Below are 72,089 nucleotides of genomic sequence, written 5' to 3'. Positions count from 1 at the left end.
CGTGCGCTAGTTCATGAAACCTGGCGTGCAGCAGGTCAAACTCGTGATTGATGTTGATGGCGTTGATGATCCGCCGCGGAACTCTCCGGGGTTTCAGGTGGGACTTGGTGGGGAGATCCGAGTGCTGCACTACTGTAGGAACACCGCAGTGAGGGCCGTGCCAACCTTGCCGGCAGACGCATTTCTCTCGGTTTGTGTGGTTGGTAAACGTAGCGTTGGGTTGATCCGATGACTTTTCCGCCCCCCTACGGAGACACAGCGAGCCATCTTTGGTGTAGAAGAAGTGAGGAGCGGGATCGTCCTGTAGGACAAACGCTCGCTCGTGAAGTTGCTTGTTTGGTCTCGGCTTCCATTTATCAGGCTCCTGGTGAGACGAAGAAACGTTAATAACACGTCTAAATCGTAATATGAATATCAACTCAGGGTCCGTCTGAAAACCTAGCGAGCTGCCTACTCCCTACTCCCTACCTGATGAGCTGCCTCAGTAGAGAGGATTCTAATAACACATGGAGCTCATAGGGCAGATTATTTAGACGCACTACTTAGACGGCGATACTAAGCTAACACAGTTAGCCTCAGGCTATTCAAATTAATGGCTACAGCTGGTGACCCTTTGGCTAGTTTGACTGCACCCAGTCAAGTACACAGACCACTCATCTTCTAATCAAGAGACTTAGACTGTTAAGAAACAGCTCTGCCATAGACGTGTCACTATCCACAGTCAAGTGAGCTTCACAGGCAAGCCAATTTCTTACAGACTGCTGCTTTTTGTTGTGTAATTGGCAACAATTTCCATCAAACTTAAAGGTGTTGATTATTATTATCCCCCCCCCACACACACTTTTTTTCCCCATTTTAGTGATATCCAATTACCCGACTGCATTTTGCTTCCTTTTTACTGTTGCTGACCTCCACTTCTGACCGAAGAGAGCCGTGACTAACCCCTCCGACAAGTGTGCAGTACCGACCACTTTTTTTCACCTGCATGAGGCAAATTCATATGGAGATCCGTATCATGTACATATTTATATATTATTTATTTATTTATATACCCAGTTTCATTTATTTGTACTTATCCATACTTATTCATATACAGTGTATCACAAAAGTGAGTACACCCCTCACATTTCTGCAAATATTTTATTATATCTTTTCATGGGACAACACTATAGAAATAAAACTTGGATATAACTTAGAGTAGTCAGTGTACAACTTGTATAGCAGTGTAGATTTACTGTCTTCTGAAAATAACTCAACACACAGCCATTAATGTCTAAATAGCTGGCAACATAAGTGAGTACACCCCACAGTGAACATGTCCAAATTGTGCCCAAAGTGTCAATATTTTGTGTGACCACCATTATTATCCAGCACTGCCTTAACCCTCCTGGGCATGGAATTCACCAGAGCTGCACAGGTTGCTACTGGAATCCTCTTCCACTCCTCCATGATGACATCACGGAGCTGGTGGATGTTAGACACCTTGAACTCCTCCACCTTCCACTTGAGGATGCGCCACAGGTGCTCAATTGGGTTTAGTCCATCACCTTTACCTTCAGCTTCCTCAGCAAGGCAGTTGTCATCTTGGAGGTTGTGTTTGGGGTCGTTATCCTGTTGGAAAACTGCCATGAGGCCCAGTTTTCGAAGGGAGGGGATCATGCTCTGTTTCAGAATGTCACAGTACATGTTGGAATTCATGTTTCCCTCAATGAACCGCAGCTCCCCAGTGCCAGCAACACTCATGCAGCCCAAGACCATGATGCTACCACCACAATGCTTGACTGTAGGCAAGATACAGTTGTCTTGGTACTTCTCACCAGGGCGCCGCCACACATGCTGGACACCATCTGAGCCAAACAAGTTTATCTTGGTCTCGTCAGACCACAGGGCATTCCAGTAATCCATGTTCTTGGACTGCTTGTTTTCAGCAAACTGTTTGCTGGCTTTCTTGTGCGTCAGCTTCCTTCTGGGATGACGACCATGCAGACCGAGTTGATGCAGTGTGCGGCGTATGGTCTGAGCACTGACAGGCTGACCTCCCACGTCTTCAACCTCTGCAGCAATGCTGGCAGCACTCATGTGTCTATTTTTTAAAGCCAACCTCTGGATATGATGCCGAACACGTGGACTCAACTTCTTTGGTCGACCCTGGCGAAGCCTGTTCCGAGTGGAACCTGTCCTGGAAAACCGCTGTATGACCTTGGCCACCATGCTGTAGCTCAGTTTCAGGGTGTTAGCAATCTTCTTATAGCCCAGGCCTTCTTTGTGGAGAGCAACAATTCTATTTCTCACATCCTCAGAGAGTTCTTTGCCATGAGGTGCCATGTTGAATATCCAGTGGCCAGTATGAGAGAATTGTACCCAAAACACCAAATTTAACATCCCTGCTCCCCATTTACACCTGGGACCTTGACACATGACACCAGGGAGGGACAACGACACATTTGGGCACAATTTGGACATGTTCACTGTGGGGTGTACTCACTTATGTTGCCAGCTATTTAGACATTAATGGCTGTGTGTTGAGTTATTTTCAGAAGACAGTAAATCTACACTGCTATACAAGCTGTACACTGACTACTCTAAGTTATATCCAAGTTTCATGTCTATAGTGTTGTCCCATGAAAAGATATAATGAAATATTTGCAGAGATGTGAGGGGTGTACTCACTTTTGTGATACACTGTATATATATATATATATATATACATACATATATATTATTTATTTATGTATTTATTTATTTATATTCCCATTTTTATTTATTTTCACATGTATCCATATTTATTTATTTATTTATTAATTTGTTATTTATTTATGTATTTATTTATATATTATTTATTCATGTATGTATTTATTTATTTATATTCCCACATTTTTATTTATTTTCACATTTATCTATATTTATTCATATATTATTTATTTATTTATATTCCCACATTTTTATTTATTTTCACATTTATCTATATTTATTTGTTTATTCATTTATATATAATTTATTTATGTATTTATTTATTTATATTCCCACATTTTATTTATTTTCACATTTATCTTTATTTATTTATTTATATACTATTTATTTACATACTCACACTCTATATTTATTTATTTATTTATTATTTATATATATACCCACACTTTTATTTATTTACACAATTATCTATATTTATTTATTGACATATTATTTAACAGTGCACTCAATGAGCCATATTTATATGGACGCAGAGATTTCAGCAGCTATCGTTAATTTAAGTTAGTAACACAGAACGAGGAGGCCGAGCCACAAAGTTTAAACACATTATAGAAGTTTCAACCCCAACACATATAATAAGTGCATTAAGCAGATTTTTCTGAAACCCTCTACAAACCTATAAAACATTAATAATAAAATACTGACGTCCCAGCGTCGATTTAACCTGAACATCCCGAACGATGAACGTACCTTCTTTTCGTACATCCTCTCCCTTATTACGTCTTCCGGGTTTATGTAGTCCTTATCTTTAGGTCGAGGGGAGTCACGGGAGGGGGACACGACCAGTTCGTCCTTCCAAAAGAAGCTGTTGAGGACGGCTAGGTGGGTTCTGTAGGTGGACAGGCGGCGCAGCAGAGCGACGACGGAGTACAGGAGGGAGAAGATGCAAAGCCCAGCCGAACAGATCAGGAACAGCCGATGTCGTCTGACCTTCATCCTGAGACAGAGATGGTCAGAGATGGTCAGAGACAAATGAGAAAACTCGTACGTACCTAAAATATCAATTTTTTTTTTTTTTTACTCTCCAGCCTGGCTATTTAAGTAAGAGAAAAGTTTCCGTCTGGGCGTTTACTGACTGCAGACGTCAGCGCCGGACACTCAGCTCTTACTTGTAGCGGCTAATCTAATGAGGCCCTGCCCTGCACTATGACACTGTCTTACATGGCTGCACTCTCACGCTACTGGAGTCTAGCATTACTGCTATAACATCACTCAGAGTCGGACGTTCATCTTCTTCCTCAGTTACAGCTCCTCGCTTTCCCTCCCTGAGATCCCGGGACCGACAGGGTTCCTCAGTATTTAACGTCATGAACTCGTCGGTCAGAACGATCAGCTTAACAAACCACAATCAGACTGAGAGGAAGCAGAATGAAGAAAGAATCAGACATGAGATAGGTGAACCGCCAGGTGAACCGCCAGGTGAACCGGTGCAGTACAATTCAGGAGTAGAGATCAGGTTTAAAGAATGAAAGTCTTTCTCAGGATTTAGTTCTAGCAGCCTGGACTTTCTTACTGGTTTAAAGCAACAAAAGTGAAAAGAAATTGTTCCAATAATTATCTATATTTAACCTGCATTATTTATTTATTTATTTGTTTGTTATATACCCACACTTAATTATTTTCACGTTTTTTATATTTATAATTTATTTATAGACCTACATTTTATTTTTTACATTTATTTTATTTATTTATTATTTATTTATGCATTTATTTATGTACATTTTATATCTTCACATTTATCAATATTTATTTAAGTATTTATTTATATATTATTTATTTATATACCCACCCCAAATTTTTTATATTTATTATTTATTTATATGCCAACATTTATCTTCACATTTATCCTTATTTATTTATTTATCCATTTATTTTTATACCCACATTATTATTTATTTTCACATTTATCCATATTTATTAATTTATTGATATATTTATATACCCACCCCTAATTATTTTACATTTTTTAAAATAATTATTATTTATTTACTATTCATTTTTATTTACCTTCACATTTATCCTTATTTATTTATGTATTATTGAAATACCCACACTCTATTTTCATATTTGTCTATATTTATTTATTATTTATTCATGAATTTATTAATATACCCACATTTTTATTTATCTTCATATTTATCCTTATTTACTTATACACTATTTATTTATATACCCACACCTAATTATTTTACATTTTCTTATATTTGTTATTTATTTATATACCAACATTTTTGTTTACCTTCACATTTATCCTTATTTATTTATTATTTATATATATATATATACCCACACTATTATTTATTTTCACATTTATCTATATTTATTCATTTGTGTATTTATTTATATATATTTATTTATATACCCACCCCTACCTAATTATGTTAAACATTTTTATATTTATTATTTATTTATATACCTACATTTTATTTTTCATATTTATCCTTGTTTATTTATGTATTATTTAAATACCCACACTTTATTTTCACATTTATTCATATTTATTAATTTGATGTTTATTATTTATTTTTATACCAGCACTTTAAATTATTTTTACATTTATCCCTATTTATTTATTTATTTATTTATATACCCACATTTTTATTTATCTTCAAATTTTCTCTTATTCATTTATTTATTTATTATTTATTCATTTATTTATTTATTTATTTATATACCCACATTTTTTTTATCTTCACATTTTTTATTATTTATTTATTATTTATTCATTTACTTATTTATATTCTCACATTTTTATTTATTTTCACATTTATCAATATTTATTCCTTTATGTATTTATTCATATATTATTTATTTACATACCCACAATTATATATTTTTATATTTATTCATATTTGTTTTATTTATAAAGCCACACTTGTATTTATTTGTACACTTATTTATGTTAATTTATTAACAGATCTTTCCCCCCACATTTATTTTTTAAATAATTTATTTCTTTAAAAATATTTTTTGTTTTTGTTAATATTTGTATTCATTTATTGACACACCTGCTTCACTATTTAATGTTTTTATTGATATATTCATATTTGGGTGCTCAGGTGGCATAGCGATGAAGTGTGTTAGCCCAGTACCACTGTGATCCGGGGGTCAGGGTTTCGAATCATAGCGGTTGGCTGAAACAGCCTAGCTATTGGGAGGTACACTTGTCAGTGCCGACCCTAAGCCTGGAAAGAAATAGGAGGGTAGCATAATGAACCAGATCTACCGTGGCTACGTCAAAGTACGGAAGCAGCCAAAAAAAGAGAAAATGATTTCCAATTCATTCCACAGTGTAAACTGGATTTGCTTATTCTTGCTTTGTGGATTTTTCTGTACCAGGAATGAAAACACGACTATAAACCAAACTTCACTTCCTATAAACCGATGTTTACTCTGCTCTACCTCTGACTTGGATAATGATCAATCACATCACGAGCTGAGTCAGGTGTGTAGGAGCAGCTGAATTATAAAATCAGTATAAACAGGACCTGATTTTGTAAACAGGCACCTCAGTAACTCGATAACCAGTGGTCAGAAGGACAAGGTTCAGGTCCCACCACTGCCAAGTTGCTACTGTGCCAGCATGAGCAGAGATCTAAACCCTGATTTGGATCGAGACTCTGGAGAGCTGCATGTTAGAGGGTTTAGTTAAACACAGAGGGGGAAACAAAAGGTACACAATGTCCTCGAGTCTGATTATTTCCTTCGAAGCCCATGATGAGTCCGTCTGAAACTGTCCCTGACCAGCCCGAATTTACAAATAAACCACACTTGTGCACCTTTATACAAATTAAAGAATTAATGACAATTTATTTACATTGAAAAGAACTCGCACCGCACTGAATGCTGGGATTGCCTTCAGCGCTGAGGAAGCGTTGGACGCTCCCTTGTTATTCAGTCAGATTATCACTCAGAATTAAGGCGCCTCAGTAGGAGCATTTTAAGGATCTAAGAATTTAGACATGCCCTCTTCCCTGGAGTGTAGGATGACATAAAATGCGTCTATTTATAGAGAGAGAGGTTTTTTAGACAGACCTTATGAGACGCCTGGTAAATATGAAATTCATGTCATCTTTTTCCCCAAAGATTTAACGTTTAACTGGAATTTACACTGGTAATATGAGCACATTTTAAGAACGACAACGACTGTAGGCCGCTCAGGTGGCGCAGCAGTAAAAACACACACTGGAACCAGAGCTGGGATCTCGAATACATCGTATCAAATCTCAGCTCTGCCTACCATCTAAGGCTGAGCGGCCACATGAACAACGATTGGCCTGTTGTTCAGATATGGGCGGGACTAAGCTGGATGGGGTCTCTCTCCCATGACTGCTGGCTGATTGATGGCGCCTGCACAGTGATGAGAAAAAGAGTGCTCTCAGGGTGTGTCTCTCCGTACACAACACTGAGCTGCACTGCACTCGTCAAAGTGTAGGTGATAAGATGCATACAGCTGCTGCCCACATGTTGGAGCACGTGTTGCCCACGTGTTGTGGGTTAGCTTCGTTCTCCTCAATCAGAGCGGGGATCGGCATTGGTGGAGAGGAAGCATGGCACAATCGGGCAATTGGACGTGCTAAAAATGGAGAAAAAGGGGAGAAAATGCATAAAAAAATATATATAAAAAAAAGGACAACGGCTGTGCCATTGTTCCCTATTCCCATGTTACTTGACAAAGAGACCAGTGTTCCATGTATTCTTTGTACAGTACATGGAATTCCCATTGCTGTTTAATTTGTGCACAAGTGTCGTTTATTTGTAAATTCAGGCCCGTCAGGGACAGTTGAACCGTTTTCGATACACGGAGGGAGACGTTAGCTGGCATACTAGCGGGTTGTGCCGCCTCAGCCCATCAGTTTGAATGGCCTGAGGCTAACTGTGTTAGCCTAGTAAGCTAAACTGTGGTGACTATGGTAAGTAGTGCCTCTAAATAATCTGCCTTAGAAGTTTGATGTCTTATTAGAGTCCTCTGTACTGAAGCAGCTGATCAGGTAGGTATTAGGCAGCAAGGCAGCTCACTAGGTTTTGTAATCAAGCTCTAATGGACCTGTGTGTGTGTGTGTGTGTGTGTGTGTGTGTGTGTGCAGGTGTGTGTGTGTTGTGTATGCTTCTGTCTATGTGTTCATCTGTCAAAAGAGGAATTAAGAACTGGGTACAATGATGCTTTTCTTCGAAAGGTCCTTCCCACTCCCCAATTCTCAAATGTCTCGGTCCACACCACACAAAAGCTGCCTTCTTCACGCACACACACACACACACACACACACACACTATGATGTGCTGTTGTTTTGTAGTAAAGGTTTGTCCGTCACACAGTTTCCACTGTCCGGGGACAAGAAGGGATGCAGGTCACTGGACAAGTGGTCGAAATCCCGGGGACCACCATATAAACGCCTACATAAATAGGGCTAGTTTGCCTGCACTTAATAATAACAACATGGAACAGTGATATCTGCCAAGGTCAAAAAGAAAACCCAAACTGTCGTCCTTTTATATTCTCACTGTGCATTATTTTACTCTTAGTTGTAACCAATTCCCAGGTTATATCTCTCCTCCACCTCTGCAGACCCAAAGCCTGGCCGAGGAGGGTCGTACCTGAGGTGTGCCCCCTCTGACAAGTGTGCAACCGGCCACTTCTTTTCACCCGGGATGACTATCGCATACTGAGAGTCACGCACTGCTCTCCATTGTTCACTGTTTTTATGCAGCGCCTCGACCAGCCAGCAGAGGCCGCAGTTGCAGCACAAATAAGGAACCTCCTTTGACCCTCTCACCCTCAGACACAGCCAATCATCTTTTTGTGACAGGAAATGTAGTCAAATGTAATCCAACTTGCTGTGTATAAAAGCTTCACTTTTCTGCTTATATTTAAAGCTTGCTTGACTGTGGACAGTTGGACCTGGACCAAAGTTTTTGCAGTTTCTCATTCATGCCAGACATGCTCAGCTTTCTGAGTGGTCCTTGGAATTCATCTGATCATCCAGACAGATTTTCTTCAAGCACTACGTGACAGTTTTGGGTTTTCGTACAGACCTTGGCAAAGAGACCAGTGTTCCACGCAGCAGAAACCCTTAAAATCCCAAAACTGGGACAAAATGCCAGGTCTTTTGACTTGAGCTGTAACCGAGAGCCTTGATAACAGAATCGCCTCTTATTCTCTCACATTCCGCACTATAAAACAGCCACGGTGTGGCATTACCACACACACACACACACACACACACACACACACACGCACACAGAATAATAAAACCACAGTCATTGTGTCAAAGATTGTCACAAAGTGACTTGTACAGCTTTAGTTCTATATAACTTATAACTGTGGCAGCTTGGTACTGGGATATATCAGTGGCAGCTTGGTACTGGGATCTAATAGTGGGAGCTTGGTACTGGGATCCAACAGTGGCAGCTTGGTACTGGGATCTAATAGTGGGAGCTTGGTACTGGGATCCAACAGTGGCAGCTTGGTACTGGGATCCAACAGTGACAGTTGGTACTGGGATCCAACAGTGACAGCTTGGAACTGGGATCCAACAGTGACAGTTGGTACTGGGATCCAACAGTGACAGTTGGTACTGGGATCCAACAGTGACAGTTGGTACTGGGATCCAACAGTGACAGCTTGGTACTGGGGTACTGGGGTCTAACAGAGGCATCTTTACTGGCCATATAGTGCATGTAAAATATGGACCTGGCAACCTTGTCCAACTGCAGGTGCTTTACATTCGCATTTCCGTTGATTGCGTTCATCAGACACCTTTATCCAAAGCGACTTGCAACTGTGACCGGATCTGATCCGAGCACATGCGGGTCCGGGGCTGCACTCTGGCGACCCACTAGGGCAACTTGGCGGCAGTAGGTAGGGCTCGAACCTGCAACCTTTCTATCACCAGTCCAGTATTTTAACCACTGAGCTACCGCTGATTTACATCTGGTTTTGGGAGGCAATGGTATTTAGCAGACGCCTTTACCCAAAGTGACTTACAGCACTGTGACAGTATATTGTCTAGGCAATTGAGGGATAGGGGCCTTGCTCAGGGGCCCAGTAGTGGCAACCTGGCTCTGGTGGGCAACCTGGCTCTCTCAATAAAAGTATTCGGACACCTTAAACTACATCATTTACCTTTTTTGGTATTTAGCAGATGCCTACAGATACAGTCTGAGCAATTGAGGGTTAGGGGCTTGCTCAAGAGCCCAACAACAGCAACCTGGCAGTGGTGGGGCTTAAACCAAAGACCTTCTGATTACTAGGCTACGGCTTGCCCCAACAGTCCATTCCTGAAAAAATCACCCCTACAGTGATGTGTTCCAGGGGTTCTGATACACTACTGTGATCATCGGCGAGCCAGGCTTTCTTTTAATAGGAACTGAATTGGCATCGATTCCCACAGACACTTTACAAAAACCAAATATCACCAAATTTATATTAATGCAGATTGTTTTGGAATGGGATGTCCAGCAGATTTAAGGCAAGGCAAGGCAAGTTTATTTGTATAGCACCTTTCATACACAGTGGCAATTCAAAGTGCTTTACATAAGGAAAAATTAAAAGCATTAAAACATTCCTGAGATCTAAAACCTCAGAAAGACTTCTTGCAAACATTTAGTTACAATTAAGACAACATGAAATTCAAACAACAGAGATCAAAAAAAATTAAGGACATGAAAAATTAAAAGAAATTATTGTAAAGTATAACCTACAATTTAGGGAATATGAAATTAAAACAAGAGAGATAAAAAATTAAGAACATGAAAACTAAAAGAAAATATAGTAAAATATACACTACAATTTAGAAGAGCATGAAAAACTAAAAGAAATATGGTAAAATGAGGGGAATGGCAAAAATTTTGAGCTCAATCATAGGCACAAGAAAAAAGAAATGTTTTTAACCTGGATTTAAAGATTTCTACATTTGAGGAACATCTAATATCTCCTGGCAGTCTGTTCCAGTTATATGCAGCCCAACAGCTAAATGCTGCTTCACCATGTTTAGTTTGGACTCTGGGCTCAACTAGCTGACCTGAGTCCATGGATCTAAGAGATCTACTGGGTTTATATTCTCTAAACATTTCTGAGATGTATTCTGGGCCGAACCCATTCAGTGATTTATAGACCAGTAGCAGCACTTTAAATTCTATTCTGTAACTGACCAGAAGCCAGTGTAGAGATTTTAGAACTGGAGTGATGTGCTCAGTTCTCTTCGTCTTAGTTAAAACTCTAGCAGCAGCGTTCTGAATGAGCTGTAACTGTTTAATGGTCTTTTTGGGAAGTCCAGTTAAGAGACCATTACAATAGTCCACCCTACTGGAGATAAAAGCATGGATCAGCTTCTCTAGGTCTTGTTGGCACACTAGACCCTTGATTTTGGCAATATTTCTAAGATGGTAGAAGGCTGTTTTGGTGATGGTTTTTATATGGCTGGTGAATGTGAGATCTGAGTCTATTAGAACGCCAAGATTTCTGACTTGGTCTTTGGTTTTTAGAGCCCGGGAACTGAGGTGTTCACTGACACTGGTCCTATTTTCTTTGCTACCAAACACAACAATCTCTGTTTTGTCCTTATTTAACTGTAAAAAATTCTGGCTCATCCAGTTATTGATGTCCTCCAGACACTGACACAGTGAATCTATTGGGCTGTAATCATCTGGTGAGAGAGCCAGATATATCTGTGTGTCATCTGCATAACTATGGTAATCAATGTTGTTATCCTGTAGCATTTGGCCTAATGGCAGCATATAAAGATTGAACAGAAGAGGTCCGAGAACTGATCCCTGGGGGATTCCACATGTCATAGCCACCCTGTCGGATTCACAGCTGCCAATAGTGACGAAGTAACTCCGGTCTTCTAAATAAGACCTGAACCAATTAAGGACTGTTCCGGAAAGTCCAACCCAGTTTTCCAACCTATCCAGCAATATTCTATGATCTACAGTGTCAAAGGCAGCACTAAGATCCAGTAAAACCAGAACCGATATTTTACCTGAGTCAGTATTCAGCCGTAGATCATTTAACACTTTTATGAGAGCCGTTTCAGTGCTGTGGTGAGCTCGAAAGCCTGACTGAAATTTGTCAAAATAACCACTGGAATTCAAAAAACTGCTGACTTGATTGTAAACAACTTTCTCAATGATCTTGGCTATGAAAGGAAGATTTGAGATCGGCCTGTAGTTGTTTAAAACAGACGCATCCAGAGTTGGCTTAATGGCAGCTGTTTTCAGTGACTTTGGGAAAACGCCTGATTCTAGTGAGCCATTAACTATTTGTTGCAAATCAGTTTTTACAGAGTTAAAAATAGTTTTAAAAAATTCAGATGGCAGCATGTCGAGACAACATGTCGATGATTTAAGATGCTGAACTGTTCTCTCCAGTGTTTTTTGGTCTATTGTATTAAATTGTGACATAATAGTCATGTTATTTCTAGGTGTCTGTAGGGGCAGCATGGTTTCATCGTTTGACTGAGTGGCGTTGATGGTCAGTCTAATAGTTTGGATTTTTTCACAGAAGAAATGAGCAAATTCATTACATTTCTCTGTGGACAGAAGTTCTGGTGTGATCCGTTTTGGAGGATTTGTAAGCTTGTCGACCACGTTGAATAGAGTGCGGGAGTTGTTGATGTTCCTGTTAATGATCTTAGAGAAGTGCAGCTGTCTAGCCCTGCATAACTCCGAGTTAAAACTACAAAGGCTTTGCTTATAGAGATCATAGTGGATTTGAAGTTTAGTTTTCCTCCACTTACGTTCAGCTCTCCTGCATTCTCTTTTCAGAGCTATTACCATCATTGTGTTACGCCATGGTGCTTTCTGTTTGCTCAACGTTTTCAGGACTTTTACAGGGGCAACCACATCCATGACAGTCAATATTTTCATGTTAAAGTTATCCAGGAGTTCATCAACTGACTCTGCAATTAAAGTTGGTGATATAGCTATGGCCTCCATAAACTGAGAACTAGTGCTTTCATTTATGCACCTTTTCTTAACAGAAACAGAGCTAGTTTGAGCATCTGGAGTGATCAGCATTTCAAAGAAGACACAAAAATGATCAGAGAGGGCCAGGTCCTTGACCATAACAGAAGAAATGTTAAGACCTTTAGAAATAACTAGATCCAGAGTGTGCCCTCGAGTATGTGTAGGCCCTTTCACATGTTGCAATAGACCAAATGTGTCAAAAAGTCCAAAAAGTTCTTTGGTGTTATTGTCCTTGTTATTATCTAAGTGGATGGTAAAATCCCCAGTTATGATGAAAAAGCTGTACTCAGTGGAGATAACTGACAGTAGTTCAGTAAATTCATCTATAAAATGTGCAGAGTATCTTGGAGGTTTATAAATGGTTAAAAATAAAATTTTGGGAGTACCCTTCAAAATAAAACAGAGGTATTCAATGAGACATAAAATTGCCAAGTACAGTCTCTTTGCACTGGAATACATCTTTAAATAAGGCAGCTACTCCTCCACCTTTCCTACCACTTCGACACACATTCATAAAACTGAAGTTTGCTGGTCCTGTCTCATTAAGAACAGTAGCACTGCTGCCTTCTGCTAACCATGTTTCAGTTAGAAACAGAAAATCTAAACTGTAGGATAGAATTATGTCATTCACTAAAAATGATTTGTCGGCTAGAGATCTAATATTAAGCAGAGCTAGCTTTAAAGGAACCACAGGAGCCCCTGGGACAGCCCAAGGTTGTCGTGGTACAGGTACGAGGTTAGACTGGTTGACTTGATATGCTGAATGCATTCTATTCTTTCTATTTCTAATCAACACAGGAATAGAAAACATTTCAGACATACTGGGTCCAAGCTTACTCTCCAAACTGTTGTCAGTATCATATCTGCTATAGCAAGGACCCTGAACACATCACAACGAGTTATCATTGTTTTGTATTCTGAAGCCGCTATCAGTAGCACTTGCTGCACATTCTGAACTCTGTACAGCCAGAGGAGATGAAGTACAAGGCTGCTGCTTTGTGATGTTGTTGAGAGAGAGAAATTGGAGGATGACTGTGATGTCTCTGCTGTTGACTGCTGTGTCACTGCCTGATGATGAAGGTCATAATAGCTTTCGTCAAGAGTCAGAAACTCAGCCTGAGCTGTGTTCTCCAGTGATGGGAATTTTATGTTTGATGGTCCTTCATGGTTGAAAGCAGGTGAGGGAGGTTGAGGATGCACGTATTGTGTCGAGTCAGTCCAAGAAGCAGATGGGTGGCGAAGAGCAAAATGGAGGTTTAAGGGGCGGAAAAGTGAATTAGCCATAAAAACTGATGAATCATGGGTAACCTGTTCTCCCTGTCCTAACATAAAGGTGCCAAGGTGTCCAGTAGTGCATTAATCATAGTGAACATGTTAGTCTCACCCTCTCTCACTTTTCCTCTGCCTCGATGATGTTGTATCATCACGTCATTGCAACATCCTGCTCTGCGTGTTGATTTAGCAACAGGTTGGCACACAGCACGCCAGCTTTTTAACTCCTTCAGGCCCCCTTAAATCCATTCCACCTTTAGCAGATCTGAGTGCTTTCTGTAAGGATTTAGTTTGGTTTCAGCAATTAAGGTGCCTCAGTATTTAGACACGCCTTGTTCTCGGGAGTGTAGGATTATGTAAGATGCGCCTGTGTAGGGAGAGAGCTAGGTTTTCGGTATGATCCGGCTGTTACAACATGTTGGTCATGAGGGTTTGGGATTTGTTTTTAATTGTCCTGGTGTTGTAGTTTTAAGTTCTTGAACTTAAAACTCAAACACGAGTGTTTACTGTTCCAGATAAAGTTTATGTTCTCTATAAAACTTTAACTCTGGTCCTCAGGTTTTAAACACTCTGGTTTAGGACGTTCTTTCACTTTTATTGCATTTAGCAGACTTATAATTATGACTGAATACAGTCGGAGCAATCGAGGGTTAAGGGCCTCGCTCAGGGGTCCAACAGTGGCAACTGAAGGCAGTTGGGCAGTTGTAGCCTAGTGGTTAAGGTATTGGTCTAGTAATCAGAAGGTTGCCGGTTCAAGCCTCACCACTGCTAGGTTGCCACTGTTGGACCCCTGAGCAAGGCCCTTAACCCTCAATTGCTTCGATTGTATACCGTCACAACTGTAAGTCGCTTTGGATAAAAGCGTCTGCTAAATGCTGAAAATGTAAATGTAAATGAAGGCTGAACCATCAACCTTCAGATCAGCTATTACTGACCTGAGTGCTGGAGTCTGGGATTTTAAGGTCTATCTAGTCAAATCATGTGACTGCTCTATCATCACTTTGGGATGGTTGGCTGCACAGATGGGTCAGCTTTCTCCAAGCCCTCTGTCTCAACCCTGATAACGTAATCCAGCTTATTCTTGGTCTTCATTGTCCTTCTACATGTCCTGTCACTTTCTACCTAACATTTTGGGTTTTTCTTGTTGTGTTTTGTATGTTTATTTATGCTTCCCACACCCTGTCCATGCCTCCGTCAAGGACTTGCGCCTGTTCCAATAACTTGTGGAAGGACGAGGAAGACCAGGATAAGCTGGATTGCATAATCAGGGGCGAAAAAGTGATGACTGATCAGCCATAACATTAAAACCACCTCCTTGTTTCTACACTCACTGCCCATTTTATCAGCTCCACTTACCATATAGAAGCACTTTGTAGTTCTACAATTACTGACTGTGCTTTATCTGTTTCTCTACATGCTTTGTTAGCCCCTTTCATGCTGTACTTCAATGGTCAGGACCCCCACAGGACCACTACAGAGCAGATATTATTTAGGTTGTGGATCATTCTCAACACTGCAGTGACACTGACATGGTGGTGGTGTGTTAGTGTGTGTTGTGCTGGTATGTGTGGATCAGACACAGCAGCGCTGATGGAGTTTTTAAACACCTCACTGTCACTGCTGGACTGAGAATAGTCCACCAACCAAAAATACATTCAGCCAACAGCTCCCCGTGGGCAGCGTCCTGTGACCACTGATGAAGGTCTAGAAGATGACCAACTCAAACAGCAGCAATAGGTGAGCGATTGTCTCTGACGTTACATCTACAAGGTGGACCAACTAGGTAGGAGTGTCTAATAGAGTGGACAGTAAGTGGACACGGTATTTAAAAACTCCAGCAGCGCTGCTGTGTCTGATCTACTCATACCAGCACAACACACACTAACACACCACCACCATGTCAGTGTCACTGCAGTGCTGAGAATGATCCACCACCCAAATAATACCTGCTCTGTGGGGGTCCTGTGGGGGTCCTGACCATTGAAGAACAGAGTGAAAGCAGGCAAAAAAGGATGTAGAGAAACAGATGGACTACAGTCAGTAATTGTAGAACTACGAAGTGCTCCTGTATGGTAAGTGGAGCTGATAAAATGGACTGTGAATGTAGAAACAAGAAGGTGGTTTTAATGTTATGGCTGATCGGTGTAACATGGAACACCACTTTCTCCTGGTCAGAGTCGTGGTGGTCCAATTCACCTAGAAAACAATGGGCGCAATGGCTACCATAGACAGGGCTTTGGACCCCAGCCATTTTCTTGAATGTGTCAACTGTTTTTGTCTTTGTACTGGGTTTGTATAATGATGGGTCCAAATAATTTGGAAATTATTACTGTTTTTATTTACATTTTCTTTTCTACTGTCCCAACTTTTTTTGAATTGGAGTTAAGTGCAGTAACAGAGCACTGATGCAGTTAAGTTACTAGACTGTTGATTAGAAAGTAAGAGTTTAGGCCTCAATACTGACCAAGCTGCCACTGTTTGACCCTTGAGCAAAGCTCTAAACCCTCAGTTATTTGGATGGTGTATAGTCTCAGCTGTGAGTCACTTTGAATAGAAATACAATCAAATGAAACTGAGTTACCAACGCCCTTCTTTACTGTCAGATTCTGTCCTTACAAGTCTTAAAAGTGCTTTTTCCTGTTCTTTAAGGTTCATAAAACTCTATAAATAATAAATGTGTGGCACAGCAGAACAACCCTGTTTGTACAAGATCTCTGTGGTTATAAAGTCTGTTTACTCGTCGTTCTCAGGCTGGGGTTTGCAGATGTACAGAATCAGACTTGTATCAACTTGAACATGAAACCACTGATAACACCACGACTGATAACCCAGCTGAGGCTGTGCAGAGGCTTACACATGTTCACATGGTTTACTGTAGTAAATGTAAATGTTTACCACTGTTCCTTCCTTGGACCACTTTTGATAGGAACTGACCACTGCAGACCGGGAACACCCCACAAGAGCTGCAGTTTTGGAGATGCTCTGACCCAGTCGTCTAGCCATCACAATTTGGCCCTTGTCAAACTCGCTCTAATCCTCACGCTCGCTCATTTTTCCTGCGTCTAACATCAACTCTGAGGATAAAATGTTCACTTGCTGCCTAATATATCCCCCCCACTAACAGGTGCCGTGATGAAGAGATAATCAGTGTTATTCACTTCACCTGTCAGTGGTCATAATGTTATGCCTGGTCGGTGTATATTAAGTAGTTTACACAGTAATCACAATATATAATATAATATTGGTTAAGAACTTGAGCCTAAACACAAGATTCAGACTCCAGGCTCTTACCAGTGACTGACTCTCTTTATTTAAAGTCAGAACTCACTGTGGTTTGCATGATGGTCGATTCAATACGCTTGTTTTTTTGACCAGTATCCTGTTTGTGGCTTCGAGACGCTTCTGACCTTCATACCCAGTTCGTTCTCTTTGAGGAAATACAGCATCACGGCTCTACATTTGCATTGCCACTGATGAAAGTCTTTATTTGAATGTCCTACGCTGTTGTTTATTTTTGACCCATGAAGCATTTCAGCTTGAGTTGTAAATGTTTTGGGCTGGGTCAGAAAACCCTAGAACTAAAAGGCTCTAAACCAAACCAAAAAATCAAGTACAAACCCTATTTCAGGAAGAGTTGGGACGTTTTGTAAAACACAATAAAGAAGAATCTGTAATGTGTTAAATCTCTTAAATCTTTATTTAACTGATAAATTCCAATGTTTTTACTGATCAGCTTCATTGTATTTGTGTAAACATTTAGAATTCAATGCCTGAAACACACTCCAAAAAAGTTGAGACAGGGGCATGTTTCCCCCTGTGATCCATCAGCGTTCCTATTAATGAGACATTTTAATATTTTGGGAACTGAGGAGACTTATTGTTACAGTTTTGTGAGTGGAAACAAGATTTCTGAGAACAGAGAACGTCTGTTTTTCCAAAAACAAGCTGAACCAGGGCCTTGTCTGACCACAGCCCATGTTTCTACTGTCTTTCGGTTCATCTGAGATAAGCTCAGGCCCAGAGAACTTGGCAGTTTTTCTGTATAGAATAGTTTCAGGTTGCATTTCTTCATGCAGCAGTCGACTGTGTTAAGTAACAATGGTTTTCTGAAGTGCTCCCAACACAATGTGGCTATATTTATCCAGTGGTGTATAGTAACGAAGTAATAATACTTCGTTACAGTACTTAAGTAGTTTTTTGGAGTATCTGTACTTTACTGGAGTATAACAAATATCGTTAACTTTCACTTTTACTTTACTACATTTCCTAAAGAAATTGTGTACTTTTACTTCGATACATTTTATGTATGTAAATTCGTTACTGTTTACTACAAAATAAAATGACAAGAATTTTTTAGCTTTAGATGTGAGATGTGTGACAGACTGCAGCAGGTTTGGCGAATCTGCGCTTGTAAATTAGATCTGTGGTTAAACACATTATTGCGCATGTGTACACAAACAAGAGTGAAGCGCATCGTTCACCCAAAGACATGCAAATATGGACATTTCAGAATCTCCCTGTCCAACACACTGATGTAAGTTAAGAATGATTAACAAAGTAAATCCAGAGCATCATTGTTTATTATTATTATTATTAGCATTAACATTGTTCAGATATCTAGCTACCATTTTCAATTACATTTGAACCACAAATATAACGTTTCACCAAATTAGTTCGTAATTACTTCAGTGCAGACATGAAGACGTGTCCATTATTTATAAAAACTCACCTACAGACAAATATTTCCTTAGATAACTTCTGTATTACACCGACAGAGGAAACATTCATGGTGTTGAGGAACATGCACGTCTTTAACCCTTTAATGGTCTCAACAAGAACTCAACTTATTATGGATGATTTTTCAGCTGATGACTTCTACAGTAGTTGACACAAGTTAGAAATGGTGTTTTCTTAAAGTAAGAAAACCAATATTTTTTTAGTTTAACACGTCAATCAGGGAGTAGATACAGTCCAAAAAAGATTATTTAAATACAGCTTATTTTCAGATTTAAACTAATGGTTGAGCAGATCATTAAAGTGCTAAAAGTGCCACGTTTTGTTAAAATTTTGCTTCAAATTAATTCTGCCAAAATTCAGTTGTTTTTTGGTTATTGGGATGTATACAGTATCTATGACTTGAATGTGCAACCTAAATAAAAAAATGTGACAGTATAAAAAATTTTAATAAAAAAGATAAAGTGTTTTTTACATTTACATCGACTCTTTTTTCATCTTATATGGACCCAAAATATTTCGTGTTTTGTCTGCTCAACTTCATTACAATTCTTAACATACATAAACATAAGCATTTTAAGCCCACAACGCATTCTTAAAAAGTTGGAACAGGACAATTTAGTCCTCGTAATAAGGTTAAATAACGACATGATTTCAAATAGGTGATGTGAACAGCTGATTATAATCATGAATTGGCACAAATCATGTTCGGATGGAAGGAAGAAAAAGGTTGTTAAGGTGATTTACAGGCTTAAAAGAACAATCTTCATATTTTTTAAAATGACTCTGAATTCTGTTAATACTAAAAGCATTTACTTTTACTTCTACTTTTAATACTTAAGTACATTTAATATCAAATTACTTTTGATACTTAAGTACATTAAACACCAGATACTTTTAGACTTTTACTCAAGTAATATTCTAAAAGGTGACTTTTACTTCTATCTAAGTAAATTTCTGGTAAGATACTTGTACTTTTACTCAAGTATGGATTTCATGTACTTTATACACCACTGTATTTATCACAGTATCATAGTAGCATCCACAGTGGTCTCCGGCTCGCCCTATGCAGACTGAAATGTCTCCGGATTTCCAGATAATCTTTTCACAATATTATGTACAGTAGACGGTGAAAGACCTAAATTATTTGCACATTGAGAAATGTCCTTTTTTGAACTGACTGACATGTGTCTCATAAAGTTTGGAACACAGCGGTGAGCCACAACCCATCATTGCTTATACAGACTGATCCTGTAGGTGGATCCTCCTTTTAAACCCAATTATGATTCCCTCACCTGTTACCTATTCACCTGATTATTGTGAAACGCTGTAACTTCTATATTCTATAAACTTTTTACTCTAATTTTGCCCTGTCCCAACTTTTTTGGAGTGTGTTGCAGGTATTAAATTCTAAATGTGTTTATATTTACAAATTATAATAAAGCTGATCAGTGAAAACATTGTAAATATTTTATTTCTACTTTTATAAGTTAAATAAAGATTCAAGAGAATGAACACATCACAGATTCTTGTTTTTACAGTGTTTTACAAAACGTCCCAACTTTTTTGGAAATGGGGTTTGTACTTTTAGATTTACGGCATTTATCAGACACTTTTATCCAAAGCAACTTATAATTATGACTGAACACAATTTAAGCAATTGAGGCTTAAGGGTCGTGCTCAGAGGTCCCAACACTGGCAACTTGGCGGTGGTGGGGCTTGAACCAGGGACCTTCCGATCACTAATCCAGTAGTTTAACCACTGAGCTCCTGGTGGTTTGTATTAACCACCACATTGTAATAAGTGGTTGAGGACACTTTGCAGCTGATGCTTCCTTAGCGCTGAAGGAAATCCCAGCATTCAGTGCGGCATGACTTTTCTCACAAAAATAGACAGATATGGAGCAACCAACAGAGTTCTGTTCAAATGTAAATAAATTCTCATTGATGTTTAATCTGTATTAAGGTAGGGCCGCTCAGGTGGTGCAGCGGTAAAAACACATACTGGAACCAGAGCTGGAATCTCGAATACATCGTATCGAATCTCAGCTCTGCCTGACGGCTAAGGCCGAGCGGCCATACGAACAACGATTGGCCTGTTGTTCAGATATGGGCGGGACAAAGCTGGATGGAGTCTCTCTCTCATAACTGGTGCAATTACAACCTCTGCTGGCTGATTGATGGCGCCTGCACAGAGATGAGAAAAGAGTGCTCTCAGGGTGTGTCTCTCCGTACACAACGCTGAGCTGCACTGCACTCGTCAAAGTGTAGGTGATAAGATGAATATGGCATGCTGCCCACGTGTCGGAGGGGGCGTGGGTTAGCTTCGTTCTCCTCAATCAGAGCGGGGATCGGCATTGGTGGAGAGAAAGCATGATGCAATCAGGCAATTGGACACGCTTAAAGGGAGAAAAAGAGGAGAAAATGCATAAAGAATATATATATATATAATCTAAGGTGCACAAGTGTCGTTTATTTATAAATTCAGGCTTGTCAGGGACAGTTTAACCGTTTCCGGTACACGGAGGGAGATGTTAGCCGGTGTGCTAGCGGGTTTGAACGGCCTGAGGCTAACTGTGTTAGCTTTGTAAGCTAAAACCGCGGTGACGTAATCCGCGTAATCTCTGTACAATTAATTAATTATGAGTTCCATGTCTTATTAGAATCCTCTCTAGTGAGGCAGTCAGTGCAACCACTTCCACCAGTTACTCAAGAGTGACCGTTGGTGTCCCGGCCGCCCTCTTACCCAATTCTGCTCTCTAGGCAGTTGCCCAAGTTAATAAGGACACTGAACTAGACAGTATGGTTGCATACCTGAGTTTGACCTGTGGACACACTTTACTATATTGATAAACATCACAAAGAAAAAACTGGTTTGAAAGCTTGAATATTTGCACACCAGGAAATGTTTCCAAATAACCCCCATTCTGTACAAGCTTCAGTGCTTTCAAATCACAGCCCGGGTTCACCTACGTACCATCATAACTAGGGCTGGGTATCGCCACCAATTTCCTGGATCGATTCGATTCCGATTCACCAGGTCCCGATTCGATTCGATCTTCGATTTTCGATTTTCGATTCGATTTTCGATCCAATTTCGATTCAACACATTTAGGCATATTTGAGTTACATTAACAGGTTTTGTTTACATATGTACAGATGTTCAGAGAACGAATGTGATAATTGTACAAAGAACACTCATTATTAAAAATATTTGTGTATTTTGTTTACATAAATAATTAATCCAAAACAGAAAACAGTAACATTCAACAGCCAGGTGTATGTTTACATTACATTTACAATGTTGTAGCATGTCAGACAAATGAAATAATAATAAAAAATGAATGTTACTGTTTTCTTCCATTTGTCTGACATGCTACAACATTGTAAATGTAATGTAAACATACACCTGGCTGTTGAACAGCTTATGCCAAGTTTACACTACATGACACTCTGATTAACACGTGGTCACTGTAATGTTCACACTACACGACTGATCGGCGATGGGGAGTTTTACACTACACCATCTATCACCAGGGGGAATCACAGGCGAGCTTCTCTGCTCTCCAAAACTACGTTTTGTCACGAAAACACACGTGAGAAGTGATGAAAGGTTTAATGATACCACGTCCAAACATGCACATCAACAAGTAGCGAGCAATCAAAGTTTGTGCGCTGATGAAATAAATGAATCTGAGTGGATTTGGCAACACGAGCAGCATGGATCGTTCTGTAGTGAGTTGGAGGTTAATAAATATTTTGTTTTGTAGAGAACGATCTCGCGTGTGCTGATGTATTCTGATAGAAACTATATTGCGCTCCACCACCTGTTTCCAACCTCTCCCCTGTGTTTCCCCTCGCTGTTTCTCACATTGATTGAGAGCCGAGTTTTGATCGCAGAGCGAACACCGAGTTCCTCCCGAATCCAGAGCCGAGCGAAAATCAGTGCAAAAAGTTGTGTAGTGGTCATAACTTGAGCTTCTGCCATGCTAAACTGATGTGCAGGTCAGATCTCGTTGCATGAAAAAACAGTGGCTGGTCACGCGAAATGAAAGGGGGTAACAATAGTAATAGATTTCCGTGTGCACCGTAAAAAGGGGCGTATTTAAAAAATCGATCTCGCATTTATATGAATCGATATCGGATCGTTCAAATAAAGATCGATTAAAATCGAAAAATCGATTTTATAAACCCACCCTTATAACATTCACGTCTTTCAACATGCACCTAAAAAGCCTCTTCTCCTAGTTCTGCTCTGATGTTGGGTTTTCTTTTTATTATTTGTGTTCTGATAACTGTAAGTGTCCTTAAGCTTGGGAAATTTGCTGTATAAGGGTGAAAGACGAATAGGGTGTTCCAAGTACCAAAAAAATAAAATGGTTAAATTGTATATTTTTTTCATTTAATATTGTGCACAAATGTGTCACCTATGTAAATATGTATTTTTTTTCTCAGCATTTTGCTTATTTGATAATTTTAGTGTTGTTGACACACAACAAGGGCACAAAAATGTCATTCAGTGCAACGACTAATTTATGACAAAATACACACACAAGGAACAATCTTAGCCATTTCAAATGTATAAGTTTAGTATAATATCTCTTACAAAAGATTTAAAACCTCAGAAGAAACTGTACTTACTCTGTTTTGAATTTTCTGTGCATTGTTTGTACTCTAATGCGTCTTGGGATTTTGTTTATTTGTATACAAGATGTTTTTGCTACACATTCTATTCTATTTGAAACCTAATCAAACTCTGTTTTCTATGAAGCAGGCCTGGATTCTCTTGCATTCACATGAAAACAATATATAATAATTACTTATTACAGTTATTTTAAGCAAATGTTTTTGTTGCACTGTATGATGATTTTATGTTGCACTGAATGACATACTCCAAATGATCCTGTTACATCAGAATATTCATGACTTAATTTGTTTTTAAGTTCTTTATTGATTAAAGTAGCAGTAGTAGAATGAAAATATGCCACACCAGTGGCAAGTATGTGTTATAATATTACTACATCATGAAAAAAGTAAGGCAATGAAAAACATAGCTAATGAAGCCATCATAACAACTTGTAAGGCACCAGAACAGTGTGGAAGTTTGGAATTTGTGTCATAACACGTGAAAAAGTTGCTGCAGTAAATCTAAATTCATTCAGCAGTGAAAACCATTTGAAGTCGCATTTTATTTCATGAACTGAACAAATGCTTTCCAGTCTTTTGTTGTTAACCTTGAGGTTCTTGCAGTACATGGCTTTGGTTCTGCGATTATGATTTTGACATCAGACTTAAGGTAGTAAATTTCATCAGGTGGATTTGGCCACACGAAGGAATTTCTGTTTCAATTTTGTAACATGCAGCTAACTTGCACCTCATCTCCTACAGACAGCAGTACCTGCCCAACGAATGGCAGGTCATCGTACTTGACAATAACAAAATCTCAGGGACCACTTCATCAAAAACATAATTATTAATATTCATTGTAATTACTGCTCTTATTAAGGAAGACTAGAATGGAAAAAAGTGGTTTTAATATTTAAAAATAATTTTAAAACATTATAAAGTCAGTATAATGTCATTGTCAATTTAGTGCAACAGCGAAATTCTGTTGCACTGAATGACTGTTGTTGTACTGAATGACAGAAATTTTACTTTAGCACATTTTACAGTTATCCCAGTGGTTAGCAAAAGCTAACATTGACCTTAGCTCAAAGACATTTCTACACATATTCACATTTAAATGTTAATAACCTTGTTTGTTTACAAGATTAACCGTAATATTACGTTTTCTGTGTTGTACTGAATGACACTCAGTTTTGTTCTTTAATGTACTGTGTCAGTAAAAACACATTTTTATCAAATAATGTTAAAATGCATTGACCTCGTGTGTGCTGAAGGGTCCCCAGGAGTCTTTTGTTGTTATAATTGGTCACATGACTGCAGTAGCTTGATTGCATATTAAAATAAGGCTTTTTATTAACGTTGTACTGAATGACAACTGAAGATTGGGAAAATGGGGACTGAAAGTATCCTGAATATTATTAATATTAAAAAACACATCTGATTGAATATTATTTAATATGTCACACATGACATTTGTACAATTATGCCAAAGCAGTAAATTTTAAAGATTGTAAGATTAATTAGTTTTTTCTTAATGTTTTATTACTTAAAGAGGTAGGGGGATCGTTGCACTGAATGACATTTTGGGGGTTTCAAGGGTTATTTTTTAAAAAATCATACATTTTCCGTAAAAATTACTTTAGGTTTCAGTAAAGATGTACAAATGGAGTAGATTGAAGGTATATCCACTTATATTAATATAATTGTATATTATTTATCAAGTGGGGACACTAAAAAGTTACGTCTCGTCTTTGACCCATAAATGAATGATATTAGGCCTGTGAAGTGTACAAACTCATAAGTTTGAACCTCAGCTGAGCCACCGACTCAGCAGACCGACGTTTACACAAATACAAACAGCCGTGTTTGAGGGAGGGAAGGTCGGACGGGGTTTCTGTCCACTGCTGCTGCATCCGGATGCTTAAGTTGTCACAGAGGGGGGAATCTACCTGCGGATGAGGGATTGGACCAGGGAATTTGGATTTTCTGCCATTCATGGGTCGAAATTATGGGTGTGTGTGGGGGGGATGGTGGTAAAAAACTAAAGTTTGGGGGGTAGGGGGTTGTACACCGATCAGCCATAACATTAAAACCACCTCCTTGTTTCTACACACATTGTCCATTTTATCAGCTCCACTTACCATATAGAAGCACTTTGTAGTTCTACAATTACTGACTGTAGTCCATCAGTTTCTCTGCATGCTTTGTTAGCTCCCTTTCACCCTGTTCTTCAGTGGTCAGGACCCCCACAGGACCACCACAGAGCAGGTATTATTTGGGTGGTGGATTATTCTCAGCACTGCAGTGACACTGACATGGTGGTGGTGTGTTAGTGTGTGTTGTGCTGGTATGAGTGGATCAGACACCTCACTGTCCCTACTGGACTGAGAATAGTCCACCAACCAAAAATATCCATCCAACAGCGCCCCGTGGGCAGCGTCCTGTGACCGCTGTCTAGAAGATGACCGACTCAAACAGCAGCAATAGATGAGCGATCGTCCCTGACTTTACATTTACAAGGTGGACCAACTAGGTAGGAGTGTCTAATAGAGTGGACACGATATTTAAAAATGCACTCATACTGGCACAACACACACTAACACACCACCACCATGTCAGTGTCACTGCAGTGCTGAGAATGATCCACTACCTGAATAATATCTGCTCTGTGGTGGTCCTGACCATTGAAGAACAGCATGAAAAGGGGTAACAAAGCATGTAGAGAAACAGATGGACTACAGTCAGTAATTGTAGAACTACAAAGTGCTTCTATATGGTAAGTGGAGCTGATAACATGGACAGTGAGTGTAGAAACAAGAAGGTGGTTTTAATGTTATGGCTGATGAGTGTATATAGATTTGAGCAATTGAGGCCCAACAGTGACAACCTGGCAGTAGTGAGGCTTGAACCTGCAACCTTCTGATTACTAGTCCAGTACCTTAACCACTGAGCTACCACTGAGTTACTTATAAAACGTTACTCTATGTACAATAACCGCGATTTTAACAGAATGAAGGTTGTTACTAACAAACACAAGATCCACAACAGTAACGAATCACCGCACCACCCACACCAGCCGGACCTGCAGTAACGTAGGTGATCGTGAGTAAACAGTGATGTAATGTCATAGATGAATGTCGGTGGTAACAGTTCAAGTTCAGTCATTTCTTCACTTAGATCTTACAGCAGATTAAAGCGACACTGAGCTGAGTGAGTGAGTGTGTGTGTGCGTGTGCTGAAGGTTCGGTTCAAGTTAAAGTGAGCGTGTTGAGTGTAGGTGCCGCAGATCTTACCTGGTCAGCCTAATTCTCAGCCTCCGCATGTTTCCCTCAAAACTGTCCTCATTACCTTCACCGGTAACACTGCACTGCTGCTGCACCCGGACCCGGACACACACACACACACACACACACACACACACTGACATGAAACTGTGGCGTGAAACTGGGAGGAGAAAAACTTTCTACTCTTCACACCCACTAACTGTGTGTGTGTGTGTGTGTGTGTGTGTGTGTGTGTGTGTGTGTGTGTGAGATATGTGATATGAGTAGGACTAACTGCTGCTGAAAGATACTTCGTGAGTTAGAAACAACCACACACACACACACACACACACACACAAAGAAAAGATCATAATGCAATAAATAAATAAATAAATATTTATTAGGATTTTGTTTTACACTTTGGTTACATTCATGACAGGACATGTAGTTGCTGGTTACACCAGATCTACCAGTTTCAGTTTTTAATATCAAACACAGTCACGGACAATTTAGTGTCTGTAATAGAGTGGACAGTGAGTGGACACGGTATTTAAAAACTCCAGCAGCGCTGCTGTGTCTGATCCACTCATACCAGCACAACACACACTAACACACCACCACCATGTCAGTGTCACTGCAGTGCTAAGAATGATCCACCACCTAAATAATACCTGCTCTGTAGTGGCCCTGTGAGAGTCCTGACCATTGAAGAACAGGGTGAAAGGGGGCTAACAAAGCATGCAGAGAAACAGATGGACTACAGTCAGTAATTGTAGAACTACAAAGTGCTTCTATATGGTAAGTGGAGCTGATTGTTTGTTTATTAGGATTTTGACATCATGTTTTACATTTTGGTTACATTCATGACAGGAACGGTAGTTACTCATTACACAAGATTCATCAGTTCACAAGGTTATATCAAACACAGTCATGGACAATTTAGTGTCTCCAACCCAACCCACACAGGCACAGGGAGAACATGCAAACTCCACACAGAAAGGACCCGGACCGCCCCACCTGGGGATCGAACCCAGGACCTTCTTGCTGTGAGGCGACAGTGCTAATAAAATGGACAGTGAGTGTAGAAACAAGGAGATGGTTTTAATGTTCTGACTGATTGGTCAATCTGTCTGCCTATCTATTTGTCTGTCTATCTATCTATCAAGATTTAGGATCAAGGGCAGCACTGTGATTCGGTGGGTAGCACTGTCACCTCACGGCAAGAAGGTCCTGGGTTTGATGCCCAGGTAGAGCAATCCAGGTCCTTTCTGTGTGGAGTTTGCATGTTCTTTCCATGTCTGTGTAGATCTCCTCCCACAGTACAAAGACCTGAAGTCAGGGTACTCGAAGATACTAAAGACTCCCTAGGTGTGTGTGTGAGAGAGTATGTTTGCCCTGTGATGAACTGGCGACCTGTCTGGGGTGTTTCCTGCCTTTTGCCCAGTAATTTGGACCCACCCTGACCCTGACAAGGATAAAGCAGTTGTAAAACAGACAATGAATGATTCAGGAAAAGGATTGGAAGGAAGGTAAACAGGTATGTAGATAGGTGCAGTGCTGTTAAAAAGTATTTGCCCCCTTCCCAATTTTTTCTGTTTTCACCCTTATGTGTTTTAGATCATCACAATACTTTTAATACTAGACTAAGAACCCAGAGAAACACAAAATGCTTTTTTAAATGACGATTTCATTCATTGCATGGATACTAAATCATCCAGTTATTCAAATGTATCAACAGTTAAGTTGAATTTCACCAGCCACCAGCCACACACAGTCATGATCACTGCCTGATCTGTTTAATCTAAACATCACATAAATAGAACCTGTCTGGTAATGTACAGCAGGGTAGAGCGTCTCGAGATTAAAAAGATTCAAATATAGATGCAAAACTGAGTCATTAAAATCTACCAGTCTGGAAGACTAGTTAAAAAGACATCGCCAAGGCTCTGGGACTACAGAGAACCACAGTGAGAGACATTATCCACAAATTAGGAAAACTTGGAACAGTGGTGAACTTTTACAGGATTGGCCGGCCTGATGATGAATAAGTGGTTTGGTAGATAAGCAAGTAAGTAGTTAGGTAGGTGATTTACTACCTTGTTAGGTACATAATATTGCCCATTCTACCCATCAATCTACACCCAAGCACAGAGTGCTACAGTGCTACCCACCGAGCCACTGTTCCACCCGTGTAGGAGATTAAACAAAATCAGAACACTAAACAGAATTTAATAGTGACTTTATTGAAAGCTTGAGCAGAGTTTTGTGTCCTCCTGTAAACAAGACCTGAACTTCTCTATTTTTTTAACCGTTTGAGATCAGAATCTGCAGAGTGTTTGTCCTTCAGCAGAACTCGGTCCCCACCCGTATTTATCACACCCAGGCTCACAGCTTAATCTCCTGATAAGTGCACTTACTAAACCTGGATTTATTTAAGGTCCGGTGTGCACACTGTGTTTACACTGTTCAGTTTACTCTGCTGGAGCGAAGTGAGAATCTAAACCTGTGTGTGTTAGTGAATTAACAGCGTGAGACGCTTCAGGTGTGTTTAAAGATTGTTGATTACACTGTGTTTACACTAATTACACAGCTTTACACCACTTACACTGATTACACTATTTTAGATTAGATTTGCACTCGTGTTCCTTGTTGTACCCTGATCCTGGTTCTAGAGGAATGTTGTTTTGTTTTAATATGTACCTCTGTATAGCTGAAATAACAATATAACCTTTTGAATCTTAAATATTGAATCCTAAATCTTGAATATACAGTAAATCTTATATCTTGAGTCTTGATTTTTGAATCTTGATTTTTAAATTGTGAATCTTGTGTCTGGAATGTGAAATCTCAAATCTTGAATGTTGAATCTTGTGTCTTGAATCTTAAATCTTGAGTGCTGAGTCTGGAATGTTGAATCTTGCTATTTAAGTCTTTTAAATTTTAAATCTTAAATATTGAATCTTAAGTCGTAAATCTTAAATCTTGAGCCCTAAATCTTGAATTTTAAATCTTGATTCTTAAATCTTAAACCTTGAGTTTTGAATCTTCCACCTGAATCATCAATTTAGAATCTTAAATCTTGAGTGCTGAGTCTGGAATGTTGAATCTTGCTTTTTAAGTCTTTTAAACTTTAAATCTTAAATCTTGAATCTTAAGTCGTAAATTTTAAATCTTGATTCTTAAATCTTAAACCTTGAGTTTTGAATCTTTCACCTGAATCATCAATTTAGAATCTTAAGTCTTGAGACTTGAGTCTTGAATCTTGAGCCCTGAATTTTGAATCTTAAGTCTTAAATCTCAAATCCTAAATATTAAGTCTTGAATCTTAAATCTTGAGTCTTGAGCCCTAAATCTTGAATCTTAAATCTTGAATAAGATAAGATAAGATAAGATAATCCTTTATTAGTCCCACAGTGGGAATGTTGAATTTTGAATCTTGAATCCTAAATCTTAAATCTTGAGTTGTGAATCTTAAATCCTGAATGATCAATTTTGAACCTTAAATCTTGAGACTTGAGTCTTGAATCTTGAGCCTTGAGCCCTGAATCTTGAATCTTAAATCTTATATTTTAAGTCTTGTCTTGAATGTTAAATCTCGAATCTTAAGTCTTAAATCCTAAATCCTAAATCTTAAGTCTTTAATCTTAAATCTTGAGCCCTAAATCTTGAATTTTAAATCTAGATTCTTACATCTTAAATCTTAAGTTTTGGATCATGAGCCTTGAGCCCTGACTCTTAAATCTTATATCTTGAATCTTCAATCTTGAATCTTGAGCCTTAAGTGTTGAATCTTGAATTTTGAATCTTCACTCTTGAGATTTGAATCTTGAGTCTTGAATCAGTAATATTAAGTCTTGGTGGCTCCTTTAGATTGTATCTTGGTGAAACCACTTTCTTATTGTGGTTTAATAGACTACTTGGTTTAAATACCATAAATCATTACTTAGCAAATACCGTTTTCAGAATAAAAATCTTACTTATGAAGGACCGACATTAACCATCAAACACATTTACCACTGAACATTTCACTGGGTGTGACCGTACTTCTGGTCATGTAGTGTTGAGTAGCAGCTGGAACACCACAGATCCGGTGTTTTTCTCTCTTTCTGCTCTCTCTGTGTTCCAGGTATTGTCATTTGCATAAGTCATTAAGTGACGGCAATTCATCCGACCTAAACAAATGACCAGAAGAACTTCATTGGAACTAAAAAGCTTCAGCACAAAAAAAACCCAAAGAAATTATTAAGAGGATTTTAATAAATATCTTTTAATCAAGTGCAAACATCCAACAACAAACACCATCAAACACCACCATTATTCAACAAACATTCATCAATTAATATGAATAAACAATGTCCATCTAAATTTAAAAGGTTTAACACCAACAATTATAGCATGAAAAAGTATAAACATGTCCTTAATAAAGACAAATCTTTATTTATTTATTTATTTATTAAGGCAGTTGTAGCCTAGCAGTTAAGGCACTGGGCAAGTAATCGAAAGGTTGTGGTTCAAGCCCCACCGCTGCCAGGTTGCCACTGTTGGGCCCTTTAACCCTCAATTGCTTAGAAAATATACTGTCACAGTCCTGTAAGTCACTTTGGATAAAAGCATCTGCTAAATGCTGAAAATGTAAAATGTAAATTTTATAAATAATTCTAGATTTCTCTTTAATATGGTCTCCAAACATACTAGAAGTTTCACAGATCCTGAATCTTGTACACTGCCTGACTGTACTAGCAATGCTTTTCCAATATTATTTACTGATTACATAAACAATATGCCTTCAAATTCAAAGTGTTCATCCAGCTTATCCATCAGTGTAATAAAATAATAATGTTAACATCACCGGGTTTAGAAACAGATTTCATTCTCTGGTTCAGAAGTACAGACTTAGACTTATCAAAAACAAAAATGACAACAAACAGGTTTTTTTTTTGGCTCAGAGGCAATTAAAATTCCTCCAGTTACAAGAAATTTTAATACTGCACAGAAATTCCTGAGCGCTGTAATTTTGTTGTCCCCTTAAGAGAAAATCATTAGACGAGCCTGTTCTAAGAGACTACTTCACACAGACACACACACACATGCCTGGTCTGTGTATATATATACTGACAAGTGCAGTGAATAACACTGATTATCTCTTCATCACGGCACCTGTTAGTAGGTGGGATATATTAGGCAGCAAGTGAAAATTTTATCCTCGAAGTTGATGTGGCGTGAGGATTTGAGCGAGTTTGACAAGGGCCAAATTGTGATGGTTAGACGACTGGGTCAGAACATCTCCAAAACTGCAGCTCTTGTGGGGTGTGTCCCGGTCTGCAGTGGTCAGTATCTATCAAAAGTGCTGCAAGGAAGGAACAGTGGTAAACCGGCGACAGGGTCATGGGCGGCCAAGGCTCATTGATGCACGTGGGGAGCGAAGGCTGGTCCGTGTGGTTCATGCTGGTTCTGATAGAAAGGTGTCAGAATACACAGTGTATCACAGTTACAGGGCTGTTTTGTTAGCAAAAGGGGGACCAACACAATATTAAGAATGTGGTCATAATGTTATGCCTGATCGGTGTATATTAATACTAGCTTAATACTAAAACAACCTGCTCTAAAATGAGACAACAAGCTTATATACAGTTGTGGGGTATGATCTACCCCCCATCGATAAGGCCCTGGCTGAGTATAAACCTAAATAAAGACAAAGCTTCATATTTCATATTCTTTTACTGTCCCAAAAATTCTAGATTCCGTTTGATACAAACTTAATACAACCCCAAATCAGAAAAAGTTAAGACAGCATGGACAATGCTGTTTCTTACATTTACTTTGACTTTTATTTGATGTCAGACAGGATGAACCTGAGATATTTCATGTTTTATCGGCTCAACTTCATTTCATTTATTAATAAACATCCATTCCTGCATTTCAGGTCTGCAACACATTCCAAAAAAGTTGGGACAGTAAAGCATTTACTACTCTGTAATGTTGCCGTTCCTTTTCACCACACTTAAAAGAGGTTTTGGTGCCGCTCAGGGGGCGCAGTGGTAAAAAAGACACGCTGCAACCAGGGCTGGATTCTGAGTACGTGGTATCGAATCCAGCTCTGCCTCCCCGGTTCGAGGCTGAGTGGCTGTATGAGCAACGATTGGCCGGATGCTCAGTTTGGGTGGTGGGACAAAGAACCGGATCTGGGTCTCTCTCTGTCAGAATGCGATTACGACCTCTGCCGGCTGATTAGAGGCGCCTGCACAGAGATGAGGAAGAGTGCCCTTAGGGTGTGTCTCTCCGCACGCAACGCTAGGTGGCGCCAAACTCATCAATGTGTGGTTGGCAAAAAATGCATCCGGCTGCTGCTCATGTTTTGGAGGGGATATGGGTAAGCTTCGATCTCCTCGGTCAGGGCGGGGTTCGGCATAGACAGAGAGGAAGCACGATGCAAACTGAACAATTGGATGCGCTAAAAAGGGGGGAAAAAAGAGAGAAAAAAAAAAAAAGGTTTTGGTACCGAGGATACCAAGTGATTTAGTGTTTCCCTGATTCCTTGAATGGTTTAATGATATTATGGACTGTAGAGGGAGAAATATGCAAATCCCAATCTTTCTTTGTGGTTCATTGTTTTTAAAGCGTGCTCGCGTGCTCGCTCTGGCTGCACGCTTTCTGTCTGCTCTCCGCTTGCTTTTAGTTTTTAGTTATTTTAGTTATTTTTTATCTTTTATTTATATATACTAAAATATAGAGCTCAATCAGTAGACACCGACAATAGATCGGCTGGAAAGGCACAGAATTACAGAAATACATTAAACTAGACATTTAGTTAACTGAGTTTTCCACTAGCCGTCAGACTAAACTCGGGCACAGTTATCAGGACTATCATGGCTCCTATCACTACAGCGGGTTCTTCATGCTGCTCCAACTGCTACAGACTCCTACGGAAAATCGCTGTGCTGGAGACAAAAATGCTCACAATCCTACCTGGAACGGATAGGAGAAATGGTTTCAGATCACTCGAGGGTGAGTCAAAATCTAACACAGAACAACCAGCTAAACTAAGGCTAGAGAGCTTAACAGACTTCCCGAAGCTTGACAGAAGTCAGTCAAAACAGGGGAACAGAAACGAACCATGTGAGAGAATAAGTCGGTGGCACAAACTTGGAGCAAAACCAAAACCACAAAAGCAGCAGGTGGCTGTCTTAATGTCTTCCACGCCAGACTGCTCATCATGGGCTCGGAAAGCTAAAACTATTCCAAAAGCTAGCACAATTGCACCCCGTGGGAAAATAGCAGGGTCGCAACAAAAACCGATCCCTTTGCTGAATCGTTTTGAACCGCTCAGAAATCTGATCGAGGTTACCCCCAGTGGTATTGGTAACGAATCAAAACCAGAGAAGCTGACTATTAAAGGGGTCTCAAAGCAGGCTAGCAAAAACACAAGGCTGATTAAGCAGAGGCCCTCGCCTGATGCAGAGAACGCTCCGAAAACTCTGATCGTCGGTGACTCTGCCATCAAGAATATAGGCAGCAGATCAATGCTAACATGCTGTCTCCCGAACGTGACTGTCTCGGAACTAAATGAGGAACTTTCCAACATTCTCTCCCAGCATGGAGCGATCGACCGAATTATTCTGCACGTGGGCAGAAGTGATATTCGCAGAGAGGAGTCAGAAATCTTAAAGAACAACTTCACTGAACTGTTTAATACACTTGAGAAGCTGACTGCTCAGAAGTTCATCAGTGGGCCTCTCCCAGCCCGAGGAGCTAATATGTTTTCACGGCTACTCAACCTCAACACGTGGCTAAGCAGAACCTGCAGTTTGAAAGGTATGGGTTATATTGACAATTTTAATCTATTCTGGGGGCACAGAGAATTTTTTTACCCAGATGGCACCCACCTAAGCAAGACTGGAGTGAAGGCACTAAAGGACAACCTCCATTTTGCTCTTCGCCACCCATCTGCTTCTTGGACTGACTCGACACAATACGTGCATCCTCAACCTCCCTCACCTGCTTTCAACCATGAAGGACCATCAAACATAAAATCCCCATCTCTGGAGAACACAGCTCAGGCTGAGTTTCTGACTCTTGACGAAAGCTATTATGACCTTCATCATCAGGCAGTGACACAGCAGTCAACAGCAGAGACATCACAGTCATCCTCCAATTTCTCTCTCTCAACAACATCACCTCCACATATGGATTTCACAGAGAAAATGGAGAAGCTGGTGTGTGTTGGGACTAAATTCTCACACTCCATCTCAGCCAGTCCACAGGTTTCACCCAAAAAGCCCAGGGCACCCCTTCCCCTTCCCCCCCGTGCTCTGAGGCCACTTCAGCACCGTCAGCAGCAGCCTTGTACTTCATCTACTCTGGCTGTACAGAGTTCAGAATGTGCAGCAAGTGCTACTGATAGCGGCTTCAGAATACAAAACAATGATAACACGTTGTGATGTGTTCAGGGTCCTTGCTATAGCAGATATGATACTGACAACAGTTCGGAGAGTAAGCTTGGACCCAGTATGCCTGAAATGTTTTCTATTCCTGTGTTGATTAGAAATAGAAAGAATAGAATGCATTCAGCATATCAAGTTAACCAGTCTAACCTCTTACCTGTACCACCACAACCTCGGGCTGCCCCAGGGGCTCCTGTGGTTCCTTTAAAGCTAGCTCTACTTAATATTAGATCTCTAGCTAACAAATCATTTTTAGTGAATGACATAATTCTATCCTACAGTTTAGATTTTCTGTTTCTAACTGAAACATGGTTAGCAGAAGGCAGCAGTGCTACTGTTCTTAATGAAACAGCACCAGCAAACTTCAATTCTATGAATGTGTGTCGAAGTGGTAGGAAAGGTGGAGGAGTAGCTGCCTTATTTAAAGATGTATTCCAGTGCAAAGAGACTGTGCTTGGCAATTTTATGTCTTTTGAATACCTCTGTTTTATTTTGAAGGGTACTCCCAAAATTTTATTTTAACCATTTATAAACCTCCAAGATACTCTGCACATTTTATAGATGAACTTGCTGAACTACTGTCAGTTATCTCCACTGAGTACAGCTTTTTCATCATAACTGGGGATTTTAACATCCACTTAGATAATAACAAGGACAATAACACCAAAGAACTTTTTGGACTTTTTGACTTGTTTGGTCTATTGCAACATGTGAAAGGGCCTACACATACTCGAGGGCACACTCTGGATCTAGTTATTTCTAAAGGTCTTAACATTTTTTCTGTTATGGTCAAGGACTTGGCCCTCTCTGATCATTTTTGTATCTTCTTTGAAATGCTGATCACTCCAGATGCTCAAACTAGCTCTGTTTCTGTTAATAAAATGTACATAAATGAAAGTACTAGTTCTCGATTTATGGAGGCCATAGCTATATCACCAACTTTAATTGCAGAGTCGGTTGATGAACTCCTGGATAACTTTAACATGAAAATATTGACTGTCATGGATGTGGTTGCCCCTGTAAAAGTCCTGAAAACGTTGAGCAAACAGAAAGCACCATGGCGTAACACAATGATGGTAATAGCTCTGAAAAGAGAATGCAGGAGAGCTGAACGTAAGTGGAGGAAAACTAAACTTCAAATCCACTATGATCTCTATAAGCAAAGCCTTTGTAGTTTTAACTCGGAGTTATGCAGGGCTAGACAGCTGCACTTCTCTAAGATCATTAACAGGAACATCAACAACACCCGCACTCTATTCAACGTGGTCGACAAGCTTACAAATCCTCCAAAACAGATCACGCCAGAACTTCTGTCCACAGAGAAATGTAATAAGTTTGCTCATTTCTTCTGTGAAAAAATCAAAACTATTAGACTGACCATCAACGCCACTCAGTCAAACGATGAAACCATGCTGCCCCTACAGACACCTAAAAATAACATGACTATTATATCACAATTTAATACAATAGACCAAAAAACTCTGGAGAAAACAGTTCAGCATCTTAAATCATCGACATGTTGTCTCGACATGCTGCCATCTGAATTTTTTAAAACTATTTTTAACTCTGTAAAAACTGATTTGCAACAAATAGTTAATGGCTCACTAGCATCAGGCATTTTCCCAAAGTCACTGAAAACAGCTGCCATTAAGCCACTCCTAAAAAAGAGAACTCTGGATGCGTCTGTGTTAAACAACTACAGGCCGGTCTCAAATCTTCCTTTCATAGCTAAGATCATTGAGAAAGTTGTTTACAGTCAAGTCAGCAGTTTTTTGAATTCCAGTGGTTATTTTGACAAATTTCAGTCAGGCTTTCGAGCTCACCACAGCACTGAAACGGCTCCCATAAAAGTGTTAAATGATCTACGGCTGAATACTGACGGGTAAAATATAAGTTCTGGTTTTACTGGATCTTAGTGCTGCCTTTGACACTGTAGATCATAGAATATTGCTGGACAGGTTGGAACTTTGGACTTTCCGGAACGGTCCTTAATTGGTTCAGGTCTTATTTAGAAGACCGGAGTTACTTCGTCACTATTGGCAGCTGTGAATCTGACAGGGTGGCTATGACATGTGGAATCCCCCAGGGATCAGTTCTCGGACCTCTTCTGTTTAATCTTTATATGCTGCCATTAGGCCAAATGCTACAGGCTAACAACATTGATTACCATAGTTATGCAGATGACACACAGATATATCTGGCTCTCTCACCAGATGATTACAGCCCAATAGATTCACTGTGTCAGTGTCTGGAGGACATCAATAACTGGATGAGTTAAATAAGGACAAAACAGAGATTGTGGTGTTTGGCAGCAAAGAGAAGAGGACTAGTGTCAGTGAGCACCTCAGTTCCCGGGCTCTAAAAACCAAAGACCAAGTCTGAAATCTTGGCGTTCTAATAGACTCAGATCTCACATTCACCAGCCATATTAAAACCATCACCAAAACAGCCTTCTACCATCTTAGAAATATTGCCAAAATCAAGGGTCTAGTGTGCCAACAAGACCTAGAGATGCTGATCCATGCTTTTATCTCCAGTAGGGTGGACTATTGTAATGGTCTCTTAACTGGACTTCCCAAAAAGACCATTAAACAGTTACAGCTTATTCAGAACGCTGCTGCTAGAGTTTTAACTAAGACGAAGAGAACTGAGCACATCACTCCAGTTCTAAACTCTCTACACTGGCTTCCGATTAGTTACAGAATAGAATTTAAAGTGCTGCTACTCACTGCTAAATCACTGAATGGGTTCGGCCCAGAATACATCTCAGAAATGTTTAGAGAATATAAACCCAGTAGATCTCTTAGATCCATGGACTCAGGTCAGCTAGTTGAGGCCAGAGTCCAAACTAAACATGGTGAAGCAGCATTTAGCTGTTGGGCTGCATATAACAGGAACAGACTGCCAGGAGATATTAGATGGTCCGCAAATGTAGAAATCTTTAAATCCAGGTTAAAAACTTTTCTTTTTTCTTGTGCCTATGATTGAATATTTTACCATATTTCTTTTAGTTTTTCATGCTCTTAATAATTCTTTAATAGAGTACTGTATGAGTGTTTGTTGACATTACTGCAGTATAATTAATCCCTTATAATAACGTGTATCTCTCTTGTTTAATTTTATATTCTCTAAACTGTAGGGTATATTTTACTATATTTTCCTTTAGTTTTCATGTTCTTAATTGCTTATCTCTCGTTTTAATTTCATATTTCTTAAATTGTAGGGTATATTTTACAATATTTTCTTTTAATTTTTTATGCTCTTAATTTTTATCTCTCTTGTTTGAATTTCATGTTCTCTTAATTGTAACTAAATGTTTGCAAGAAGTCTTTCTGAGGTTCTAGATCTCAGGAATGTTTTAATGCTTTTAATTTTTCCTTATGTAAAGCACTTTGAATTGCCACTGTGTATGAAAGGTGCTATACAAATAAACTTGCCTTGCCTTGCCTTGCCTTAAACACTAAGCCATGTGGCTGGATTCATAAGGTTTACCTGCACTGAATGAACAGATTGATAAACACACTACCGTACCTTTAACATTATAGTGCAGGTACATGAAATAGCATTAATTCATCTCTTATTTCATGAGTGATTAATAATTGATTCCTATGTGTAATACATGAATGAATTCATTATGAATATGCACAAGTTCATTTTGTCTAATGTAAGTGGTGGAGAAGGTACACAAACCATGTAGGTGAGTTAAAGTAGAGATATCCAAGGTGAAATATTACTCCAGTAAAAGTAGTAGTAAAAGTAAAAATACTCTTTACCTCCACTAAAGTACTAAAGCATTTACCTTCAAATGTACTTAAGTATGAAAGTAAAAGTAGCATGATTTATTGTGGCTCTAATGTTTTATGATCATTTCTGTAACAAGACTCTTGATTAATCAACTCATTTTAGGTGGAAAGACTCTAGTGTCATTAATTAAGCTTAACTGACTAAGCTAAATTCAGTTATACCTATTAATTAAGATAAACGTAACATTTAGTGCTGAGCAAATTCTAAACAATAACAGGATTAAGTATATTAATGACATTAAATTCATTATTTTTTAAAACAAAGCAACATAGAGCTGAAAATGCTTGATAAGTAGTGGAAATGAATGGGGCTCTATGGGATGTTTGGAACTATTCAGAGCTCCACAAGCTGCGCAGGAAAATGTTCCGCCCCCATTACAGCGGTTCCCTATGGGAGTGTCGCCACTCTGTTCTCTCTACCGCTCTGATCTGACCATAAATGCATTTGTTAGCTGTCTTGTTAAAAACTAGCGGTTTGTTTATTAAAGTTTAATAATATAGTTTCATGGTTACTTGACAAATGGGCATTTGTCAAGTATTTAAACTCTAACTTTATAACTTTATACACATTTCCATTCTGCCACCAATTACATAAATCTACTTCTGCCAATCACCTAAAAGAAATTAGCTTCATATCTGCTAAAAGCTGCTAATCTAGACAAATCATGTAGCTTCTTACCTGGATTAAAGTAACACCTCCTCTTCTAGAAGATAATTAGCTTCATATCTGCTAAAACCAACTAGCCAGTAATCTAGACAAATCATGTAGCTTCTTACCTGGATTAAAGCAACAGCTCCTCTTCTAGAAGCTAATTAGCTTTGTATCTAATAAGGGCAACTAGTCCTTAATCTGTGATATAAAACAAATATCTATCTGCTCGCTTTTAGACTTTACCTAAATAATGACCTTCACCTGGATTTAGGCAATAGCTCCTCTTTAGACGCTTAGTAGCGTCATATCTGCTAAAAGATGCTAATATAGACAAATCATCTAGTTTATCACAATTATTAAAGCAATAGTTCCACGTTTAGAAGCTAATTAGTTTTGTATCTAATAAGGGTAAATAACTGCTAGTCTAAAATGAAGGCAATACCTCCTGTTCTAGAAGCTAATTAGCTTCATATCTGCTAAAAGCTAAAATTAAGGTAATGGCTTCTCTCCTTAATGCTAATTAGCTTCATATCTAATAACAGCAACTAGTCCTTAATCTACTAGATTAGCTTTAGACTTTACCTAAATAATGACCTTCACCTGGATTTAGGCAATAGCTCCTCTTTTAGACGCTTAGTAGCTTCATATCTGCTAAAAGATGCTAATATAGACAAATCATCTAGTTTATCACAATTATTAAAGCAATAGTTCCACGTTTAGAAGCTAATTAGTTTTGTATCTAATAAGGGTAAATAACTGCTAGTCTAAAATGAAGGCAATACCTCCTGTTCTAGAAGCTAATTAGCTTCATATCTGATGAAAGCTAAAATTAAGGTAATGGCTTCTCTCCTTAATGCTAATTAGCTTCGTATCTAATAACAGCAACTAGTCCTTAATCTACTAGATTAGCTTTAGACTTTACCTAAATAATGACCTTCACCTGGATTAAAGCAATATCTCCTCTCCTGGAAGCTAATTAGCTTTATATCTGTCTAGAGCAACTAGCTGCTAATGTAGACAAATCAGCTAGCTTCTTACTTGGATTACGACTATAGCTTCTCTTTTATAAACTAATTAGCTTTGTGTTTATAAGGGCAACTAGTTCCTAATCTAGGATTAAGGTAATATCTTCTGTTCTAAAAATGATTAGCTTTGCATCTGCTAAGACCAGCTAGCTGCTAATATAGTCAAATCATGTATCTTCTCACTTGGATTAAGACAATAGCTTCTTTTTTAGAAGCTAATTAGCTTTGTATCTAATAGGAGCAACTAGTCCTTAAAATGCTAGATAAAACAAATCATCTAGCTGCTTGCTTTTAGCTTTAGACTTTAATAATAATGACCTTCACCTGGATTAAAGCAATAGTTCCTTTTTTTAGAAGCTAATTAGCTTCATATCTGCTAAAAGATGCTAATCTAGTCAAATAATTTAACTTATCAATTAAATTAAAGCAATAGTTCCTCTTTAAGAAGCTAGTTAGCTTGGTATCTAATGGGGCAAATAACTGCTAATCTAGGATTAGTTCTAGAAGCTAATTAGCTTCATATCTGCTAAAAGCTACTAATCTAGATAAATTATCCCAATTCTCACCTGGATTAAGGTAGTGACTCCTCTCCTTGAATCTAATTAGCTTTGTATCTAATAAAGGCACTTAAGGCTAAAGGCAACAATTATTTATGTAGCACCAGTGACTTGATAAAAGCAATGGCAGGAAGTCTCTCACCTGGATAAAATCCAGGTAAATAAGGACTGCTTTTCTTATCTAGTCATTATGACAACACCAACTCATCCCTTATATAACCTCAAATTGGGACAGCATGGAAAATGCAAATAATAAAAACATTTATTTTGACTTTTATTTGATGTCAGGCAGGATGAATCTGAGATATTTCATGTTTTATCTGCTTAACTTCATTTCATTTATTAAGAAACATTCATTCCTGCATTTCAGACCTGCAGCACATTCCAACAAGTTGGGACAGTAAAGCATTTAACACTTTGTAATGTTGCTGTTCCTTTTCACCACTTAAAAGACGTTTTGGCACCGAGAACACCAAGTGATCTAGTGTTTTAGCTTTTATTTTGTCTCATTCTTCCTGCAAACCAATCTAGGATTAAGGTAATATCTCCTGTTCTAAAAGTGGAATATCTGCTAAGACCAACTAGTTGCTAATCTACACAAATCGTGTCATTCCTGACCTGGATTAAAGCAATAGCATACATAAGGCTTCTTTTTTGCACAGTAAAGTTTTAAGTATCATTTGTGCAGTAACTCTGTATTGTAGTGCTTGATAAAGGTTTGATAAAGTAATCCCTCAGTCATGTGGTTATATCAGCTATTGTTGAGCGGCGGTTCTTGATGCCGTCTGAAGGATGGAAGATCACGGGCTTTCAGCTTAAGCTTGCACCCTCGACCTTTACGAACTGAAATTCCACCTGATTCCAAACATTAACACATAACATTTTGGCATTGTAATCTCTTACTGCCCACACAAAACAGAATAATAGCAGCTAAACACTTAAATATATTTCAAAAGTTAACTGCTTACTTTATAGTTACAGATATTTCTTAAAAGTGTACGAACGTGTACGATTAGTTCTGCCTGTAATCCAGAATTAAGTTCTATACCGTAACAAAAAATATGAATGTAAATGTTCATGTTGCGATGACGGTGATGTAAAATAATGTTAAAATAATTCAAAGTCCAAACATTTGAGTGGTTAATGAGAACGCTACTTTAAATGTCACACAAGCTCAGTGCAAAACACGAGCACGGAAACGGTACAAATCCGATCTCTTCCCTACACACTCACTCCCTACGCCCTATAGTGCACTTAACATTCTTATAGGGCCAGACAATATATTTTATAATTCACATTACACGACAGGTGAGACGTTCTTTTTTCTTAATATAGCGCTTTTATTTAGGAAAAAATAGTTCTTACATAGGCAGGAAAATCTATGGCAGACACGAGTCAGAACAGCGGATTGGGGTAACGTTATTATTACTGTTTGCTCCTTTTTCTCAACACTTGTGCTCGATTTACACTGAAGATATATTTAGTAAATAAGTACATGTCCGTGCATGCACGCGCTTGTGTTCCTTTCTTAAAAAACTTAAGTTTTTCAGTTCCTGCTTGTTAGCTCACAGCTAACGCTACCCAGTGTGGCTCTTCACTCGTATCTCTGTGTTATCACCTTACACCAGTGAGCACCCCACAACTAATCAGCAGTCTCCAACCGCCTACCCCTCCCACCCCTCCCTCACTGTGGATGCGCGCATGTCCTAAAGTCTCAGTTTTCAAGGTAAACCTGAAGCAGAAATTTGGCGCTTCACATTTAAAAAATACCGTCACCATTTTTTAATACTGTCACCATTTGTAAATACCGCGGTATACCGTAATACCGTCATACCGCCCAACCCTAATCTTATCTTATTGTTTTTAAACATTTTAATCATTTTCTCACACATTTGTTGATAAACTGGATCCTCTGATTTACATTTTCAGCATTTAGCAGACACCTTTATCCAAAGCGACTAACATTACAGTTACAGTATACAGTTTGAGCAATTAAGGGTTAAGGGCCTTGCTCAAGGGTCCAACAGCAGCGACCTGGCAGTGGTGGGCCTTGAACCAGTGACCCTCTGACCACTGGTCCAGTGCCTTAACCACTAGCTGATCATATTTACTCATCAAAGACTCAGCCTTTCCTGGATGCTGCTTTTGTACCAAACCATGATTATAATCACCTGTTCACATCACATCATTATTTAGTTTTATCACCTCATCTAGCCCTAAATTGCCCCCGTCCCAACTTTTTTTGGAATGTGAAATGACCTGAAATGCAGGAATGGATGTTTATTAATAAATGAAATGAAGTTGAGCAGATAAAACATGAACTATCTCAGGTTCATCCTGTCTGACATCAAATAAAAGCCAAAGTAAATGTAATAAACTCTGTGTTTTTATTTAACATTTTTCAAACTCTCCCAACTTCTTCTGATTTGAGGTTGTGTAAATAAAGTAAATAAACCCTCTGTAAACAGTCCACATGCTCCAACAGACAAACAGCGAAGCTTTAAAACTGGACTTTGTTAGTCTGCATCATCTTTTTGTGCTTTGACCTTTGAAGCTGAGGTCACTCATGTAACGTCGCTCTGAAATAAAGGAGCTGTTTCACATCATCAGACCTTCTCACAGAGCAGAAATAATTCAGTACAAACAAAGCAGCACGATTCGGTCCGGAGGCTCAGAGACCGTAAACCACGGCTCACGTTTGTGGTTGCTGAGCTACCTGTATGAGTGGAAACCGAGTGAGGTACATTATAGGGCTGAAAGTGTTCGGACACCTGACCATGAGCTTGTTGGACATCCCGTTTCAAAAACAAATGCTATTAAAACAGATTAAGCTCTGCTCTTTTCAGCTTTAGCAACAGCCGCTCTTCTGAGAAGGCTTCTCACAAGACTTTGGAGTATGTCTGTGGGAATTTGTGGCCATTCTGTCAAAAGATGACAGCACTGTGCCCAGGTGGCGCAGCGGGATATTCTGCTAGCACACCAGCGCTGAGATTCTGAACTCCTCGGTTTGAAGCTGGGCACTATCTGTTGATGTTCCGGTTCATTCCAGGGCTGTTGAGTGGAGCTGAGGTCAGGACTCTGTGCAGGACACTGGAGTCTATAGAGTCATGCTGAACCTGGAAAGGACCTTCCCTAAACTGCTACTGCTGAATTACTTATTCACATTTACATTTTTGGCATTTAGCAGATGCCTTTATCCAAAGTGACTTACAGTACTGTGACAGTATACAGTCTAAGCAATTGAGGGTTAAGGGCCTTGCTCAAGAGCCCAACAGTGGCAACCTGGCAGTGGTGGGGCTTGAACCAGCGACCTTTTGATTACCAGTTTAGTACCTTAACCAGTAGGCTACAACTGCCTTTAGCAATTCTTGTAGCTGAAACACATGAATTTAGTAATTATTTGGTTAATTAAGGCGTGTCCGGGTACTTTTGTCCACATATACCGATCAGCCATAACATTAAAACCACCTCCTTGTTTCTACACTCACTGTCCATGTTATCAGCTCCACTTACCACATAGAAGCACTTTGTAGTTCTACAATTACTGACTGTAGTCCAGCTGTTTCTCTGCATGCTTTGTTAGCCCCCTTTCATGCTGTTCTTCAATGGTCAGGACCCCCACAGGACCACTACAGAGCAGGTATTATTTAGGTGGTGGATCATTCTCAGCACTGCAGTGACACTGACATGGTGGTGGTGTGTTAGTGTGTGTTGTGCTGGTATGAGTGAATCAGACACAGCAGCGCTGCTGGAGTTTTTAATCACCTCACTGTTACTGCTGGACTGAGAATGGTCCACCAACCAAAAATATCCAGTCCTGTGACCACTGATGAAGGTCTAGAAGATGACCGACTCAAACAGCAGCAATAGATGAGCGATCGTCTCTGACTTTACATCTACAAGGTGGACCAGCTAGGTAGGAGTGTCTAATAGAGTGGACAGTGAGTGGACACGGTATTTAAAAACTCCAGCAGCGCTGCTGTGTCTGATCCACTCATACCAGCACAACACACACTAACACACCACCACCATGTCAGTGTCACTGCAGTGCTGAGAATGATCCACCACCTAAATAATACCTGCTCTGTGGTGGTCCTGTGGGGGTCCTGACCATTGAAGAACAGGGTGAAAGTGGTAACAAAGCATGTAGAGAAACAGATGGACTACAGTCAGTAATTGTAGAACTACAAAGTGGAGCTGATAAAATGGACAGTGAGTGTAGAAACAAGAAGGTGGTTTTAATGTTATGGCTGATCGGTGTAAAGTGTTTATCGCTAACAGACTTCAACCGTGGTGTAAAAATAATTCTAATTTATTTATAAAAGTGCAATTGCATTTACAAACATTTCAAAATAAATCAGAGCTAAATTATTCTTATTCTTATTATTAAATATTATAACAGTACCGCTCCAGTCACCCCTAGTGTCTAACGAAACACACATATTCTAGTGTAACAATAATTTTGACCAGTCTGTAGGAATTTGTCCCTTATCTTGATCTCTCCTCATCGTTCACATATGGATTTTCGAGCAGGTAGTGATACCTCTTAAAATTGTCCAGCACATATTTCGGAGCGAACATGTGGTCCCTGCGGCTCGCTGGCGGATAGTTCGCTACCGTCCCGTCGAACCAGCCGCCGGTCCGTATCAAGTTCTCGATGTAGCTCAGTTTGCGCTTCTCCTCGTAGTCGCCCCAGCGAGGAAAGTCGCCGTTTTGCGCGGAGACGAGTTTAAAATGAATCCCCTCCGGCCGGAAGCACCAGGAGCAGTGCCAGCCGGCGAAGTGGACCGGGCTCCCGATGGACCACTGCATCAGAACCTGCCCCGTGCTGTTTTGGTACTCCCTGAACCCCGGCATGGTGTAGTATTCCCGGCGGCGGAGCAGGATCCCGTCCACCTTGTAGACGGCCAGCAGCATGGCCACGGTGCAGCCGGATAGGATGTCCAGCGTCCCCGGCTGCCTCCAGAAAAAGCCGTACAGGGACTTGCGCATGTGGATGCCGAATGGCTCGGTCCAGCCGTCATAGAGTTTGATGAAAAGCAGTCCGTCCCACAGCGGGATTTCATCTGCGTCGTTCAAAACGAACACGTCGTCCGGTCTCAGACCCCAAACACGCAGCAGTCCGTTTTTGGTCAGGAAGGTGCGCAGGTAATCGTCCACGATCCACCCGTTTGAATAAGCGCCCGTGGGGAAGTGGTCGAGCAGTACGTACAGGATCTTGTGCTTCACGTAGTCGAAGGTCCCATTCAGGAGGAGGTGCAGGAAGTTGAGGGGTTTGGGTTTGCCGTAGGCGGTGTAGTTGGACTCGCAGACCAGGAAGAGATCCACAACGTGCGCTAGTTCATGAAACCTGGCGTGCAGCAGGTCAAACTCGTGATTGATGTTGATGGCGTTGATGATCCGCCGCGGAACTCTCCGGGGTTTCAGGTGGGACTTGGTGGGGAGATCCGAGTGCTGCACTACTGTAGGAACACCGCAGTGAGGGCCGTGCCAACCTTGCCGGCAGACGCATTTCTCTCGGTTTGTGTGGTTGGTAAACGTAGCGTTGGGTTGATCCGATGACTTTTCCGCCCCCCTACGGAGACACAGCGAGCCATCTTTGGTGTAGAAGAAGTGAGGAGCGGGATCGTCCTGTAGGACAAACGCTCGCTCGTGAAGTTGCTTGTTCGGTCTCGGCTTCCATTTATCAGGCTCCTGGTGAGACGAAGAAACGTTAATAACACGTCCAAATCGTGATATGAATATCAACTTGGGGTCTGTCTGAAAACCTAGCGAGCTGCCTACTCCCTACTCCCTACCTGACGAGCTCCCTCAGTAGAGAGGGTTCTAATAACACATGGAGCTCATAGGGCAGATTATTTAGACGCACTACTTAGACGGCGATACTAAGCTAACACAGTTAGCCTCAGGCTATTCAAATGATTGGCTACAGCTGGTGACCCTTTGGCTAGTTTGACTGCACCCAGTCAAGTACACAGACCACTCATCTTCTAATCAAGAGACTTAGACTGTTAAGAAACAGCTCTGCCATAGACGTGTCACTATCCACAGTCAAGTGAGCTTCACAGGCAAGCCAATTTCTTACAGACTGCTGCTTTTTGTTGTGTAATTGGCAACAATTTCCATCAAGCTTAAAGGTGTTGATTTTTTACTTATCCATACTTTTTCCAACTAATTTCTTTATATTCCCACATTTTTATTTATTTTCACATTTATCTATATTTATTTATTCATTTATATATAATTTATTTATGTATTTTTTATTTATATTCCCACATTTTTATTTATTTTCACATTTATCTATATTTATTTATTCATTTATTTATTTATTTATTTATTTATTCATTTATATATTATTTATTTATGCATTTATTTATTTATTATTTATTTATGTATTTATTTATTTATATTCCCACATTTTTATTTATTTTCACATGTATCTATATTTATTTGTTTATTCATTTATATATTATTTATTTATGTATTTATTTATTTATATTCCCATATTTTATTTATTTTCACATTTATCTTTATTTATTTATTTATATACTATTTATTTACATACTCACACTTTATATTTATTTATTTATTATTTATATATATACCCACACTTTTATTTATTTACACAGTTATCTATATTTATTGACATATTATTTCAGTGCACTCAATGAGCCATATTTATATGGACGCAGAGATTTCAGCAGCTATCGTTAATTTAAGTTAGTAACACAGAACGAGGAGGCCGAGCCACAAAGTTGAAACACATTATAGAAGGTTCAACCACAACACATATAATAAGTGCATAAAGCAGATTTTTCTGAAAACCTATAAAACATTAATAATAAAATACTGACGTCCCAGCGTCGATTTAACCTGAACATCCCGAATGATGAACGTACCTTCTTTTCGTACATCCTCTGCCTTATTATGTCCTCCGTGTTTATGTAGTCCTTATCTTTAGGTCGAGGGGCGTCACGGGAGGGGGACACGACCAGTTTGTCCTTCCAGAAGAAGCTGTTGAGGACGGCTAGGCGGGTTCTGTAGGTGGACAGGCGGCGCAGCAGAGCGACGACGGAGTACAGGAGGGAGAAGATGCAAAGCCCGGCCGAACAGATCAGGAACAGCCGATGTCTTCTGACCTTCATCCTGAGACAGAGACAGTCAGAGATGGTCAGAGACGGTCAGAGACGGTCAGAGACAAATGAGAAAACCCGTACGTACCTAAAATAGCATACTTTTTTTTTTTTTACCTCTCCAGCCTGGCTGGTTATTTTAGTAAGAGAAAAGTTTACATCTCGGCGTTTACTGACCGCAGACATCAGCGCCGGACACTCAGCTCTTACTTGTAGCGGCTAATCTAATAAGGCCCTGCCCTGCACTATGACACTGTCTTACACGGCTGCACTCTCACGCTATTGGAGTCTAGCATTACAACCATAACATCACTCAGACGTTCATCTTCTTCTCTAGTTACAGCTCCTCGCTTTCCCTCCCTGAGATCCCGGGACCGACAGGGTTCCTCAGTATTTAACGTCATGAACTCGTCGGTCAGAACGATCAGCTTAACAAACCACAATCAGACCGGGAGGAAGAGGAATGAAGAAAGAATCAGACATGAGATAGAATTTCCTGAAGGGGAAAAACCTCAATTCTGCTCTGAATTCACAGCTACAGGCGCTGGGTAAGAGAGAGTGACCCACGCCAAGTGAACCGGTGCAGTACAATTCAGGAGTAGAGATCAGGTTTAAAGAATGAAAGTCTTTCTCAGGATTTAGTTCTAGCAGCCTGGACTTTCTTACTTTTAAAGCAACAAAACTGAAAAGAAATTGTTCCAATAATTATCTATATTTAACCTGCATTATTTATTTATTTATTTGTTATATACCCACACTTAATTATTTTCACGTTTTTTATATTTATAATTTATTTATAGACCCACATTTTATTTTTTACATTTATTTTATTTGTTTATTATTTATTCATGCATTTATTTATGTACATCACCTTTTATATATTCACATTTATCAATATTTATTCATTTAAGTATTTATTTATATATTATTTATTTATATACCCACCCCAATTTTTTTTATATTTATTATTTATTTATATGCCAACATTTATTTTTACATTTATCCTTATTTATTGATATATTATATACCCACCCCTAATTATTTTACATTTTTTTAATAATTATAATTTATTTACTATTCATTTTTATTTACCTTCACATCCTTATTTATTTATGTATTATTGAAATACCCACACTCTATTTTCATATTTGTCTATATTTATTTATAATTTATTCATGCATTTATTTATATACCCACATTTTTATTTATCTTTACATTTATCCTTATTTACTTATACACTATCTATTTATATACCCACCCCTAATTATTTTACATTTTCTTATATTTGTTATATAAATATATATATATATATATATATATATATATATATATATATACAGTGTATCACAAAAGTGAGTACACCCCTCACATTTCTGCAGATATTTAAGTATATCTTTTCATGGGACAACACTGACAAAATGACACTTTGACACAATGAAAAGTAGTCTGTGTGCAGCTTATATAACAGTGTAAATTTATTCTTCCCTCAAAATAACTCAATATACAGCCATTAATGTCTAAACCACCGGCAACAAAAGTGAGTACACCCCTTAGTGAAAGTTCCTGAAGTGTCAATATTTTGTGTGGCCACCATTTTTTCCCAGAACTGCCTTAACTCTCCTGGGCATGGAGTTTACCAGAGCTTCACAGGTTGCCACTGGAATGCTTTTCCACTCCTCCATGACGACATCACGGAGCTGGCGGATATTCGAGACTTTGCGCTCCTCCACCTTCCGCTTGAGGATGCCCCAAAGATGTTCCATTGGGTTTAGGTCTGGAGACATGCTTGGCCAGTCCATCACCTTTACCCTCAGCCTCTTCAATAAAGCAGTGGTCGTCTTAGAGGTGTGTTTGGGGTCATTATCATGCTGGAACACTGCCCTGCGACCCAGTTTCCGGAGGGAGGGGATCATGCTCTGCTTCAGTATTTCACAGTACATATTGGAGTTCATGTGTCCCTCAATGAAATGTAACTCCCCAACACCTGCTGCACTCATGCAGCCCCAGACCATGGCATTCCCACCACCATGCTTGACTGTAGGCATGACACACTTATCTTTGTACTCCTCACCTGATTGCTGCCACACATGCTTGAGACCATCTGAACCAAACAAATTAATCTTGGTCTCATCAGACCATAGGACATGGTTCCAGTAATCCATGTCCTTTGTTGACATGTCTTCAGCAAACTGTTTGCGGGCTTTCTTGTGTAGAGACTTCAGAAGAGGCTTCCTTCTGGGGTGACAGCCATGCAGACCAATTTGATGTAGTGTGCGGCGTATGGTCTGAGCACTGACAGGCTGACCCCCCACCTTTTCAATCTCTGCAGCAATGCTGACAGCACTCCTGCGCCTATCTTTCAAAGACAGCAGTTGGATGTGACGCTGAGCACGTGCACTCAGCTTCTTTGGACGACCAACGCGAGGTCTGTTCTGAGTGGACCCTGCTCTTTTAAAACGCTGGATGATCTTGGCCACTGTGCTGCAGCTCAGTTTCAGGGTGTTGGCAATCTTCTTGTAGCCTTGGCCATCTTCATGTAGCGCAACAATTCGTCTTTTAAGATCCTCAGAGAGTTCTTTGCCATGAGGTGTCATGTTGGAACTTTCAGTGACCAGTATGAGAGAGTGTGAGAGCTGTACTACTAAATTGAACACACCTGCTCCCTATGCACACCTGAGACCTAGTAACACTAACAAATCACATGACATTTTGGAGGGAAAATGACAAGCAGTGCTCAATTTGGACATTTAGGGGTGTAGTCTCTTAGGGGTGTACTCACTTTTGTTGCCGGTGGTTTAGACATTAATGGCTGTATATTGGGTTATTTTGAGGGAAGAATAAATTTACACTGTTATATAAGCTGCACACAGACTACTTTTCATTGTGTCAAAGTGTCATTTTGTCAGTGTTGTCCCATGAAAAGATATACTTAAATATCTGCAGAAATGTGAGGGGTGTACTCACTTTTGTGATACACTGTATATACCCACACTATTATTTATTTTCACATTTATCTATATTTATTCATTTATGTATTTATTTACATATTATTTATTTATATACCCACCCCTACCTAATTATGTTACAATTTTTTATATTTATTATTTACTACATATATATATATATATACTACATTTTATTTTTCATATTTATCCTTATTTATTTATGTATTATTTAAATACCCACACTTTATTTTCACATTTATTCATATTTATTAATTTGATGTTTATTATTTATTTTTATACCAGCACTTTAAATTATTTTTACATTTATCCCTATTCATTTATTTATTTATTCATTTATTATTTTTTCATTTATTTATTTATATACCCACATTTTTATTTATCTTCAAATTTTCTCTCATTTATTTATTATTTATTCATTTATTTATTTATTTATATACCCACATTTTTATCTTCACATTTGTAATTATTCATTTATTATTTATTCATTTACTTATTTATATACACTCATTTGTATTTACTTTTACGTTTATCAATATTTATTCCTTTATGTATTTATTTATATATTATTTATTTACATACCCACAATTATATATTTTTGTATTTATGTATTTATTTATATTTGTTTTATTTATAAAGCCACACTTTTATTTATTTGTACACTTATTTATGTTCATTTATTAACAGATCTTTCCCACCACATTTATTTTTTAAATAATTTATTTCTATTAAAAATATTTTTTGTTTTTGTTAATATTTGTATTCATTTATTGACACACCTGCTTCACTATTTAATGTTTTTATTGATATATTCATATTCGGGTGCTCAGGTGGCATAGCGATGAAGAGTGTTAGCCCAGTACCACTGTGATCCGGGGGTCAGGGTTTCGAATCTTAGCGGTTGGCTGAAACAGCCTAGCTATTGGGAGGTACACTTGTCAGTGCCGACCCCAAGCCTGGAAAGAAATAGGAGGGTAGCATAATGAACCAGATCTACCGTGGCTACTTCTAAGTACGAAAGCAGCCAAACAAAGAGAAAATGATTTCCACTTCATTCTACTGTGTAAGCTGGATTTGCTTATTCTTGCTTTGTGGATTTTTCTGTACCAGGAATGAAAACACTACTATAAACCAAACTTCACTTCCTATAAACCGATGTTTACTCTGCTCTACCTCTGACTTGGATAATGATCAATCACATCACGAGCTGAGTCAGGTGTGTAGGAGCAGCTGAATTATAAAATCAGTATAAACAGGACCTGATTTTGTAAACAGGCACCTCAGTAACTCGATAACCAGTGGTCAGAAGGACAAGGTTCAGGTCCCACCACTGCCAAGTTGCTACTGTGCCAGCATGAGCAGAGATCTAAACCCTGATTTGGATCGAGACTCTGGAGAGCTGCATGTTAGAGGGTTTAGTTAAACACAGAGGGGGAAACAAACGGGACACGATGTCCTTGAGTCTGATTATTTCCATCGAAGCACATGATGAGTCCATCTGAAACTGTCCCTGACCAGCCTGAATTTACAAATAAACCACACTCGTGCACCTTTATACAAATTAAATAATTAATGACAATTTATTTACATTTGAAAAGAACTCGCACCGCACTGAATGCTGGGATTGCCTTCAGCGCTGAGGAAGCGTCAGATGCTCCCTCGTTATTCAGTCAGATTATCACTCAGAATTAAGGCGCCTCAGTAGGAGCATTTTAAGGAATCTAAGAATTTAGACACGCCCTCTTCCCTGGAATGAAGGATGACATAAAATGCATCTATTTAGAGAGAGAGAGTTTTTCTAGACAGACCCTATGAGACGTCTAGTAAATATGAAATTCATGTCGTCTTTTTCCCCAAAGATTATTGTTTTACTGGAATTTACACTGGTAATATGAGCCAGTTTTAAGGCGCATTCACATGAAGAACGACAGCGGCTGTAGGTCGCTCAGGTGGCGCAGCGGTAAAAACACATGCTGGAACCAGAGCTGGGATCTCAAATACATCGTATCGAATCTCAGCTCTGCCTGCCGGCTAAGCGATTGGCCTGTTGTTCAGATATGGGCGGGATTAAGCCGGATGGGGTCTCTCTCTCTCAGACTAGTGCGATTACGACCTCTGCTGGCTGATTGATGGCGCCTGCACAGAGATGAGAAAAGAGTGCTCTCAGGGTGTGTCTCTCCGTACACAGTGCTGAGCTGCACTGCCCTCGTCAAAGTGTAGGTGACGATGCATACGGCTGCTGCCCACGTGTCGGAGGGGGCGTGGGTTAGCTTCGTTCTCCTCAATCAGAGCGGGAATTGGCATTGGTGGAGAGGAAGCATGGCGCAATCGGGCAATTAGATGCACTAAAAATAGAGAAAAAGGGGAGAAAATGCATAAATAAAATATATTTAAAAAAAGAACAACAATGGCTATGCCATTGTTCCCTATTCCCATGTTTCCTTGACAAAGACACCAGTGTTCCATGTATTCTTTGTGCAATACATGGAATTCCCATTGCTATTTAATTTGTAAAGTGTCGTTTATTTATAAATTCAGGCTCGTCAGGGACAGTTTAACCGTTTTCGATACACGGAGGGAGACGATAGCTGACATACTAGCGGGTTGTGTCGCCTCAGCCAGTCAGTTTGAATGGCCTGAGGCTAACTGTGTTAGCCTAGTAAGCTAAACTGTGGTGACTATGGTAAGTAGTGCCTCTAAATAATCTGCCTTAGAAGTTGGATGTCTTATTAGAGTCCTCTGTACTGAAGCATCTGATCAGGTAGGTATTAGGCAGCAAGGCAGCTCACTAGGTTTTGTAATCAAGCTCTAATGGACCTGTGTGTGTGTGTGTGTGCGTGTTGTGTATGCTTCTGTCCATGTGTTCATCTGTCAAAAGACGAATTAAGACATGGGTACAATGGTGCTTTTCTTCGAAAGGTCCTTCCCACTCCCCAATTCTCAAATGTCTCGGTCCACACCACACAAAAGCTGCCTTCGTCACACACACACACACTATGATGTGCTGTGTGCTGTTGTTTTGTAGTAAAGGTTTGTCCGTCACACAGTTTCCACTGTCCGGGGACAAGAAGGGAGGCAGGTCACTGGACGAGTGGTCGAAATCCCAGGGACCACCATATAAATGCCTACATAAATAGGCCTGCACTCAATAATAACAACATGAAACAGTGGTCTCTGCCAAGGTCAAAAAGGAAACCCAAACGGTCATCCTTTTATATTCTCACTGTGCATTATTTTACTCTTAGTTGTATCCAATTCCCAGGTTATATCTCTCCTCCACCTCTGCAGACCCAAAGCCTGGCCGAGGAGGGTACCTGAGGTGTGCCCGCTCCGGCATCGTGTGCAACCGGCCACTTCTTTTCACCCGGGATCAGTATCACACACTGAGAGTCACGCACTGCTCTCCATTGTTCACTGTTTTTGTGCAGCGCCTCGACCAGCCAGCAGAGGCCGCAGTTGCAGCACAAATAAGGAACCTCCTTTGATCCTCTCACCCTCAGACACAGCCAATCATCTTTTTGTGACAGGAAATGTAGTCAAATGTAATCCAACTTGCTGTGTATAAAAGCTTCACTTCTTTTCTTCTTATATTTAAAGCTTGCATGACTGTGGACAGTCGGACCTGGACCAAAGTTTTAGCAGTTTCTCATTCATGCCAGACTGTTTTCTGAGTGGTCCTTGGAATTCATCTGATCATCCAGACAGATTTTCTTCATCTTTATCTTTTCTTCAAGCATTAGGTGACAGTTTTGGGTTTTCGTATAGACCTTGGCAAAGAGACCAGTGTTCCACGCAGCAGAAACCCTTAAAATCCCAAAACTGGGACGAAATGCCACGTCCCTTTTGACTTGCGCTGTAATTGAGAGCCCTGGTAACAGAATTGCCTCTTATTCTCTCACATTCCGCACTTTAAAACAGCCAGGGTGTGGCATTACCACACACACACACACACACACACACACAGAATAATAAAACCAGTCATTGTGTCAAAGATTGTCACAAAGTGACTTTTACAGCTTTAGTTCTAAGCTAACATTGGCGCAGCAGGTACAACACCAAATCAGAAAAAGTTGGGACAGTGTGAACAATGAAAATAAAATAAAAACACAGAGTTTCTTACATTTACTTTGACTTTTATTTGATTGTAGACAGGATGAACCTGAGATATTTCATGTTTGGTCTGGTCAACTTCATTTCATATGTTAATAAACATCCATTCCTACATTTCTGGCCTGCAACACATTCCAAAAAAAGTTGGGACGGGGGCAATTTAGGGCTAGTAATGAGGTGAAAAAACTAAATAATTATGTGATTCCATAATCAGGTAATTGTGACCATAACTGGTTCCAAAAGCAGTGTCCACAAAAGGCACTGAGGAGCAAAGATGGGCAGAGGATCTCCAGTTTGTCAACAAATCTCTACAGTGCATGATATTATTAAAAGATTCAAGGAATCTGGAGGAATTTCAGTCCATAAAGGGCAAGATGTCAAAAGAACCGTGTCAAAAAGGGACTGGCAACATTACAAAGTGGTAAATGCTTTACCGTCCCAACTTTTTTGGAATATGTTGCAGGTCTGAAATGCAGGAATTAATGTTTATTAACACATAAAATGTTAAATATTTTGGGTTCATTCTGTCTGCAATCAAATTCTGCAACAAAGTCAAAGTAACCCTCCTTTTTTCGGGTTTGGGATTGTAGATCCACAGCTGCAGGGACCTGGGTTTGAACCTTACCCCCTGTCGCAGGGTCTCTGGTTTCTTCCTACTCCTCAAAATCATGCCAGTAGGTATAATGGCAGCTGCTATAAACAGTTGCTTGCCCAAGAGACAAGCTTAAAGTGAGAAGTGTGGGTGGCACGCTGCCTTGGATGTATTCGTGTCTCCTACTTGGTGTGGCGGTTTGGTACTGGGATCCAACAGTGGGCACTTGGTACTGGGATCTAACAATGGCAGCTTGGTACTGGGATCCAACAGTGGCAGCTTGGTACTGGGATCCAACAGTGACAGCCTGGTACTGCGATCCAACAGTGACAGTTGGTACTGGGATCCAACAGTGACAGCTTGGTACTGGGATCCAACAGTGACAGCTTGGTACTGGGGTACTGGGGTCCAACAGAGGCATCTTTACTGTAAAATATGGACCTGGCAACCTTGTCCAACTGCAGGTGCTTTAGTGCATTTCCGTTTATTGCGTTCATCAGACACCTTTATCCAAAGCAACTTGCAACTGTGACCGGATCTGATCCGAGCACATGCGGGTCCGGGGCTGCACTCTAGCGACCCACTAGGGCAACTTGGCGGTAGTAGGTAGGGCTCGAACCTGCAACCTATCGATCACCAGTCCAGTATTTTAACCACTGAGCTACCGCTGATTTACATCTGGTTTTGGGAGGCGATGGTATTTAGCAGACGCCTTTACCCAAAGTGACTTACAGCACTGTGACAGTATATTGTCTAGGCAATTGAGGGTTAGGGGCCTTGCTCAGGGGCCCAGTAGTGGCAACCTGGCTCTGGTGGGCAAACTGGCTCTCTCAATAAAAGTATTCGGACACCTTAAACTACATCATGTACCTTTTTTGGTATTTAGCAGATGCCTACAGATACAGTCTGAGCAATTGAGGGTTAGGGGCTTGCTCAAGAGCCCAACAACAGCAACCTGGCAGTGGTGGGGCTTGAACCAAAGACCTTCTGATTACTAGGCCACGGCTTGCCCCAACAGTCCATTCCTGAATACATCACCCCTACAGTGATGGGTTCCAGGGGTTCTGATACACTACTGTGATCATTTGTGAGCCAGGCTTTCTTTTAATAGGCACTAAATTGGCATCAATTCCCACAGACACTTTACAAAAACCAAATATCACCAAATTCATATTAATGCAGATTGTTTGGGAATGGGATGTCCAGCAGATTTAGGGGGCGGAAAAGTGAACTAGCCAAAAAAACTGATGAATCATGGGTAACCTGTTCTCCCTGTCCTAACATAAAGGTGCCCAGGTAGGTAGTGCATTAATCATAGTGAACATGTTAGTCTCACCCTCTCTCACTTTTCCTCTGCCTCGATGATGTTTCATCATCACATCGTTGCAACATCCTGCTCGGCGTGTTGATTTAGCAACAGGTTGGCACACAGCATGCCAGCTTTTTAACTCCTTCAGGCCCCCTTAAATCCATTCCACCTTTAGCAGATCTGAGTGCTTTCTGTAAGGATTTAGTTTGGTTTCAGCAATTAAGGTGCCTCGGTATTTAGACACGCCTTCTTCTCGGGGGTGTAGGATGATGTAAGATGCGCCTGTGTAGAGAGAGAGCTAGGTTTTCGGTATGATCCGGCTGTTACAACATGTTGGTCATGAGGGTTTGGGATTTGTTTTTAATTGTCCTGGTTTCGTAGTTTTAAGTCCTTGAACTTAAAACTCAAACACGAGTGTTTACTGTTCCAGATAAAGTTTATGTTCTCTATAAAACTTTAACTCTGGTTTAGGACGTTCTTTCACTTTTATTGCATTTAGCAGACTTATAATTATGACTGAATACAGTCGGAGCAATCGAGGGTTAAGGGCCTTGCTCAGGGGTCCAACAGTGGCAACTGAAGGCAGTTGGGCAGTTGTAGCCTAGTGGTTAAGGTATTGGTCTAGTAATCAGAAGGTTGCCGGTTCAAGCCTCACAACTTAAGTTGAAGTTGAGTTTGAAAGTTAAGTCGCTTTAGATAAAAGCGTCTGCTAAATGCTGAAAATGTAAATGTAAATGAAGGCTGAACCATCAACCTTCAGATCAGCTATTACTGACCTGAGTGCTGGAGTCTGGGATTTTAAGGTCTATCTAGTCAAATCATGTGACTGCTCTATCATCACTTTGGGATGGTTGGCTGCACAGATGGGTCAGCTTTCTCCAAAGCCCTCTGTCTCACCCCTGACAACGTAATCCAGTTTATTCTTGGTCTTCATTGTCCTTCTACATGTCCTGTCACTTTCTACCTAACATTTTGGGTTTTTCTTGTTGTGTTGTGTATGTTTATTTATGCTTCCCACACCCTGTCCATGCCTCGGTCAAGGACTTGCGCCTGTTCCAATAACTTGTGGAAGGACGAGGAAGACCAGGATAAGCTGGATTGCATAATCAGGGGTGAAAAAGTGATGACTGATCAGCCATAAAATTAAAACCTCCTCCTTGTTTCTACACTCACTGTCCATTTTATCAGCTCCACTTACCATATAGAAGCACTTTGTAGTTCTCTACTAATTATTGATTCTCTACATGCTTTGTTAGCCCCTTTCATGCTGTACTTCAATGGTCAGGACCCCCACAGGACCACTACAGAGCAAGTATTATTTAGGTGGTGGATCATTCTCAACACTGCAGTGACGCTGACATGGTGGTGGTGTGTTAGTGTGTGTTGTGCTGGTATGAGTGGATCAGACACAGCAGCGCTGATGGAGTTTTTAAACACCTCACTGTCACTGCTGGACTGAGAATCGTCCACCAACCAAAAATATATTCAGCCAACAGCTCCCTGTAGGCAGCGTCCTGTGACCACTGATGAAGGTCTAGAAGATGACCAACTCAAACAGCAGCAATAGATGAGCGATCGTCTCTGACTTTACATCTACAAGGTGGACCAACTAGGTAGGAGTGTCTAATAGAGTGGACAGGGTATTTAAAAATCCACTCATACCGGCACAACACACACTAACACACCACCATCATGTCAGTATCACTGCAGTGCTGAGAATGATCCACCACCTAAATAATACCGGCTCTGTGGTGGTCCTGTGGGGGTCCTGACCATTGAAGAACATGGTGAAAGCAGGCTAAAAAAGGATGTAGAGAAACAGATGGACTACAGTCAGTAATTGTAGAATTAGTGGAGCTGATAAAATGGACAGTGAGTGTAGAAACAAGGAGATGGTTTTAATGTTATGGCTGATTGGTGTAACATGGAAGACCACTTTCTCCTGGTCAGAGTAGTGGTGGTCCGATTCACCTAGAAAACAATGGCCGCTACGGGCTACCATAGACACGGCTTTGGCCCCCAGCCATTTTCCTGAATGTGTCAACTGTTTTTGTCTTTGTACTGGGTTTGTATAATGACGGGTCCAAATAATTTGGAAATTATTACTGTTTTTATTTACATTTTCTTTTCTACTGTCCCAATTTTTTTTGAATTGGAGTTAAGTGCAGTAACAGAGCACTGATGCAGTTAAAATACTAGACTGTTGATTAGAAAGTAAGTTTAGGTCTCAATACTGACCAAGCTGCCACTGTTGGACCCTTGAGCAAAGCTCTAAACCCTCAGTTATTTGTTATTAGCCCTTCTTTACTGTCAGATTCTGTCCTTACAAGTCTTAAAAGTGCTTTTTCCTGTTCTTCAAGGTTCATAAAACTCTATAAATAATAAATGTGTGGCACAGCAGAACAACCCTGTTTGTACAAGATCTCTGTGGTTATAAAGTCTGTTTACTCGTCGTTCTCAGGCTGGGGTTTGCAGATGTACAGAATCAGACTTGTATCGACTTGAACATGAAACCACCGATAACACCACGACTGATAACCCAGCTGAGGCTGTGCAGAGGCTTACACATGTTCACATGGTTTACTGTAGTAAACGTAAATGTTTACCACTGTTCCTTCCTTGGACCACTTTTGATAGGAACTGACCACTGCAGACCGGGAACACCCCAGAAGAGCTGCAGTTTTGGAGATGCTCTGACCCAGTCGTCTAGCCATCACAATTTGGCCCTCGTCAAACTCACTCAGATCCTCACGCTTGCTCATTTTTCCTGCTTCTAACATCAACTCTGAGGATAAAATGTTCACTTGCTGCCTAATATATCCCCCCCACTAACAGGTGCCGTGATGAAGAGATAATCAGTGTTATTCACTTCACCTGTCAGTGCTCATAATGTTATGCCTAGTCGGTGTATATTAAGTAGTTTACACAGTAATCACAATATATTAATATTGGTTAAGAACTTGAGCCTAAACACAAGATTCAGACTCCAGGCTCTTACCAGTGACTGACTCTCTTTATTTAAAGTCAAAACTCACTGTGGTTTGCATGATGGTCGATTCAATACGCTTGTTTTTTTGACCAGTATCCTGTTTGTGGCTTCGAGACGCTTCTGACCTTCATACCCAGTTCGTTCTCTTTAAGAAAATACAGCATCACGGCTCTACATTTGCATTGCCACTGATGAGTCTTCATTTGAATGTCCTACGCTGTTGTTTATTTTTGACCCATGAAGCATTTCAGCTTGAGTTGTAAATGTTTTGGGCTGGGTCAGAAAACCCTAGAACTAAAAGGCTCTAAACCAAACAAAAAAATCAAGTACAAACCCTATTTCAGGAAGAGTTGGGCCGTTTTGTAAAACACAATAAAGAAGAATCTGTAATGTGTTAAATCTCTTAAATCTTTATTTAACTGATAAATTCCAATGTTTTCACTGATCAACTTCATTGTATTTTGTAAAGCGGAACACATTTAGAATTCAATGCCTGAAACACATTCCAAAAAAGTTGGGACAGGGGCATGTTTCCCCCTGTGATCCATCAGCGTTCCTATTAATGAGACATTTTAATATTTTGGGAACTGAGGAGACTTATTGTTACAGTTTTGTGAGTGGAAACAAGATTTCTGAGAACAGAGAATGTCTGTTTTTCCAAAAACAAGCTGAACCAGGGCCTTGTCTGACCACAGCCCATGTTTCTACTGTCTTTCGGTTCATCTGAGATAAGCTCAGGCCCAGAGAACTTGGCATTTTTTCTGTATAGAATAGTTTCAGGTTGCATTTCTTCATGCAGCAGTCGACCGTGTTAAGTAACAATGGTTTTCTGAAGTGCTCCCAACACAATGTGGCTATATTTATCCAGTGGTGTATAGTAACAAAGTAATAATACTTCGTTACAGTACTTAAGTAGTTTTTTGGAGTATCTGTACTTTACTGGAGTATAACAAATATCGTTAACTTTCACTTTTACTTTACTACATTTCCTAAAGAAATTGTGTACTTTTACTCCGATACATTTGACGTATGTAAATTCGTTACTCGTTACTACAAAATAAAATAACAAGAATTTTTTAGCTTTAGATGTGAGATGTGTGACAGACTGCAGCAGGTTTGGCGAATCTGCGCTTGTAAATTAGATCTGTGGTTAAACACATTATTGCGCATGTGCAAACAAACAGATTGAAGCGCATCGTTCACCCATAGACACGCAAATATGGACATTTCAGAATCTCCCCGTCCAACACACTGATGTAAATTAAGAATGATTAACAAAGTAAATCCAGAGCATCATTGTTTATTATTATTATTATTATTATTAGCATTAACATTGTTCAGATATCTAGCTAATATTTTCGATTACATTTGAACCACAAATAAAACGTTTCATTAAATGAGTTTGTAATTACTTCAGTGCAGACGTGTCCAATATTTATAAAAACTCACCTGCAGACAAATATTTCCTCAGATAACTTCTGTATTACACTGACAGAGGAAAGATTCATGGTGTTGAGGAACATGCTCGTCTTTAACCCTTTAATGCTCTCAACAAGAACTCAACTTATTATGGATGATTTTTCAGCTGATGACTTCTAGTTGACACATAAGTTAGAAATGGTGTTTTCTTAAAGTAAGAATAGCAATATTTTTTGAGTTTACCACGTCAATCAGGGAGTACATACGGCCCAAAAAGATTATTTAAATACAGCTTATTTTCCCCATATATTTTGATTTAAACTAATGGTTGAGCAGATCATTAAAGTGCTAAAAGTGCCACGTTTTGTTAAAATTTAGCTGCAAATTAATTCTGCCAAAATTCAGTTGTTTTTTTGGTTATTGGGATATATACAGTATCTATGACTTGAATGTACAACCTAAATAAAAAAATGTGACAGTATAAAAAATGTAAATAAAAAAGATAAAGTGTATTTTACATTTACATCGACTCTTTTTTCATCTTATATGGACCCAAAATATTTCGTGTTTTGTCTGGTCAACTTCATTACAATTCTTAACATACATAAACATAAGCATTTTAAGCCCACAACGCATTCTTAAAAAGTTGGAACGGGACAATTTAGTCCTCGTAATAAGGCTAAATAAGGTTAAATAATGACATGATTTCAAATAGGTGATGTGAACAGCTGATTATAATCATGAATGGGCACAAATCATGTTCAGATGGAAGGAAGAAAAAGGTTGTTAAGGTGGTTTACAGGCTTAAAAGAACAATCTTCATATTTTTTAAAAATGACTCTGAATTCAGTTTATACTAACAGCATTTACTTTTACTTCTACTTTTAATACTTAAGTACATTTAATATCAAATTACTTTTGATACTTAAGTACATTAAACAGCAGATACTTTTAGACTTTTACTCAAGTAATATTCTAAAAGGTGACTTTTACTTCTATCAAAGTAAATTTCTAAGAGTAAGATACTTGTACTTTTACTCAAGTATGGATTTCAGGTACTTTATACACCACTGTATTTATCACAGTATCATAGTAGCATCCACAGTGGTATCCGGCTCGCCCTATGCAGACTGAAATGTCTCCGGATTTCCAGATAATCTTTTCACAATATTATGTACAGTAGACGGTGAAAGACCTAAATTATTTGCACATTGAGAAATGTCCTTTTTTGAACTGACTGACAAGTGTCTCATAAAGTTTGGAACACAGTGGTGAGCAACAACCCATCATTGCTTATACAGACTGATCCTGTAGGTGGATCCTCCTTTTATACCCAATTATGATTCCCTCACCTGTTACCTATTCACCTGATTATTGTGAAACGCTGTAACTTCTATATTCTATAAACTTTTTACTCTAATTTTGCCCTGTCCCAACTTTTTAGGAGTGTGTTGCAGGTATTAAATTCTAAATGTGTTTATATTTACAAATTATAATGAAGCTGATCAGTGAAAACATTGTAAATATTTTATTTCTACTTTTATAAGTTAAATAAAGATTCAAGAGAATGAACACATCACAGATTCTTGTTTTTTTTAGTGTTTTAAAAAACGGCCCAACTTTTTTGGAAATGGGGTACTTTTAGATTTACGGCATTTATCAGACACTTTTATCCAAAGCAACTTATACTGTAATTATGACTGAACACAATTTAAGCAATTGAGGGTTAAGGGTCGTGTTCAGAGGTCCCAACACTGGCAAATTGGTGGTGGTGGGGCTTGAACCAGGGACCTTCCGATCACTAATCCAGTAGCTTAACCACTGAGCTCCTGGTGGTTTGTATTAACCACCACATTTTAATAAGTGGTTGAGGACACTTTGCAGCTGATGCTTCCTTAGCGCTGAAGGAAATCCCAGCATTCAGTGCGGCATTACTTTTCTCACAAAAATAGACAGATATGGAGCAACCAACGGAGTTCTGTTCAAATATAAATAAATTCTCATTGATGTTTAATCTGTATTAAGGTAGGGCCGCTCAGGTGGCGCAGCGGTAAAAACACATGGTGGAACCAGAGCTGGGATCTCGAATACATCGTATCGAATCTCAGCTCTGCCTGCCGGCTAAGGCTGAGCGGCCATACGAACAACGATTGGCCTGTTGTTCAGATATGGGCGGGCCTAAGTTGGATGGGGTCTCATAACTGGTGCAATTATGACCTCTGCTGGCTGATTGATGGCGCCTGTACAGAGATGAGAAAAGAGTACTCTCAGGGTGTGTCTCTCCGTACACAATGCTGAGCTGCACTGCACTCGTCAAAGTGTAGGTGATAAGATGAATACGGCATGCTGCCCACGTGTCGGAGGGGGCGTGGGTTAACTTCGTTCTCCTCAATCAGAGCAGGGATCGGCATTGGTGGAGAGGAAGCATGATGCAATCGGGCAATTGGACGCGCTTAAAGGGAGAAAAAGTGGAGAAAATGCATAAAGAATACATATATACCTGTATATATATATATATATATATATATACAGTACAGGCCAAAAGTTTGGACACACCAGTCAAAAGTTTGGACACACCTTCTCTTCAATGTTTTTTCTTGATTATTTTTATTTTCTACATTGTAGATTAATACTGAAGACATCCAAACTATGAAGAATTATGTAGTGAACCAAAAAGTGTTAAACAAACCAGAATATGTTTTATATTTTACCAACTCTACCTCTGCACAACCCAACTGATGGTCTCAAACACATTAAAAAAGCAACAAATTCCAAAAATTCACTCTAGACAAGGTGCAAACATTCATTGAAAACCATTCCAGGTGGATACCTAATAAAGCTGGTTGAGAAAATTTCAAAGAGTGTTCTACTTTGAAGAATCTAAAATATAAAACATATTCTGGTTTGTTTAACACTTTTTTGTTTACTACATAATTCCATATGTGTTCCTTCATAGTTTGGATGTCTTTAGTATTAATCTACAATGTAGAAAATTAAGAAAAACCACAGGAATGAGAAGGTGTGTCCAACCTAAGCTAAAACCGCGGTGACGTAATCCGCGTAATCTCTGTACAATTAATTAATTATGAGTTCCATGTCTTATTAGAATCCTCTCTAGTGAGGCAGTCAGTGCAACCACTTCCACCAGTTACTCAAGAGTGACCGTTGGTGTCCCGGCCGCCCTCTTACCCAATTCTGCCCACTAGGCAGTTGCCCAAGTTTATAAGGACACTGACCTAGACAGTATGGTTGCATACCTGAGTTTGACCTGTGGACACACTTTACTATATTGATAAACATCACAAAGAAAAAACTGGTTTGAAAGCTTGAATATTTGCACACCAGGAAATGTTTCCAAATAACCCCCATTCTGTACAAGCTTCAGTGTTTTCAGATCACAGCCCGGGTTCACCTACGTACCATCATAACATTCACGTCTTTCAACATGCACCTAAAAAGCCTCTTCTCCAAGTTCTGCTCTGATGTTGGGTTTTCTTTTTATTATTTGTGTTCTGATAACTGTAAGTGTCCTTAAGCTTGGGAAATTTGCTGTATAAAGGTGAAAGACGAATAGGGTGTTCCAAGTACCAAAAAAATAAAATGGTTAAATTGTATAATTTTTTTATTTAATATTGTGCACAAATGTGTCACCTATGTAAATATGTATTTTTTTTCTCAGCATTTTGTTTATTTGATAATTTTAGTGTTGTTGACACACAACAAGGGCACAAAAATGTCATTCAGTGCAACGACTAATTTATGACAAAATACACAAGGAACAATCTTAGCCATTTCAAATGTATAAGTTTAGTATATCTCTTACAAAAGATTTAAAACCTCAGAAGAAACTGTACGTACTCTGTTTTGAATTTTCTGTGCATTGTTTGTACTCTAATGCGTCTTGGGATTTTGTTTATTTGTATACAAGATGGTTTTGCTACACATTCTATTCTATTTGAAACCCAATCAAACTCTGTTTTCTTTGAAGCAGGCCTGGATTCTCTTGCATTCACATGAAAAAATATACAGTTGTGCTCAAAAGTTTACATACCCTGGTAGAATTTGTGATTTTTTGGCCATTTCTCTGAGAATATGAATGATAATACAAAAAAAAATGTCTTTTATTCATGGTTAGTGGTTGGCTGAAGACATTTATTATCAAACAATTGTGTTTGACTTTTTTAAATCAAAATGACAACAGAAACTACCCAAATGACCCTGATCAAAAGTTTACATACCCTGGAAGTTTTGGCATGATAACATACACACAAATTGACACAGACATGTTTAAATGGCTACTAAAGGTAACCATCTTTACCTGTTATCTGTTTGCTTGTAATTCGTGTGTGTGCATAAAAAGTCAGTAAGTTTATGGGCTCCTGACAGACCCCTGCATGTTTCATCCAGTGCTGCCACTGATGTTGTTGGATTACAAGCTTGGGGAAAGCAAAATAATTATCAAAGGATCCGCAGGAGAAGATAGTTGAACTTTATAAAACAGGAAAAGGATATAAAAAGATATTCAAGGAATTGAGAATGCCAATCAGCAGTGTTTAAACTCTAATTAAGAAGTGGGAAATGAGGGATTCTGTTGAAACCAAGCCAAGATCAGGTAGACCAACAAAAATTTCAGCCAAAACTGCCAGGAAAATTGTTCAGGATGCAAAGAAAAACCCACAAATAACATCAGCTGACATACAGAACTCTCTGAAAAAAAGTGGTGTAGCTGCACAATAAGGAGGCACATGAAGAAAAATGGGCTGCATGTTCGAGTCGCCAGAAGAAAGTTGTTACTACACCAATGCCACAAAGCAGCCTGCTTACAATATGCCAAACAGCACAGAGACAACCCTTAACATTTCTGGAACAGTTATTGAACTTTTTGGCCACAACCATAAATGCTTCATTTGGAGAGGAGTCAGCAAAGTCTATGATGAAAAGTGCACCATCCCTACTGTGAAACACAGAGGTGGATCGCTGATGTTTTGGGGATGTGTGAGCTACACAGGCACAGGGAACTTGGTCAAAATTGATGGCAAGATGAATGCAGTATTTTATCAGAAAATATTGGAGGAAAACTTGCACTCATCAGCCCTGAAGTTGCGCATGGGACACACTTGGATGCTCCTACATGACAATGATTCAAAACACAAGGCCAAGTCGACCTGTCATTGGCTATGGCAGAAAAAAGTGAAGGTTCTGGAGTGGCCTTCTAAGTCTCCTGACCTCAATATCATTGAGCAACTTTGGGGAGATCTCAAACGTGCAGTTCATGCAAGACAGCCCAAGAATTTACAGGAACTGGAGGCATTTTGCCAAGAAGTATGTGCAGCTTTACCATCTGAGAAAATGAAGGGCCTCATCCACAACTACCACAAAGACTTCAAGCTGTCATTGATGTTAAAGGAGGCAAATACAGGGTATTAAGAACTAGGGTATGTAAACTTTTGATCAGGGTCATTTGTGTAGTTTCTGTTGTCATTATGATTTAAAAAAGGCAAACACAATTGTTTGATAATAAATGTCTTCACCCAACCACTAACCATGAATAAAAGACATTTTTTTTGTATTATCATTCATATTCTCAGAGAAATGGCCAAAAAATCACAAATTCTGCCAGGGTATGTAAACTTTTGAGCACAACTGTATATAATAATTACTTATTACAGTTATTTTAAGCAAATGTTTTTGTTGCACTGTATGACGATTTTATGTTGCACTGAATGACATACTCCAAATTATCCTGTTACATCAGAATATTCATGACTTAATTTGTTTTTAAGTTCTTTATTGATTAAAGTAGCAGTAGTAGAATGAAAATATGCCACACCAGTGGCAAGTATGTGTTATAATATTACTACTATCATGAAAAAAGTAAGGCAATGAAAAACATAGCTAATGAAGCCATCATAACAACTTGTAAGGCACCAGAACAGTGTGGACGTGTGGAATTTGTGTCATAACACGTGAAAAAGTTGCTGCAGTAAATCTAAATTCATTCAGCCGTGAAAACCATTTGAAGTCGCATTTTATTTTATGAACTGAACAAATGTTTTCCAGTCTTTTGTTGTTAACCTTGAGGTTCTTGCTGTACATGGCTTTGGTTCTGCGATTATGATTTTGACATCAGACTTAAGGTAGTACATTTCATCAGGTGGATTTGGCCACACAAAGGAATTTTCTGTTTCAATTTTGTAGCATGCAGCTAACTTGCACCTTATCTCCTACAGACAGCAGTACCTGCCCAACGAATGGCAGGTCATCGTACTTGACAATAACAAAATCTCAGGGACCACTTCATCAAAAACATAATTATTAATATTCATTGTAATTACTGCTCTTATTAAGGAAGACTAGAATGGAAAAAAAGTGGTTCTAATATTTAAAAATAATTTTAAAACATTATAAAGTCAGTATAATGTCATTGTCAATTTAGTGCAACAGCGAAATTCTGTTGCACTGAATGACTGTTGCTGTACTGAATGACAGAAATTTTACTTTAGCACATTTTACAGTTATCCCAGTGGTCAGCAAAAGCTAACATCGACCTTAGCTCAAAGACATTTCTACACATATTCACATTTAAATGTTAATAACCTTGTTTGTTTACAAGATTAACCATAATATTACGTTTTCTGTGTTGTACTGAATGACACTCAGTTTTGTTCTTTAATGTACTGTGTCAGTAAAAAGACATTTTTATCAAATAATGTTAAAATGCATTGACCTCGTGTGTGTGCTGAAGGGTCCCCAGGTGTCTTCTTTTGTTGTTATAATTGGTCACATAACTGCAGTACCATGATAAAATATTAAAATAAGGCTTTTTATTAACATTGTACTGAATGACAACTGAAGATTGGGAAAATGGGGACTGGAAGTGTCCTGAATATTATTATTAAAAAACACATCTGATTGAATATTATTTAATATGTCACACATGACATTTGTACAATTATGCCAAAGCAGTAAATTTTAAGTTTTACTTAAGATGAATTAGTTTTTTCTTAATGTTTTATTACTTAAAGAGGTAGGGGGACCGTTGCACTGAATGACATTTTGGGGGTTTCAAGGGTTATTTTTTCAAAAATCATACATTTTCCGTAAAAGTTACTTTAGGTTTCAGTAAAGATGTACAAATGGAGTAGATTGAAGGTATATCCACTTATATTAATATAATATGTATATTATTTATCAAGTGGGGACACTAAAAAGTTACGTCTCGTCTTTGACCCATAAATAAATGATATTAGGGCTGTGAAGTGTACAAACTCATAAGTTTGAACCTCAGCTGAGCCACCGACTCAGCAGACCGACGTTTACACAAATACAAACAGCCGTGTTTGAGAGAGGCAAGGTTGGACGGGGTTTCTGTCCACTGCTGCTGCATCCGGATGCTTAAGTTGTCACTGAGGGGGGAATCTACCTGCGGATGAGGGATTGGACCAGGGAATTTGGATTTTCTGCCATTCATGGGTCAAAATTATGGGTGTGTGTGGGCGGGAAGTTTCTCTGCATGCTTTGTTAGCCCCCTTTCACCCTGTTCTTCAGTGGTCAGGACCCCCACAGGACCACCACAGATAGGGTTGGGCGGTATGACGATATTACCGTATACCGCGGTATTCAAAAATGGTGACGGTATTCAAAAATGGTGACGGTATTCAAAAATGGTGACTGTATTTTTTAAATGTGAAGCACCAAATTTCTGCTTCAGGTTTACCTTGAAAACTGAGACTTTAGGACATGCGTGCATCCACAGTGAGGGAGGGGTGGGAGGGGTAGGCGGTTGGAGCTCGCTGATTGGCTGTAAGGTGTGTAAGCTGATAACACAGACGAGTGAAGAGCCACTGGCTAGTGTTAGCTGTGAGCTAACAAGCAGAAACTGAGTAACAGCTCGTCTTTTAATTTTTCAAAATCAACATTTTTTATCAGTTCAACCGGAAAATAACACAAGCGCGTGCATGCGCGGACATGTACTTATTTACTAAATATATCTTCAGTGTAAATCGAGCACAAGTGTTGAGAAAAAGGAGCAAACAGTGATAATAACTTTATGCCCAATCTGCTGTTCTGACTCGTGTCTGCCATAGATTTTCCTGCCTATGTAAGAACTATTTTTTCCTAAATAAAAGCGCTATATTAAGAAAAAAGAACGTCTCACCTGTCGTGTAATGTGAATTATAAAATATATTGTCTGGTGTGTAGGGAAGAGATCGGATTTGTACCGTTTCTGTGCTCGTGTTTTGCACCGAGCTTGTGTAACATTTAAAGTAGCGTTCTCGTTAACCACTCAAATGTTTGGACTTTGAATTATTTTAACATTATTTTACATCACCGTTATCACAACATGAACATTTACATTCATATTTTTTGTTACGGTATAGAACTTAATTCTGGATTACAGGCAGAACTAATCGTACACGTTCGTACACTTTTAAGAAATATCTGTAACTATAAAGTAAGCAGTTAACTTTTGAAATATATTGAAGTGTTTAGCTGCTATTATTCTGTTTTGTGTGGGCAGTGAGAGATTACAATGCCAAAATGTTATGTGTTAATGTTTGTGGTATAGTGTAATTGATACACGTGCATTTATACTTAAGCATATTTATTATAGATCAGATAAGATAAGCAATGTTTGACGTTCAGATTGTTAAATCTTTTTATAATAAATCATTGAAATATTGTAATAACACTCAAGTGTGTACACTGTAAAGTTTGTCCGCGACCCCCCCCCCAGAATAGTCCACCAACCAAAAATATCCATCCAACAGCACCCCGTGGGCAGCGTCCTGTGACCGCTGATGAAGGTCTAGAAGATGACCGACTCAAACAGCAGCAATAGATGAGCGATCGTCTCTGACTTTACATCTACAAGGTGAACCAACTAGGTAGGAGTGTCTGATAGAGTGGACAGTGAGTGGACACAGTATTTAAAAACTCCAGCAGCGCTGCTGTGTCTGATCCGCTCATACCAGCACAACACACACTAACACACCACCACCATGTCAGTGTGTCACTGCAGTGCTGAGAAGGATCCACCACCTAAATAATACCTGCTCTGTGGTGGTCCTGTGGGGGTCCTGACCATTGAAGCACAGCATGAAAGGGGGTAACAAAGCATGCAGAGAAACAGATGGACTACAGTCAGTAATTGTAGAACTACAAAGTGCTTCTATATGGTAAGTGGAGCTGATAACATGGACAGTGAGTGTAGAAACAAGAAGGTGGTTTTAATGTTATGGCTTATGAGTGTATATAGATTTGAGCAATTGAGGCCCAACAGTGACAACCTGGCAGTAGTGAGGCATGAACCTGCAACCTTCTGATTACTAGTCCAGTACCTTAAACAGCTACCACTGAGTTACTTATAAAACGTTACTCTATGTACAATAACCGCGATTTTATCAGAATGAAGCTTGTTACTAACAAACACAAGATCCACAACAGTAACGAATCACCGCACCACCCACACCAGCTGGACCTGCAGTAACGTAGGTGATCGTGAGTAAACAGGGATGTAATGTAATACATGAATGTCGGTGGTAACAGTTCAAGTTCAGTCATTTCTTCACTTTCACTAAAGTTTCAATCCACCAGCAGATTAAAGCGACACTGAGCTGAGAGAGTGTGTGTGTGTGTGTGTCTGTGTCTGTGTGTGTGTGTGTGTGTGCTGAAGGTTCGGTTCAAGTTAAAGTGAGTGTGTTGAGTGTAGGTGCCGCAGATCTTACCTGGTCAGCCTAATTCTCAGCCTCCGCATGTCTCCCTCAAAACTGTCCTCATTACCTGCACCGGTAACACTGCACTGCTGCTGCTGCACCCGGACACACACACACACACACACACACACACACACACACACACACTGACATGAAACTGTGGCGTGAAACTGGGAGGAGAAAAACTTTCTACTCTTCACACCCACTAACTGTGTGTGTGTGTGTGTGTGTGTGTGTGATATGAGTTGGACTAACTGCTGCTGAAAGATACTTCGTGAGTTAGAAACAACCACACACACACACACACACACACACACACACACACACACACACACACACACACACACACACACACACACACACACACACACACACAGAGAGAGAGAGAGAGAGAGAGACACACACAAAGAAAAGATCATAATGCAATAAATTTTGTTTTACACTTTGGTTACATTCATGACAGGACATGTAGTTGCTGGTTACACCAGATCTACTAGTTTCAGTTTTTAATATCAAACACAGTCACGGACAATTTAGTGTCTATAATAGAGTGGACAGTGAGTGGACACGGTATTTAAAAACTCCAGCAGCGCTGCTGTGTCTGATCCACTCATACCAGCACAACACACACTAACACACCACCACCATGTCAGTGTCACAGCAGTGCTGAGAATGATCCACCACCCAAATAATACCTGCTCTGTGGGGGTCCTGACCATTGAAGAACAGGGTGAAAGGGGGCTAACAAAGCATGCAGAGAAACAGATG

At 39.4% G+C, this 72,089-nt stretch overlaps 2 protein-coding genes across 3 annotated transcripts in view; both read right to left on the bottom strand.

Annotated features, from left to right (window-relative positions):
• Positions 1-26,741, bottom strand: part of LOC134309258 (beta-1,4-mannosyl-glycoprotein 4-beta-N-acetylglucosaminyltransferase-like) — a 27,778-nt gene extending 1,037 nt beyond the window's left edge. The window contains exons 1-3 of the mRNA XM_062990906.1: positions 26,643-26,741; positions 3,442-3,688; positions 1-364 (exon numbers count right to left, since the gene is read on the bottom strand). The exon at positions 1-364 is cut by the window's left edge and continues 1,037 nt beyond it. Coding sequence (XP_062846976.1) covers positions 1-364; positions 3,442-3,688; positions 26,643-26,671 — 640 coding nt within the window. The 5' untranslated portion in view covers positions 26,672-26,741. The remainder of the gene's footprint in view (positions 365-3,441; positions 3,689-26,642) is intronic.
• An 18,645-nt stretch (positions 26,742-45,386) lies between these two features.
• Positions 45,387-71,435, bottom strand: LOC134334517 (beta-1,4-mannosyl-glycoprotein 4-beta-N-acetylglucosaminyltransferase-like). Of its 2 annotated transcripts, none has more exons than XM_063016872.1 (3): positions 71,334-71,435; positions 47,990-48,236; positions 45,387-46,784 (listed from the first exon to the last, which is right to left on the bottom strand). In XM_063016872.1, the coding sequence occupies exons 1-3, from the start codon at positions 71,360-71,362 to the stop codon at positions 45,579-45,581; spliced, it is 1,482 nt and encodes a 493-aa protein (XP_062872942.1). In that variant the 5' UTR covers positions 71,363-71,435; the 3' UTR covers positions 45,387-45,578. The 2 variants fall into 2 exon arrangements, with proteins under 2 accessions (XP_062872942.1, XP_062872934.1); XM_063016864.1 differs by lacking the exon at positions 71,334-71,435 and adding an exon at positions 57,225-57,426.
• Positions 71,436-72,089: the final 654 nt, after the last annotated feature.

This window comes from Trichomycterus rosablanca, chromosome 2 (genome assembly GCF_030014385.1).
Source record: "Trichomycterus rosablanca isolate fTriRos1 chromosome 2, fTriRos1.hap1, whole genome shotgun sequence".
In the NCBI taxonomy this organism is placed as follows: Eukaryota; Metazoa; Chordata; class Actinopteri; order Siluriformes; family Trichomycteridae; genus Trichomycterus; species Trichomycterus rosablanca.
The sequence above is the reverse complement of the archived record's forward strand: the minus strand, read 5'-3'. Positions and strand labels throughout refer to the sequence as shown.

Excerpts from the sequence above, each read along its gene's own strand:
- LOC134334517 (XM_063016864.1), bottom strand. The coding sequence starts at position 57,280 with ATGTTGCAACGATGTGATGATGAAACATCATCGAGGCAGAGGAAAAGT. Across the intron at positions 48,237-57,224 it reads CAGAGGAAAAGTGAGAGAGG|GATGAAGGTCAGAAGACATC; the intron begins GTGAGACTAACA and ends TCTCTGTCTCAG. Across the intron at positions 46,785-47,989 it reads AGAGGATGTACGAAAAGAAG|GAGCCTGATAAATGGAAGCC; the intron begins GTACGTTCATCA and ends TCGTCTCACCAG.